General features: G+C 41.5%; 2 long non-coding RNA genes across 2 annotated transcripts; both read left to right on the top strand.

Moving 5' to 3' along the window:
- The first annotated feature begins 55,281 nt into the window (after positions 1–55,281).
- On the top strand, positions 55,282–61,918 carry LOC142141448 (uncharacterized). The gene is made up of 2 exons (XR_012688674.1): positions 55,282–56,020; positions 60,413–61,918. It is a non-coding gene; the product is annotated as an uncharacterized LOC142141448 (long non-coding RNA).
- On the top strand, positions 56,031–58,994 carry LOC142141450 (uncharacterized). The gene is made up of 2 exons (XR_012688675.1): positions 56,031–57,932; positions 58,652–58,994. It is a non-coding gene; the product is annotated as an uncharacterized LOC142141450 (long non-coding RNA).
- Positions 61,919–72,089: the final 10,171 nt, after the last annotated feature.

Here is a 72,089-nt window from a genome sequence, read left to right as displayed (position 1 = left end):
AAGCAAAATAAAAATACATTTACTAAATATAAACAGTGAACTTGAGCTAAATTTAATGCACAAAACTTATGTTGAAGCAAAGCTTCACACTTATCATTCTTCACAATATGTCTTTAAACAATATCATGCTTCTAAATACACAACTTTATTCCCATTTATAGTAACCTTATATAGATGAGTAAATTTAATAATATAGCTTTACACTTTAAAAAAACGTAACAGTTATCCGTCAAAGAGCAGCTTTAATGATTCCTCAAATAATCTTACATTACAAGTGCAGCAAAGATCTCTTTTTGCAAAAAAAATGTGCTATTAACTGCAGGGGTCAATATGCAAACAGTCTAACATATGTGGCTAGATACATGCTACTGGTGCCAACACCATCATCACTACAGATCTTCACACTAGGACCCACAAAATATATGCCTAAAAGGCATGGATGCGGATAAGTCAAAATAGGCTACACCCTGCAGGGGGTGTGCCATATTTATATTGCAATGTTTGTTTTCTCGCTACCAATAAACATTGTCCAATGTGATTATTGTGGTTCCAACACTCAAAGAGATTTAATAGCAAAATATAGCAGGATTTACAGCAAGCCATGATGATGTAAAAAAGGTATAACAATAAACAGGAAAGTATAAACCAAATACATTACATTACACAAGGGCATCCTAGGCCCAGGTCCATATTCAGCTTTGTAGTCTGCAGTCACGAACAGAGATTTACACTGGCAGAGGAGTTGCTTATATGCAGTTTGAATTAACATAAACAGTGATGATGTCACGAATATACACAGAATATACACAGATAACACTAAGAGAGGTCTTCATTGGTCCAGGGTCAACAATGTTCCAGTAGACTGCTGGTCATAGGTCAGTTCATTTGATCTCTTCTCAAAGGAAAGGGCAATTTACTCCAACTGTTGCCTATGTGTCTTCCTGCCGAATAACTAGTTTAAACTGACCCATAAACAAAGTACTTTTGAGTATTATTTTCATACCATTCATAACTTGCGATCACTTCCCTATTGACACCAGATTTCAGCTAGTAAAATATAGATTAATATGAGACCAAACTCCACACACTTCTGTGGACCTGAACCATAATTACCCTTACTGTAGTATTATCTATGTATAAATAATCTCTACAACATTTTACTAATATATAAATGTGGATTGGAACTTTAATAAATGGTACTATTCACAAATGTAAGTGCGAATGTAAATGTGTGTGTTAATCCGTGAGATTGCATCATTACACGTGGCGTACTAATCGCACGGTAAAACATTATTAATTAATTTAGCTTACTTCATCCAATTATTTGACTTCCACAATATGTACATTTATTGTAATTAAATTCCACTTACCTGCCTTTATTCTGCTTCTCCAGATGTGAGGGTCCGCAACTCCAACTTATATCCACCTTTAAATACAGTCGCATTTTTAAACACATGCACAGTAAGGTAAGCATATTTTTACATGTAACAATGGAGCACTATACATATAAGTATACAAACTAATAAACTATTGTAATAAGAACCATACAATAAAATAAATATGAAAACAATCCTGCTTTCTGTGATTACAGCATAAAGGGTATTTCAAATAATAAGGAAAATGTGTGGGAGTGCTTTCTCTCCAATAGTGCTTTCATTAACTGCATCATCCAATCATCAAGTCTGTAGTTACCAGCTTAGTAAAATTAATGTATGAACCTCAGCATGTGACTACTCTACTGCCCTCTATTGTGCATTACTACCTAGCACTCTTGTGGTCCTATGGATGAGTACATTTCATATGGAAATCCTGTTTAAGGAAATCCAGCTGTAAGTTTCTCCATGTTTGATATTGATGGTTTAAGCCTATGCCATGGGGGACATTTCCAGTTCTTGATTAAAGACAACTGTTACCAGTAACGGAACAAAGCATGCTCTAAGCCCCAAGCAAGATCCTGTCTTTTCAGTGCACAAGATCATGAAGAAGACAATTAAGGAATCTCAGCCTAAATTCAAATTTTATAGAACCAAAAGTAAGGTCTGAATGTATCTCTTGATATAATTACTTTTCAAGATGGATTTCTGATAAGGTTAACATCTCTATTGCCAGAATACTATAGAGAGATGGGATGCATTCTTGAAAGCTCAAGGCACATTATTTGCAGGATTACTTATAGCACCAGGAGAGAAGTGCTATTTTAATTTGGAACTTCAAGGCTAAGACTTCTATGGTCTAAACCAATTGCGACCTTATGTCATTGAGAATTGTCTTTGCCTTTGACAGTGACAATCTGACTCTACCTTCAAGAGTAACCAGTGCTTTCTACTTGCTGTTTGCATGCAGCGTTAGCTCAATTCTCTGTCTGCATTGTATGGAGATCACTAGAATGCTCTCTGCATTATATACAGCTCACTAGAATAGTCTATGTATTGCATAGTCATCAGGCTAGTAGAAAGCCTGGGCCACTTGCTTGTGTTTTCCCTCCAGGACAAATGTTGCCAGCTTTTCCCTGGAGATCACCATATTCTTTTTTTTAATAAATTTAAAAAACTAGAGCAGGTCAGGTGGCTTTATGTTCTGCACCAGCACAACATTTCCATCTTGGTTGCATTGGAGTAACCCCTAACTATCACAATAGTAGCATTCAGTGCAGTGTCCCTCCTCCCAGGTAGTTGGATGAGTGCTGACCTGGGGCGGAGGCAGACCAGTCTCTTTGTGTCTATGCACGCTGTGGAGTGGATCAACTTAGCTTGTTTCCACTACAGAAACGGAGTGCTGAAAGCACTGTCCTGAGATGAGTAGGTTTTTTTGGGTTGGGAAGTTACCAAAGAACTTTTTGCCCTGGACTCCACAAGGTTTGTTTTGGATCATTTATTTATCGGGGAACAGATTCTTTATTGGCAATAGAAAAAGAGAAAATGATCTTTCAAGGGAGCTGTCTGCATTCTACATGATGCAACAGTTCAGGCCAGACAAAGCCTTAAGTAGTCCATTGGAAGGCTGAACAAAATTTGAAGCTACTTTGGTCTCAACTCCTATGTTATGGAGTTCCAGGACAAGCACCCATTTCCTGCAGTGCTTTCCTGTACAACATAGGACAAATCTATGTAATCTTCCATTTATGCAAAACTTCGTTCTTTCTTAAAGGACCCTGGGAACTACAGAAGTCAGAAGTATCAAAAAAATAAATAAATTAGGAGCTGGTGGTGCTGGATGAATACACGTCTAGGATGGTAAAAGTAAGAATTAATAATACAAATATATAATTGTAGTATAATTAAATGGCACAAGCTAAGTTATTTAAAACAAATATCCAAATAATAAGAATAATAAACATTAAAATAGAAATATGTCATATAACAGTAAATAGAAAAAAGGAAATGGATATGAGCAAAAAGACATATAGTGCAAAGGTGATGAATAATTATGTAAGAGTTTAAATCAGGGAATAGAGTGAATTTAAATTGGGTAGGATAAATTATTGATAACAAGCTGTGATTGTTTCAGGTAACACAATTGTTCAGGAGCAGGTTAAGAATGTAAGTCTATAAGAGTAGATGGTAAAAAATGTATTTTAAGTGAATGGAGTCAGTAAAAACTATGAAATAATGAAATATGTTAAACATAGTTATGTTCTATATGGTAATCTTCCCACAATGTAGATACATGGAGAAATGTGTATAAGAATAATAATAAGAAGAATGAAAAAGAAGTAATCAAATATAGTAATTGAGAGAAAGGAGAATGATGCACATGAATAATAAAGTAAAATAAAATAAAATAATGAATTATGTCAATTAACTAAATTATGTTACAATGGTTTTTCCCACAATATAATGGAATTTTGTGATTGGTAAAATAACAAAAATAACAAATAATAGAATTGATTGATTATATAAACAGGTAAATAAATGTTTAAATAAACAAATGGAGCAAATAGGAAATGTTAATAACGCAAAAATTAAACCGATTAAATATTTAAGTAGGCAAAATAAATAAAGAACTGGTGTAAACAATTGAAGTGGCAGCCTGCTGTCTAAGAGCTCTTCCAAACACATTTCAACATTGGTTTGTGGCTTCTTTGGTGGGTTCTGTAATAAGAATGAATGAGTTGGTAAAATCCAGGCCAAATCTAGTGTCTATTGGTTTTTAGTACACAATGCTAAAATGATGTCATTTTCTCAGTGTATGATCCTAAATTAAATAAATGTATGCATCATTATGCTGCATGCACCATAAGGTGGTGTTAAGGATATGTGCACACCACGAAAGGAAGTGTGCATGCATTTCTTATGTTAAACATAGTTACTCAATAAGGTTTGAAATGGGGTGTGTATGAACATGTATCTGGTGCTAGCCATGACAGTAACAGAAAAAGTTCACATTTAGGTTGTGTGTTTGGGATTCAGGCATGGGTAGTTATTTTTTCTGCTTAAATTCACTGGGTTTTTTTATTATCTCTTTCTATTTGCACCACTTATTTATTTACCAATTCAAAACCATATTTGTTTCCATCATTTTTTTCCTGCATTATTGTATCAATTACTCATCCACAAAATTCCACTATACTGTGTTTAAACCATCTTAGCATAACGTAACTAATATATTTCAATATTTCTTTTATTATTTAATTGCATGTCTCCTTTCTCTCAATTAGTTTTTTTCCATTCTCATAATTATACTCTTTTGCACTTTTATCCATTATCTACACTGTGGAAAACCTATCATATCGAACATAGCTATACATTATTTAATTTTCATTATTCTAAATGACTCCATTGAATTCCATTAATTAATTTTTACCATGTACTCTTATATACATATTAATTACCCATGCATGTGAATGGTTGTTGAAGATAGCTGCAGTTTAAATCAGCTGTATGCCCTGCCTTGCTCACAATCATCTTCTCACAAATATAAAACAGTTAATGATTTTTTTGAAGGCAGAGGCAAATTAGAGAGTAGTTCTGGGGAGTGTCATCACACCAAGAACAGGTTTCAAAGATCTCCTGAAATGCCATCTCAGCTTCTGGACCAAGATAGGTCAACTGTCATTGCTGTTTCCATCTCTTACTCCTTTAGTAATCTCCGTGGCCTTCTTGGTGGTAGCAACTATTGTCTAACTTCTGTAAAACATGTAGAACAAGTGTCCTGGCTCTGTGTCTAGCAGTGAGCAAAATGTCAGATAAATATACTGGGTAAAAATCTACCAAAGCTGGGGGATAACCACAGGACTGCCCACGCAACACAAAAGTGGAAACCTTCCAAGAATTCTGCATAGGAAGGAGCTGTGGTTAAGATACTTAGTGAAGATCAGCCTTGCTTGCCAGAAGTCTTAGGATTTCTACAATGACTAGTTTATCTTTCAAGTCTCCATCTTACACTTACTCTCCTCCTTTCATGCAACCACCGGCAGTTGGAGGAAAAAATCCGGTTGCCAATGGCTGCATTAATATTGGTTTCTGATAATCATCATCATCATCATCATCATCATCATTTATAATGCTTCTGCTTTACAGTAGCCACACACAATTTACCCTCCAACTGCTGTAATTGTTATTACCTTATTAAGTATCCCTCACACATCTTAAGACTGTAACCACCATTGGGCTGTGTTATATTTACCTTCTCTTTTTCCTCAATGTACAGCATAGTTGCAGACTTTGTGACTGTCGTGGTGATGTCTTTGCGTCACCATAGCCACGCCCCCTCTATACAATGCCTAAATTCATGGCATTGAATAGCAGTAGCGGGGCTTAATTACGTGATTAAGCCCCGCGCCCGATATTCAATGCCGTGAATTTCGGCATTTCTTAGGATTCGGAAGGGTTGCCTACTTTCCGGGAGTCCGGGAGCCTCCCGGAAATTCTGGGAGAGTAGGCAAGTATGATGTACAGCGCAGCGTAATATGGAGCTTTATAAATGGATAGTTTTTTGGGGGTTTTTTAACTCAAATTTTATTCAATCAACCTGGGTGACAGGCAGCATACAAAGAGATAGCAGAAACATAATACAAAACAAAAGGCAAACACTGTCACAATACATGTTAGCCCTAACCTTTGGCTTCTACCTTGACCTCCCTGCTTGTTATGGACCCATGACCTAGGCCTGTCCCTGGTTTCTGCCTCCAGTATTCCGGTTCCCTACCCTGCGTTGCGGCTATTCTGATACGTTTCTACTACATAGAGTTAAGTCCTTGGGGCATGTGAGTACCTCTAAAGGCATCTTGTTCTACAGGAAAGGCGACTGCTAAAGGTGAAGACCTCTACTAGTCAGTTCTAAAAACTAATCAATTAGCTGTAGCCCTAACAAAGGTATGTTTAATTCTTATTTTGTTCATGGTCTAAGCTTTTGAATATAGAAGGAGAATAAATATAATCTCGTGAAAACTATGTAGTATGTTGAGAAGAGACTAAGGAGGTTAAGTAGATTCATTCAGTTCTGTGGCACGTAGTGGCAGGGCTCTAGAAGTTTTAGCATATCAAAACAATTAATGGATGTCAGGGCTTGCTGAGGCTTGTAATTACACATTATAAACTAATGATGTTAGGAAGAGCCTCAGTGCTGTTCCATAGGGGATGGATTTCCCTAGCTAGGGGATTTTTATTTGTGGGCACGATTCTCTTAGGGCATTCAGCTCCGTGCCTAGCAGGCTGAGACTGGCTCACATTAAGACAGAAGAATCCCATATTGTCGTAACCTCTTGCTGGTTACCAATTTTGCTTTGTTACCACAAGCTGTTTGTCGCCCTGTATTAGTGGTAAGCAGCCAGGCTGGTTACTTATTTAGAGTGGGGCATGCTGTCAGTTTCTTTTATTTATTAATGACCACAAGGAACTGGAGTTTATGAATGAATGATTCTGCAATGATGTGAGTTTCATAGTGTATCAATTGAAGATCATGCATAATGACATCTGGTGGTAGAAAACGGCACTGAGCCTAATACATTTAATTATGAATTGAAACCTCTGCAACATAATGCAATGTAGAAATGTGACATGTTAATGCTTGCTACATCTGTACATGTATGTTTAATGCACATAGCTGACTGTCTACTGAATATGTTTTACTTTCATAATCCAATTTTTTTTTCCAAAATTTTGGGGGTGTGCTGTTATTGTTTTTTTTATTTGGATATTTATGAGTGACTGTTGTAAAACACACCCTTTATCAGTACAATAGTAATTATATGAATTGGTATGAATTAGTGTGCCTCCATAACACTTTGAATCTTTCATTCAATAATTCCATTACTGAGAGACACATAACATGCATCGCAAAGCTTCACTTTAACAGAGAGGAGCAGGGAGAAGATTGTTAATACTCATTTGACCGTCCACCATCCAGGGCCTCATTGACAGCCTCCCCAACACTATCCAAGTGCCAGCAACAGCCTGTCATAGAGATGGCTGTGGGCTACTAAGTGTCAGGAAGTGTTTTATCAATGCAATACAGCCCACTCACACCTGTACTTTTAACACTGGCAAACAGCTTCTTTAGAGAGGTGGCAGTGTACTATCAAAATAGCAAGATATTTTGCTGGCTTCCCAAGCTTGTCTGAAAGTACTGTCTGACCTAAGATGCTCACCTTGCATCATGGTGGACAAGGGACTGCCACTCATGCAGCCTAAGTTCACAAACTGGAAACATGTAAATAAAGTTGTGTCATCTAATGCTATCTTATGGTCATATTTTGTAACCCAGATATTTTTTTGAGTGTAACAAGGATGTTTTCACTTGAAACCTGGGAAAAACATTGTAAATCTCCAGGAAAGAGAATTCACATCAGAGTAGAGCTGTCAGCAGCAGAGCTGGATACAGAATTCCTTCCTTCGTAGAACCCTTTTCCAATGTCTCTTCTGCTACATAACAACAGCTCTTGTAACTAGTCTTATATGGGACCAACAGTTACCGAAGCAGGAGACAAGTAGCTGTTGATAATAACAGAGTCAAATGCCAGCCCCTACGCATTTCATCTAGACTACTTCCTCAGGGGTCCTTATACCCCCTGAGGAAGTTGTTTAGATGAAATGCGTATGGGAGACAATCAGGACTTATCGAGATATGGATGTTTCTATAGCGATTCTGGGACTCTCTGGCCAGATATGTATATTTCTTTATAACACTTGAACTATAGACACCATACAGATAAGCCTTGATGTTTTATATTGAATGAATGCATGATGTACTACTAATTTTATATGTTCATTAAATTCCTTTTTTATATATGAAAATCTGGCATTTGGAAAATTATGTTTTACTGCAAGATTTGTTATATGTCCATTTTGGTACACATATATACTTGTATATGAATCTTTTCACATTTTATAGTATACTACACTATGATACATTTTATTTTTGCTAAAAATCTGAACAGCACTTTGATCGATTTGAAGACTTAGGGATAAATGTATTAAACTACGGATTTTACAAGTTGTCGGTTATCAGCGACTTTGCAGGGGAAATTTAAAATGGCAATGTCTTTAAAGACAAGTTTTGCCTTTAAAGGCATTTCCATTTTAAATTTTCCCTGCAAAGTCTCTGAATATCGATGACTTGTAAAATCCGCAGTTTAATACATTTAACCCCAGGAGGCCAACTTGTTAATTAACAGGGATTTGCCTCATTAATTATCATCTGTCATCGCAACAATCCCTATACCCCAATGCTCTCCAATAAAGTAAAACGGCTAACGCCATCTGCTCCATCAAGCTCCTAAAAGCTACGCTTTTTGGAGCTTGTGAAATAGCCCCAGACCGCAGGCCCCATTGAAACTTATGGGGACTGTGGTTTAATGCGAAACTTCTATGTCTTCTATATCTATGATATCTCCTGCGTAAGCCTTTTGTTAGATAGAGGTGATAGAAATGCCTACAACAGTGGCGGAATTACCACTGGGGCCCATGGAGAGAATGGGGCCCACCGCATGGCAGGTGCAGAGGGTGGGGAGCCCAGTTCCCTCCTCCCCAAAGACCTGCACTGGAGCCCACAGCACGCTAGTTCTGCCTCTGGCCTAAACCATGTGTAAAAAGCTATTTCCGCATGGTTTATGGCTTAATAAATAGGCCTGTAACTACTATATTGATTTTTGAAGAGGATGCCTGAACTTATAATTCTTAGATAAGCCACAATTCTGATTTGTTTTTGTTACATGGATATTCATTAGCTGCACTTGTTGTTACTAAAATTATTTGTATTTACTACACTGTTTGCCGCTACTTCTTTTATGATTTTTCTCTAGATACCTACCAGGAACAGGTGTTTAAGAAAGGAACAGACTAACTGTATGGTGTTTTGTTTTTATTTTGTATCACAAATATTTTATATGAACCACTTCAGTGCCACAAATTTTATAGTACGATCAGAAATATTTTACTATTGTCTTTTCAACAAATGCCAAAAAACAGAAATTCAAAGTAAACCTCAGTTTTCACAACCAATTCTCACTGAGCACAACTTTAAAACATACAAACATTGTTCAACCATTCCTGTACCAAAACTTTAGTTACTTTCCACAAAGTGGTGGGTACAAGTAATTTGTCCATACCTCTTACACCGCTCTTCATTTGAGCTCACTTCCACTGTGCTTTCTCTCTATGTTTAGACTTTATTTTTGCTGTGATTTAATTTGTTTTCCTTGCATGTTTCTCTTTTGTTATCACTAAGGCTCTCTTTCTCCTTTCTTCCTACCTTCACCTTTATGATTCTTTCAGTTTCATTCAGTTTTAGGAGCTAATCCTGGTAAAAGACAAACCTTGTTGCATTACAAGTGGGTGCAAATACATTTGTTTGCCTGCGCGGAAAATACTGCCTGCTTTTCAATGTAAAACACAATATTGGGCAGCTTTATTTTAACCCATTATTTTGTAAGCATTGAAATCAATCACCATCTAGTGATCAATATTGGAACTACTGAATCAACTGACTACTGTAAACACACATTTAGATGTTGCTTGAGAGCACCTTTGCCAAGGAAAGGATAAAAATCTAAATGTTATTACATAAATGTAATACAAAATACATGTTGCTAAAGGGTAACATTGCAAAATGAATGGTTGACATCTGAAATTGACCTACGACGTGCCCCTCTCCCAACTCTAAATCTATACTTGCATTTTAAGATGACTCGTCTGCAGTGCAACATGGTTTTACCAAGGTGCAAACTTGCACGTTCTAGTTGGATTTACTTCAAAGTCTACATGAGGCCCTTAATATGCACTGATTTTTGGCGCTCTTTTTCAATCCTCTACTCTGTCCTCCACTCCTCACTCTCTCTCTCTGGGAGTCATTTATACCCCATTCATACTGCACCAAAATCCCGTCAGACGCTCCAACGGGGATCCGTATGGTGTGAGGACTCTGCTCCCTTGGAAGTCAGCTATTGCAGGGGTTTTGCCCGGGACACTCCATGCTGAGTGATATAACATCACGCTCACTGATTTCCGTAAAAGGGGTAAGAGGCCACCCATCCTCGGTGTAGGAGCTTGTTTTAATGAGGATTATATGTGAGGAGCTGTTTGTTTATGACGGCCTCGTTTTTATGTGTTTATAATAAATTGTCTGAGGATTTTACACTATGGAGCATTGTTCTTTCTCCTTATTTCTATAACGGACGAGTGGAATCTGATGTTTCGTATCAAGACTGTAAAAGAAGATATAGATACTTCGTGACACGCTTGATTATCATTTGGCTCTAGTGAGTGCACACCCTTAAGGGGTAAAGAAAGAGTTGTTTAGTTCTCTACACGAGGTGTTTGCATTATATTGTCTGATCACAAGGGCATATAAGGAAAAATGATGCCTGTTTTGTTTTTTCTGCTGTAATTATTATTTGTTCGAGTAAGTGCATACCCTTAAGGGGTTTTAGGAATACTTCTTTTTCACAAGGTGTTCTCATAATTATATCTACACACGGGTTTAAAAGGATAGTGCTATCCCTTTATAATTACATGGCAAAAACAGGTTGCACTATGTTTGTTTTATATTTGTTTTACATATCCATCTGATGAGTGAATACAGAGGAGCACACTGGATAAAGAGGAGTGAACACACCAAGGATATGAAATTTATCAAAGACTTAGAATATATGGACATTTAATTCCATTTATACCAGTATCTGGATTGTTTATCAATAGCGCCATTTCTGTTCACAATTTTGTTTAGATCACTCACATCAGTCCCTGCCTCATTGGGACTTACAGTATAAATTCCCTAACACACACACACACACACACACACACACACACAGAGACAGACAGACACACACACAGGCTAGGGTCAATTTGTTAACAGCCAATTAACCTACCAGTATGTTTTTGGAGTGTGGAAGGAAACCGGAGCACCTGGAGAAAACCCACACAAACACGGGGAGAACATACAAACTCCTCACAGATGAGGCCATGGTCGGGAATTGAATTCATGACCCCAATGCTGTAAGGCAGAAGTGCTCACCACTTAGCCACCGTGCTGCCCATGGATGTTGTCTTTCACTCACCCCTAGATGTGAATTCCTGTATTATATAAACTAATAGATACATTTGGCAATCTCTCCGGATATAAAATCAACGTCTCTAAATCGGAGGTCATGCAGTTGCTCACCCCACAGCTTATTAAGGAAAAGATTCAAGCCACTATCAAACTTAAATGGTTGTGACGAAACGAGTTTTGGTGACCAGCCTGTCCCTCGTCTCACATAATGTGTATTATAGAAAGTACTTTTATAGCCCTTACTTTTGTTCCGCAGCTCAACAGAGTACAACTGCAGTGTCTAATTACATGTGGATAAGGAGACATTGTAGCTCGTTGTAAATATGTATATTGTTTATTGTATATTGTTAATGTGGCAGTGATGCTGTTATTCATTGTCCTTAAAGTGAAGCCAGGTGGGTTATGGGTAGGGATCAGGTAGTAAGATACTGGTGAGGGGGAAGGCCAATTAGTATCCATTGTTCTCACAAAACTACTGCAGACGTTTGGTCTACAATCTGACGGGGGAGTTTCTGTGGAAGTACAGCTCATCTCCACTCCCCTCTCCAACCCCCTAGTCCAGGACTAGCCAATGGTTGACAGGGAGATACCCAGGGGTTTGCCCAGGGAGGGGAAAGCACTGTGGAAATTTGACTCTAAATTTGACTCTAAAACTTCCCCCGGGGGAAGAGTTCATTCTGGGAATTGAAGCTGGAAGCTGCAGGGTGGTTGGTGGCTCTACCAATGAAATACATCTGCAGATCCATGGGTCAGCCAGGTGACTAACGCCTTAAGCTAGTAGGGTAAGGGACAGATGATGTGGTGAATTTGCCTGGCATTTATTTACTGTTTGTACATAATACTCTAGTGATTGTTTTTGTTACAATAAATTTTCTAACTGAATTTTCCTGAGTGACTATAGAAATCCTAGATCATACTGGGTAGACTTCCCTGGGATAGTAAGGCACCCCTGTGAAGTGGTTATAATTGGGCCAGAAAACCGGGTACCTTCACAATGGTGAACTTGTAAAATCAAATACTTAGGAGTATATATTACTTCTTCCTATAAACACCTATACATGAGAATTTCCTCCAACTTCTTGCTAAAATTAATTCAGACCTGGTGGTTACATGGCGGCAATATGTTATTTCATGACTGGGGAGAATAATTGCAATAAAAATGAGCTTGGCCCCAAAACCGCTGTATCTTTTTCAGACCCTATTGGTCTAGGACCTGGAGAGATTTTTAAAGACTTGAAAACGGCCTTTCTTAAATTTTTCTTGAAACACCCCAGAAGATCTATATCTGTACTGAAGAAGCCCAGGAACAGGCAGACGCATCCCAGATATAAAGCACTATTATTTGGCCTCCAATTTGAATCAAGAAGTGGCAACATATACTCCACCCGATACCATTACATGGGTAGATCGTGAAACTAGCCTTATTCACTCACAGGGCCTGAGCCATTAAGGAGAGCAAAGCAAAAAGAGGAGTAACTATGCACCTTGGTAAAACCATGTTGCATTGAAGGGGGAGGTAAATTTAAAATGTGGGGATAGATTTATAGGTGGGGTAGGGCATGTCCTAAATCAACTTTAAATTTCAGTGTAAAAATAAAACTATGAAGTATTTGTGTGCTACATGAAAAAACAGCCATTTTCCTTACATGCAAAATAATAAACTAATTTGCACCGCTTGCATTGGAACATGGTTTGTCCAGGATCAACTGTACTCCTTCTTTTGCCTTGCTCTCTTTAATGACTCAGGCCCACAATAACCTGCCTCTATTTGGGAATTACCTAACAATCTGTCACAAAACTTACCTGCTCCACAATCCTCTGCCTACAGGTCCTCACTTCCTGGTTTGGGCGGTCACATGATCATCGTGGCTGGGAGGCAGCATATTCAAACCTGTAGAGTATATAAAGCTCACTCATTGCAGCTGTGTCAGAGCAACAGGTATTCATACCTAGACTTCCTGTTATGCTGTATTGCTGCTGACCATGGCTTTCCTTGTGATTCCTTCTTGGATAGTGCTTCTGCCTGTTAACCCCTCATGTACCAGTCCTTGCTTGTTTGAACACTCTTTCTCGGTTCCTGATTCCCTACCTCGCTACCGCCAGTGTACAAGTCCTGAGCTAGCTGACCTGCTTTCCTATTTCCCTTTCTCTCCTCTGTGTTATGTCAAAATATCCAGTTGGCACATCGTATGCATGGAAAGCATCACCTACTGCCTCCATGATAAGCAAGCTAAAAGTTGATGCCATATGGGCACCGGGTAATTCTGGGAAAACTGCCCTGGCTGTCATCAAACAAGGCGCAAACACCTCTTTAGCTTTTTCTTAATAGATGCCTGACTATGCAAGTCTTTTGGTTCCTTCTCATGGTCGTATGCACTGGAAACATTTGTGAAGTGTAAGTTACCTCATTCTATTTTGAAGTTTTGTACTATGCCGGGTACTGCAATTTTGTATTTGATATAAATTATTGTTGGAATAGGTTTTGAAACACCTGGTACTGTACCTATATTTCCCCCCCAGAAAATGGAGACCCCCACTGTTTGTCTGTCTAATGTATCTTTCTTCCTCTCTCTCTCTTACGGTCTTCTCTTTTGATTCATTTTTTTATATCAACTGTTTTACTGCTTATTGGGATATATGGGGACATATAGTACTAAACCCACCACCAATGCCTTGCAAACATGCTGTCAGTGTATTTGACAAGCTGGCCTCCATTACTCTTCCCACATAATAACAGTGCCCATGTCCCATTCAGCCTGGTGCACGCTGACATAATCACAGTGGACAGGTTACTTCCTCCCACAAGATCGGCACACTCCTAAAATACTATGTGCTGCTTAATTAAATTTAGCACTACATGACAGGATTCCTTTAAAATGTATCTTGTGAAGATAGTCACAGTAATTTGGACCTGGTTTAGTTTGCTTTGTATATACCCATGTGAAATAGCTAAGCATTTCTATATTATTTAGGGCTGACTTAATTTAATTTTGTTCCATATAGCATGTGATCGTGTTATGCAAAACCTACACATTTTCCATCAGTATCATTACAGTGGCTAAAGTACAAGTAATTGCACCTTCATTGACGCTCCATTTCCCTTTTTGTTGTTTAATGACCACACGCTATGCTGCTTGCAAACACACTTGGCTAAAACAGAATAAAAACTACAAATACATTGTGGAGGAAAATAATAGCCACATTTTGGGCAACCTGCGGCATGGCACTATAAGCTACAGCTCCTGGAATTCTCAATAAATCATTAATGCTGACATGACTGGTTCAACAGTACAACAGAGAGTGCTGCTAATTATATAAGGCTTGTCCAAAAGTGTGCAACATGTGGCCCCTTGCATTTTTGGGGGCCACAATCATCTGCTATATAATACAGAATTCTTTCTCCCTAAAAATTCCAAAGATAACAGCGTGTACCTAGGAAAAAAAGGGTCTCAAAAAATATTTTGAAGGGGCCCCATCCCCTTACCATATCCCCACACAACACCACGCTGTTACTTCAACCATAGCATCCGCACTGTAGTTTTAATACAAAGTCATATCCATGCACACACATGTACTTTTTTTTACTTACTATTATTTTACCTATTTTTACTGTTGGGGTCCTGGCTTGCAATCAAAAATAACAGGGGCCACATTCAACATGCTAGGGATAGGTTTCCCATATATCTACTTCTATGTATGAGGTCCAGAAACAGCACATTCTATTAGGGAAGAGGCACCAGTCTGCAGCAGGCACTGGCAGCACACTGACTGGCATGATGCCACTATGTTAAACTTCTTGCTGAACTGTGCATACCAACACATTATTGCTCATAGCTGATCCTGCCGTGCTTCTAAGATGCATGGGCCCCACGCCATTCGCTATGACAATAGTTACGCCACTGGCTCCAATTCATTAATCAATACACTGTAAGACATTAAATGTAATGCAACTTTAATGTACAACTGATTACATTATCCAATTAGTGAAATACAAGATTGGCATAGTCATTCAATACCAATGAATAAGAAATATTTTTGATCTGAGTTATTGAATAGTCTAGAATTCAAATAAGCATGATAATCTCCCATGTTTAATTGAAAGTATACTGGCATGCATAGAGTTGTTATTTATCAAATGAAATATTTGTGCCTTTTACTCAATTTAATCTATTATATATTCTAGTAAAATCTAATCTAAAAAATCAGTATATTACTTGATCCTCTTTAGCACTGTAAACATTGGGTATTGATAGGGGAGACACCCCATAGCAGCTACACCCTCTGCAACTACGATAGTTCCCCCTTTGATACAATCTCTTTTACTTTATATTTGGATGTAAATTTCATGTCACTGTTCTCATTCACTGGGCTTAATAATGCAATATGTACATGCAGAATTTAAAATACACACACAAAAAAGTTGCAACAACTCATGGTGGATAATGTTGTGCACGAAGGACTGCATAGACATGTGTGCATTGTTTAGCTTCAGACAACACAATGTACATTAAGGCCTGGGCTACACTAGCCATAGTGCCTGTGCTTGTGGCACATGATCACTACTCTTTTCCTTGTAATCTCATCTGCTGATTCCATATGAGACCAGGCTTCGTCTGACAGTTTCAAATCAGCAGCTTCTGTAACTACTGGACCAACAGTTACAAAAATAGTAGACAAGTAGCTATTGATAATGTCATACAGCCAAATGCCAGCAATATCACAAGCCCTTGCTTTAAACATTGGTAACTATGGTGCAAGTGTATGTTCTCGAGTATACATGTGATATCTCCCAACATGATCCATTTTACAACAGACATAGTGTTCTGCTCCGGTGAGTAAGGCTAGTGCTTAATGTATCCCATGTTACTTCAACTGGAAAATTAGTGGCAAAAGTGGGAGTAGAAATGTGTCACATGACAAATGAGTCATGTTATCAAACGTGACGTGTCCATATAACTGTGAATTTGTGTCAGTTTTTAAAGTGTACTTTAAAGGCAGCGTAATGTGACGTGACCCACTATTATACTGGTTATAGGTGCAGTTTAATAACTCATCTTGTGTTACTTCCAGGCTGTAATTTATGTTTAAGCCTGCATTTCTAGTTAAACTTACGGAGACCTGAAACTATGGCAACCAGTAAAAGAGCAGAAAATAAATCTGTGATATAGACAAATTAGTGGATTGTGTAATATAAAGTTTAACATAGATGTTGTAGTGTTGTAATGTTGCAGTATATGCCCATTCCATGGCACTACTGAAGAGGAGTGGATGAATACATTCTTTCTTTGTTGTGAGTTTTGAGTATGGATGAGTCACATGTATAGTGGGTACATAATCTAAAAATGTGACTTAAGTAAGCTGTACATTAGCTCAGCTCACATCTCTGAAATCTCTCCACCATGCACCTACTCAATTTACACTCTCTCTTTTTCCTACTCACTTTAACCACACTCCTCTCCAAACTCCTCTTCTCTCTCCATCATCCTATTTCTCCCTCCCATATTTCCCCTTTCTTTACTACACTCATTGCTATTCTACAAACTGTTTTGTTTCTTGCACACACAACACTCATAACCCTACATAAAAATAAACCTCACTCCCACAATTCATCCTTGCTTGTCCTCTTTCTCACTCTTCTCCTTCTCATGGCTGCTGATTCATTCCGCACTTCTAATTCTACCAAATGTATTCACATGGCTCCACTGCCCTATCTTCCCTTCTCCTGTGTACTATGGAATGTCAGGGGGTAAATGTATTAAGCATTGGATTCATCAAATCACTGATTCTCTGTGATTCTGATGGCCATATTTAAAACAGCAATTTTAATAAAGGCAAAAACCGGGTAATTTTGCATTTAATACAATTGGCATTTTAAATATTGGTGTCAAATCACAATTTGACGAATTCGATGCATAATACATTTACCCCCAGATCTGTTTTTAACACACTTGAATCCATTTAAGAATTATTTATTTCTAAATCCCTCAAACTATTTGCCATTACAGAAACCTAGCTCAGCTCCACTGACACTACATCTCCTGCTGCACGCTCCTAAGGAAGACTCTCCCTAAGCTACACTCCTAGACCCGGAAAGAGACGAGGTGGTGGAGTAGGCACTTCACTTTCTCCAAGCTGCACATTCCAAGTCATATTCTCTGAAACCTCTCATTATGACTTGGAATGTGCAGCTTGGAGAAAGTGGAATGCCTACTCCACCACCTTGTCTCTGTCATTCATTGCCCCCCAGGGTCCAGTTTTTCATTTCCTTGAAAACTTTGTGGCCTGGCTCACTTATTTCCTGTCCTTTCATCTGCATACTCTTAGACTAGGTTATAATCCCCAGTAATAATCCCATGGTCTCTTCTGCCACTAAACTTCTTTCACTTACTTCCTCCTTTGGTCTCTCCTAGTTGAGCACATCTCCCATACACTGTGATGGACATTCTCTTGACCTTGTCTTCTCCCACTACTGTAGTTTCTCCAACTTAACCTTTCCCCTCTTCTACCACAACGTCCTTTCCTACAGCCTCATTGTATCTCGTACCCTCCCCCTTACACCCAAATCCACACGTACACAGCAACACCTAAGTAATATTAACCCAATCCACTTCTCATTTTCACTAAAACAGCTACTTACTGCTATGACTATATTTTTCTGCTCTAATCAGACTGCCTCCTTCCACAACAAAACACTCACTTCAGCAGTAGACAATGCAGCTTCAGCTACATACAGTCTCTGACAATCCAAACCACAACCTTGGCACACCAAACAGACCCGCTACCTGCAAAAGAGATCCACTGCACTGCAGAGCACCAATGGAGGAAATCTTGTTCCTCTCCAGATTTCTTCCAACACATTATTTTGCCATCTTATTTCAAAGACAAAATTGACATCATTCGACAAGAAATTTTCTCATGCCAAATTATACACACTCCACCAAGTCTACCCACCTTCAACTACACAAATCAAACCACCCTCAATTCATTCTCTCCAGTAACTGAAGACAAAGTCTCTGCACTCATCTAAGCATCTCACCCTACAACTTGTCCCCTAGACCCTATTCCCGCCCAATTTCTCCTCTCCCTCTCCCCCACTACATGTCAACCTCTAGTCACCTCTTCAACTTGTCTCTCTCAACTGGCACATTTCCATTTTCCTTTAAACATTCATTTCACCAATTCTAAAGAACCCATCCCTCGATCCAGCCTCTCACTCCAACTACCACCCTATTTCTCTCCTCCCTTTTCCCTCCAAACTACTATTAGCGATTAGTGTAAAATCGCCTGGCTCAATTTCTCTCCTCTCACTCTATTCTCGACTCCCTGCAACCAGGCTCCTGGCTCAACATTCCACTGAAACTGCTCTCACAAAAGAAATCAATGATCTACTTTCTGCAAAGTCTAAGGGTCATTTATCCATACTCATCCTTCTGGACCTCTCTTCTGCTTTTGACACTGTTGGTCACCCTCTTCTCCTACATTCCCTTCACTCCACTGGCCTTTAGTGACACAGTTCTTTCCTGGTTCACTTCCTGTCTATCCAACTGCTCCTTTAGTGTTTCTTCCTCTGGCACAGTTACTTTTTCCACTGTACACCTCTTCTGTTGGGGAACTAATTCACTCATTAGGCCTCCAATAACAACTCTGTACTGAAGACACTAAAATTTATATCTCTTCCCCTGACCTCTACCCTTCTGTACTTGTGTAACCAACTGTCTTTCTGCTATCTCCCCATGGAGGTCCCAGGTGTGTTAAAGCAGCGATGGATGGACCCGCCTGTCTTTAATATAATGTAAGTATTATTTTAGGGGTTAGGGCTAGGATTAGGGTTAACCCTAACCTTAACTCCTAACCCTAATACCCCTAACCCCTAAAATAATACTTACATTACATTAATGAAAGACAGGTCCGTCCATTACCGCTTTAACACAAGTCGCTGTTTCTGATGACATCATTTTGTAGAGTCGGCAACAAAGCGAGTCGTCCCATCAAGTCATCTGCATCCTGGTAAGTCTTTTTTTTTTTCAGGCCACTGTAGTATGGAATCGGAGTCCTCATGTCATCTTCTTTAGTGTCGGGGTAGGCAGTACCGTTAAACTGACTACCAACGGGAGGTCCTAACAGCACAATATTCCCAGTCTCCTTATACCCCTGCATTGGTGTCACACTTGGCTCTGCCCTGTCCTTTATTCTACACATCTAGACTCTTCCAGTCCTGTTGACTCAACCTTAGAAACTATATTTTCTATATATATTCACAAGATTAGGTTAGGGTTGCTATCTCCTAAACGGCAGCACATCCCATGCAGCAGCCAAGTAATAGCACATCAGTCCAATGCCATGGAACAAGTAGCCGCAGTTAGTTTTATTTAGCATCGTAAAAAATAAACAAGTCATAACATAAATTCTAGCCTGTTTAACTCTAACTAACACAAGAAGAATTCCTTCTCTAAAGGTGACAGGACCTAATGTCCCACACACACAAAATAACAGTACTTACAGGTAACAATGGCATTGTCTCTCAGCAGGCCACTAACGTGTGAGAGACGTGTGACAGAACATCCTAACAGCCAACTGGTTAGCTGGTTGGAAGACCCAAAATGGGCCTAATGAATGGAGCCCACCCTTCTTTCTCCATTCATAAGCCCAAGGACCCTACACCAGCTATTCCAGCAACCAAAAGGATATTTGGGAGGCTCTCTCACCAAACACAATCAATCTCCCTGGGGTTTTAAAACACATAGGACAGAAACCTGGGACATTTATACACCCCATCTGTTTCGAACTGTGGGGCAGAACACCTGTAGTCCTTAAATAAACCACATGGGAAAAAGAATCTGCTTTGGCCAGTTGGCTTCCTGGCCTATGTTGAACTTATGATTGCAAAGCCAAGAACCACCTAGTTATTCTTCCACTGGTCTCTTTATTCTTATACATCAATTTCAATGGAGCATGATCTGTAGTCAAGCTAAATTTTCGCTCCAAAAGGTAATACCTTAGCGTTTTTATGCCCATTTAATTGCCAATGCTTGTTTTTCTACAGTGGCATAATTTCTCTGATGCATATTCAGTTCCTACTTAAATAAATAAGAGGATGCTTCTGACCATCTTTACTTTGAGAGAAGACAGAACATATCCCTACATTTTATGCATCTGTCTGCCCAACAAAATCATTTTTAAAACCAGGTTTCATCAAAACTGGTTGGGTTCATAACGCTACCTTCAATGCCTGAAAAGCCTTTTCTGCCTCACGATTCCAAATAATCATAACTGACTGTTTACCCTTGGTAAGGTTAGTCAAATATACAGCAATAGTGGCAACATTAAATAATAAATAAACCTTTTATAATACCTTGTGATTCCCAGGAAAGCTCTCATCTGCTTCATGTGTAGCGGTCGTGGCCATTTTTGCATTGCTTCAATTTCATTAAGTTAGGACTTCAGCAAATTTCTGTCTATGGTGTACCCCAAATACGTGACCTGCTCCATCCCCAATTAACACTTTTCTGGGTTGGCTGTTAATTTTGCCTCACGGATGGAGTCCAACACTGCACACACACATATACATATATATATACACACACACATATATATATATATACGTACCCCAACGTACCCCAAATATTTGGCTTCTCTCATGGCTATGGCACATTTCTCTGGGTTAGCTGTTAACCTTGCTGACCTTAATGAAGCTAAGACCTCCTCAACTTTGGCTAAATGTGATCTCCAGTCTGGATTATAAATCACTATGCAACCCAAAGGGTAGGACTTTACATTGATAGAGACCATCAGGGGTGGAAAATGCAGTCTTTGGCTTGGCCGTGGAAGTCAGGGGAACTTGCCAATAACCCTTTGTTAGATCAAGGGTTGTCAAATAGTTGCTACCAGCAAGATTTTCCACTAGTTCATCCACATGTGGCATCGGATAGGCATCAAACTGCGACATACTGTTTAGGCGCCTAAAGTCATTGCAGAACCTAATTGTCCCATTGGGTTTCGTAACAAGCACAATGGGACTATTCCACTCACTAGTGGACTCTTCAATTACGTCTAACTGGAGCATCTTCTTGATCTCCTTTCTCACGTCCACCTGTCACTCACCGGACTGTGAGTGCTACTTCTCGTGTATTTAGGAACCGTGGCCATCCACCATCCTGAGGGTCTGCGCATGTGCAGCCCTTTCAATCCTTCAGTACATGTTCCTTTTAGTTTATTGGCTGATCAGGCAACACTCCCTATTTAAAGCACCTGTGTTCAATACCTCGTTGCCTGATCTTGGAGTCTCATTCCCCATGAGCCTCTGAAGGTGTTCCTGTGTTTCCACGTGTATTCAGCTCCTGCTGATTCCTGTTGTTCGTTTGTGGTTTCCAGACCACTTCAACTCTCCTGTGTTTCATCGTGACTGCACCAGCTGATTCCTATCCGATGCCTCTGTGCTTCTACAGTTTCCAGTCCACTTCAACTCCCCTGTGTTTCATCGTGACTGTGCCAGCTGATTCCTATCCGCTGCCTCTGTGTATCTACAGTATCCTGCTCACTTCAACTTTCCTGTGTTTCATCGTGACTGCACCAGCTGATTCCTATCTGCTGCCTCCGTGTATCTACAGTATCCTGCTCACTTCAACTCTCCTGTGTTTCATCGTGACTGCACCAGCTGATTCCTATCCGCTGCCTCCGTGTATCTACAGTATCCTGCTCACCTCAGCTCTTCAGTGTTTCATCGTGACTGCTCCAGCTGATTCCTATCCGCTGCCTCTGTGTATCTGCAGTACCCTGCTCATCGCAACCCTCCAGTACTCCTCGTGTCTGCAGCCAGCTGATCCACTCTCCGTGCTTCTCAGTGTCTCCGCTTGGGTCAACTCACCTGTCTGCATTGGATCAGATTCGGAACCTACAGCTAAAGAGATGCTGCAGCATCTGGTCACCCGTATGGAGCAACAGGATGCTCGCCAACAGCTGTTACTACAATGTTACCAGGCGTTAGCCTCCCAAGGAACATCTGGACAGAATATCACAGCTAATGTTGATGCTCCTGTGCTTTGCTCCGTTTCCCCAGTGCCATCCCAGGTGTCTACGGCTTCCACGCTTCACCTGCCTACTCCGTCAAAGTATGATGGAGACCCCAAAACTTGTAGGGGTTTTCTCAATCAATGCTCTGTTCATTTTGAGCTCCAACCTCAAAATTTTTCTACCCATCGTTCCAGAGTGGCCTATCTTATTTCATTGTTTTCTGGACAAGCTCTCGCATGGGCTTCCCCTCTGTGGGAAAGAAACGATCCATTATTACAGGATAGTGCCAAATTTATTTCCACGTTCCGAAGTGTATTCGATGAACCACATCGTGTCATCTCCGCTGCATCCAGCATTCTCCGTTTACATCAGGGTTCTCGTACAGTAGGACAGTACGTCATTCAATTTAGGATATTAGCCTCTGAGCTTCAGTGGAACACTGAAGCATTAATTGCCGCCTTCTGGCAGGGGCTCTCCGATAAAATTAAAGATGCACTGACTACTCAAGAACTACCTACTTCTTTAGAAGATTTGATTTCTCTTTGTCATCGAGTAGACATGAGATTCCGTGAAAGGGAGTCTGAAAAAACAACTTCAGTTAAAGCACCTCTTCGTTCAACTTCTCAACTTCGTCCAGCTTCATCTCCTGTGATACCCATGGAGATAGGACGCTCCAAATTAACTACTGAAGAGAGGAACCGAAGAGTAAAGAATAGACTTTGTATCTATTGTGCTGATTCCACACATATGCTCAATTCCTGCCCTAAAAAATCGGGAAATGCCAGGCCCTAACTAGTTCTGGAGAGGTGAAGTTAGGGTCCCTGGAGTCCTCTCCATGTTCTACGAAATTAAAAGTCTGCGCTTTTGATGTTACTATTTCCTTCGCTACCAAATCCTTTGAGTCCCAAGCACTGATTGATTCTGGAGCTGCGGGAAATTTTATTTCTAAATCCCTAGTGAATCAATGGTCCCTACCAGTGATTACCCTGAAGACACCTATTACTGTGACTGCTATTGATGGATCATGTATTATCAATGGTCTCATCATGCAGAGTACGTCTCCAGTAACGCTTCAGATTGGTGTGCTACACCAAGAAGAAATTCCCTTTTTAATTCTTCCTGTTACTACAAGTCCGATTGTTTTAGGCCTTCCATGGCTTCAATGTCATTCTCCCCAGATTGACTGGCGCACTCCTCAAGTTACGTCTTGGGGAGCTGAATGTCATCATCGTTATCTCTCCCAAGTGGTTCCTCTTAAAATACAGCAATCTTCCATTTCACCTTCCTCACCGGGACTTCCTCCTCAATATGCTTCATTTGCCGATGTATTTGATAAAACTCAGTCTGAACGTCTCCCTCCTCATCGTTCATGGGATTGCCCGATTGATCTTCTACCTGGCAAGACTCCTCCTAGGGGTCGTGTGTATCCACTTTCGTTATCTGAAACTCAAGCTACATCTGAATACATCCAAGAGAATCTCCAGCGTGGATTTATTCGACCTTCTACTTCTCCCGCTGGAGCCGGGTTCTTCTTTGTAAAAAAGAAGGATGGATCACTACGCCCCTGCATAGATTTTCGTGGACTTAATGCCATTACTATTAAAAATCGGTATCCCATTCCTCTGATTACTGAGTTGTTTGATCGGATTAAGGGAGCTCGGATCTTTTCCAAGTTGGATCTTCGTGGTGCCTACAATTTAATTAGAATCAGGTCCGGTGACGAATGGAAGACAGCTTTCAACACCAGAGATGGGCATTACAAATATTTAGTAATGCCTTTCGGGTTATGTAATGCCCCCGCTGTTTTCCAGGGCTTCATTAATGAGATCTTCCGGGACTTGTTATATGTATGTGTTGTCGTTTATCTGGACGACATATTGATCTTTTCACAGGACCTGACTTCTCATCACCAACATGTGGCAGAAGTTATGTCCAGACTCCGGAGAAATTCATTATTCTGCAAATTAGAAAAATGTTCATTCGACTTGCCCCAGATTCCATTTTTGGGTTATATTGTCTCCGGAGTTGGTCTGCAAATGGATCCAGAAAAGGTGAATGTTGTCTCCGTGTATCTACAGTATCCTGCTTATCTCAACTCTCCCGTGTTTCATCGTGACTGCACCAGCTGATTCCTATCCGCTGTGTCACTCACCGGACTGTGAGTGCTACTTCTCGTGTGTTTAGGAACCGTGGCCGTCCACCATCCTGAGGGTCTGCGCATGTGCAGCCCTTTCAAACCTTCAGTTCATGTTCCTTTTAGTTAATTGGCTGACTCTCCCTATTTAAAGCACCTGAGGTCAATACCTCGTTGCCTGATCTTGGAGTCTCATTCCCCATGAGCCTCTGAAGGTGTTCCTGTGTTTCCTCGTGTGTTCAGCTCCTGCTGATTCCTGTTGTTCGTTTGTGGTTTCCAGACCACTTCCACTCTCCTGTGTTTCATCGTGACTGTGCCAGCTGATTCCTATCCGCTGCCTCTGTGCTACTACAGTTTCCTGTCCACTTCAACTCCCCTGTGTTTCATCGTGACTGTGCCAGCTGATTCCTATCCGCTGCCTCTGTGCTACTACAGTTTCCTGTCCACTTCAACTCTCCTGTGTTTCATCGTGACTGCACCAGCTGATTCCTATCCGCTGCCTCCGTGTATCTACAGTATCCTGCTCACTTCAACTCTCCTGTGTTTCATCGTGACTGCACCAGCTGATTCCTATCCGCTGCCTCCGTGTATCTACAGTATCCTGCTCACCTCAACTCTTCCGTGTTTCATCGTGACTGCTCCAGCTGATTCCTATCCGCTGCCTCTGTGTATCTGCAGTACCCTGCTCATCGCAACCCTCCAGTACTCCTCGTGTCTGCAGCCAGCTGATCCGCTCTCCGTGCTTCTCAGTGTCTCCGCTTGGGTCAACTCGCCTGTCTGCATTGGATCAACGCTCTGCTGCTTCCATCTCGTCTAGACCATCTCTACTCTTCAGCGTTCTCCAGGTGTCCAGTTCGATATACTACTGCTTCCTGAGTATTGTTCCATCTCTGCTGGTCTACCTACCTGTGCGCTGCACCTACTTGATTACCGCTTCTACCCTCCTGGGACTTCGTATCCTGCCGGCCTCCAGCCGTTCAGGTATCCCTGCACTTCTGTCTGACAGCCTGCTCTCCTGAACCATGGTATGCATACTTCTCATTGACTGTGCTGGTGTATTGCATATCTTGCTGGACTGAGTTGTTCTCCTCTGGAGTTGCCTATCCGCTGAGACTATTACTATCATTTGACTGTGTTACCTTTTGCCTGGATACCTCTTGTGACTTTGTAATATTGTGCAGTGCTGTTCAGTTATTACTACTTGTGCATATCATCGTGGGATCAAGTTCAGTGTGCCGTGTATACTCTGCATAGCATTTATCTCCCCGTGCTCTTCCTCACATATCTATATTCAGTGGTACAACTTGCTAGAGGCAGACCACTGACTTCCCGGATACCTTCACCTGGATTCCATTCCCTCACCTAGACAGCGGTACCACTTGCTATACGCAGACCGCTGACTCTCATCACCTCCTCGTTATTTCTGGACATTTCTCCTCACTATAGCAGTGGTACAACTTGCTATCCGCAGACCACTGACTACCCTCACGTTTCCTTGTCCATCCAGTTCCTCGTGTCAATTATCTACATATTACCAGTGCTGCTAGTCATAGACTTTCCACGAGCATTCTCTTACCATCTGCTGTCTCCTGTTCCGTGATCACCCCGCTACCAGAGTATCGTATTACCACCTATACTGCTCTGGTAAGTCCATCATCTGGTGATACCTGGGTAAAGACTCCTAGTGCCCGTGACAGTAAGATCAGGCCATGACAGACCCAGATTCGGAACCTACAGCTAAAGAGATGCTGCAGCATCTGGTCACCCGTATGGAGCAACAGGATGCTCGCCAACAGCTGTTACTACAATGTTACCAGGCGTTAGCCTCCCAAGGAACATCTGGACAGAATATCACAGCTAATGTTGATGCTCCTGTGCTTTGCTCCGTTTCCCCAGTGCCATCCCAGGTGTCTACGGCTTCCACGCTTCACCTGCCTACTCCGTCAAAGTATGATGGAGACCCTAAAACTTGTAGGGGTTTTCTCAATCAATGCTCTGTTCATTTTGAGCTCCAACCTCAAAATTTTTCTACCCATCGTTCCAGAGTGGCCTATCTTATTTCATTGTTTTCTGGACAAGCTCTCGCATGGGCTTCCCCTCTGTGGGAAAGAAACAATCCATTATTACAGGATAGTGCCAAATTTATTTCCACGTTCCAAAGTATATTCGATGAACCACGTCGTGTCATCTCCGCTGCATCCAGCATTCTCCGTTTACGTCAGGGTTCTCGTACAGTAGGACAGTACGTCATTCAATTTAGGATATTAGCCTCTGAGCTTCAGTGGAACACTGAAGCATTAATTGCCGCCTTCTGGCAGGGGCTCTCCGATAAAATTAAAGATGCACTGACTACTCAAGAACTACCTACTTCTTTAGAAGATTTGATTTCTCTTTGTCATCGAGTAGACATGAGATTCCGTGAAAGGGAGTCTGAAAAAACAACTTCAGTTAAAGCACCTCTTCGTTCAACTTCTCAACTTCGTCCAGCTTCATCTCCTGTGATACCCATGGAGATAGGACGCTCCAAATTAACTACTGAAGAGAGGAACCGAAGAGTAAAGAATAGACTTTGTATCTATTGTGCTGATTCCACACATATGCTCAATTCCTGCCCTAAAAAATCGGGAAATGCCAGGCCCTAACTAGTTCTGGAGAGGTGAAGTTAGGGTCCCTGGAGTCCTCTCCATGTTCTACGAAATTAAAAGTCTGCGCTTTTGATGTTACTATTTCCTTCGCTACCAAATCCTTTGAGTCCCAAGCACTGATTGATTCTGGAGCTGCGGGAAATTTTATTTCTAAATCCCTAGTGAATCAATGGTCCCTACCAGTGATTACCCTGAAGACACCTATTACTGTGACTGCTATTGATGGATCATGTATTATCAATGGTCTCATCATGCAGAGTACGTCTCCAGTAACGCTTCAGATTGGTGTGCTACACCAAGAAGAAATTTCCTTTTTAATTCTTCCTGTTACTACAAGTCCGATTGTTTTAGGCCTTCCATGGCTTCAATGTCATTCTCCCCAGATTGACTGGCGCACTCCTCAAGTTACGTCTTGGGGAGCTGAATGTCATCATCGTTGTCTCTCCCAAGTGGTTCCTCTTAAAATACAGCAATCTTCCATTTCACCTTCCTCACCGGGACTTCCTCCTCAGTATGCTTCATTTGCCGATGTATTTGATAAAACTCAGTCTGAACGTCTCCCTCCTCATCGTTCATGGGATTGCCCGATTGATCTTCTACCTGGCAAGACTCCTCTTAGGGGTCGTGTGTATCCACTTTCGTTACCTGAAACTCAAGCTACATCTGAATACATCCAAGAGAATCTCCAGCGTGGATTTATTCGACCTTCTACTTCTCCCGCTGGAGCCGGGTTCTTCTTTGTAAAAAAGAAGGATGGATCACTACGCCCCTGCATAGATTTTCGTGGACTTAATGCCATTACTATTAAAAATCGGTATCCCATTCCTCTGATTACTGAGTTGTTTGATCGGATTAAGGGAGCTCGGATCTTTTCCAAGTTGGATCTTCGTGGTGCCTACAATTTAATTAGAATCAGGTCCGGTGACGAATGGAAGACAGCTTTCAACACCAGAGATGGGCATTACGAATATTTAGTAATGCCTTTCGGGTTATGTAATGCCCCCGCTGTTTTCCAGGGCTTCATTAATGAGATCTTCCGGGACTTGTTATATGTATGTGTTGTCGTTTATCTGGACGACATATTGATCTTTTCACAGGACCTGACTTCTCATCACCAACATGTGGCAGAAGTTATGTCCAGACTCCGGAGAAATTCATTATTCTGCAAATTAGAAAAATGTTCATTCGACTTGCCCCAGATTCCATTTTTGGGTTATATTGTCTCCGGAGTTGGTCTGCAAATGGATCCAGAAAAGGTGAATGCTGTGTTACATTGGCCTCAGCCAACTACTCTTCGTGCCATTCAGCAATTTTTAGGTTTTGCCAATTACTACAGACGCTTCATTCAAGATTTCTCTTCGATTGCATCTCCTATTGTGGCCCTGACTCGTAAAGGGGCCAATACTAAACAATGGTCATCCGAGGCTCTTCAAGCCTTTCAGTTTCTCAAAGAGTCCTTCTCCTCTGCTCCCATTCTTCGACAGCCTGATGTGACGCTTCCCTTCTTCCTAGAAGTAGATGCCTCTAATGTTGGTTTAGGAGCCATTCTCTCCCAAAGATCGGAGCAACAGAAATTCCATCCTTGTGCCTTTTCCTCTCGGGGTCTTCTGCCTGCGGAGAAGAATTACACCATCGGAGACAAGGAGTTGCTGGCTATTAAAGTAGCATTAGAGGAGTGGAGATACTTGTTGGAGGGAGCTCGTCATCCTGTGACAATTTTCACGGATCATAAGAACTTGTCATATCTACAGTCTGCTCAATGTTTGAATCCTCGTCAAGCAAGATGGTCTCTTTTCTTTCCTCGTTTTGAGTTAATCATAACCTTCAAACCAGCTGCTAAGAACAAAAAAGCCGACGCTCTATCGCGAGCCTTTGTGACGTCCTCTGACGTTGAAGAGGTTTGCAACCACTCTATTCTACACCCCAAATGTGTTTCGCTGGCTGCTTCCTCCACTAAGGTGCTACCATTGGGGAAAACCCTCGTGCCTCCTACTCTTAGGAGGAAAATCCTTTTGTGGTTCCACTCTTCTCATTTTTCTGGACACTCTGGTGAACGCAAGACCTTTGAGATTCTCTCTCGAAGTTACTGGTGGCCTTCTATGAGGAGAGATGTCAAAGAGTTTGTAGCCGCTTGTGAATTGTGTTCCCAATTCAAGACCCCCCGCAGAACTCCAGCGGGGTTGCTTCAACCACTACCCATTCCGTCCAAGCCATGGACCCATATTAGTATGGACTTTGTTACTGACCTTCCTCCTAGTAAAAACTGCAATACTATTTGGGTAGTGGTGGATAGATTTTCGAAGATGGCGCATTTCGTTCCCTTGTCTGGTTTACCTTCCTCTTCTACCCTGGCTGAGCATTTCATCAAAGAAATCTTTCGTATTTATGGATGTCCGTCTGAGATTGTGTCAGATAGAGGCGTACAATTCGTTTCCAGATTCTGGCGGGCCCTTTGCAAGACCTTGGGCATACGATTAGCACTCTCATCTTCCTACCATCCTCAATCAAACGGACAAACTGAGAGGGTCAATCAAGATCTTGAGACTTTTATAAGGATGTTCTCATCAGCCAATCAAGACAACTGGGTAGAATTGCTTCCTTGGGCTGAATTCGCTCATAACAACATGTACCATGAGTCATCTTCTAAAACTCCATTCTTTGTGGTCTACGGTCACCATCTGTCTTTTCCGGAATTTTCTGCCCTCCCTCCCACCCAAGTTCCTGCTGTAGAGACTGTTTGTCAAACTTACAAAAATATTTGGTCTCAGGTTAAAACCTGTTTAAAGAAGACATCTGCCAACTATAAGTCTTTTGCAGATAAGAAGAGGCGGGCTATTCCACCACTGAAAATTGGAGATCGTGTCTGGTTATCTACCAAAAATATTCGTTTGAAGGTCCCATCTATGAAATTCGCTCCTCGTTTTATTGGTCCGTATAGGATCATTCAAGTGATCAATCCAGTTTGTTTCAAACTTCTACTTCCTAAGAATCTTCGTATTTCCAACGCCTTCCATGTGTCCTTGCTCAAACCTCTCATCATCAACCGTTTCTCGGTCCCTCCTTCAGCAGCTCGGCCAGTTCAAATTCATCAGGAGGAAGACTTTGAGATTACTCATATATTGGATGCAAAAATTTCATGAGGAGTTCTTCGTTTCCTCGTTCATTGGAAGGGCTTTGGTCCTGAGGAGCGTTCATGGATCAAAGCTGAAGATCTCAACGCCCCAGCTCTTCTTAAGAAGTTTTATTCCAAATTTCCGGACAAACCCGGTTCCAGGTGTTCTGAGCCCACCTTTAAAAGGGGGGGTACTGTCACTCACCGGACTGTGAGTGCTACTTCTCGTGTGTTTAGGAACCGTGGCCGTCCACCATCCTGAGGGTCTGCGCATGTGCAGCCCTTTCAAACCTTCAGTTCATGTTCCTTTTAGATAATTGGCTGATCAGGCAACACTCCCTATTTAAAGCACCTGAGGTCATTACCTCGTTGCCTGATCTTGGAGTCTCATTCCCCATGAGCCTCTGAAGGTGTTCCTGTGTTTCCTCGTGTGTTCAGCTCCTGCTGATTCCTGTTATTCGTTTGTGGTTTCCAGACCACTTCCACTCTCCTGTGTTTCATCGTGACTGTGCCAGCTGATTCCTATCCGCTGCCTCTGTGCTACTACAGTTTCCTGTCCACTTCAACTCTCCTGTGTTTCATCGTGACTGTGCCAGCTGATTCCTATCCGCTGCCTCTGTGCTACTACAGTTTCCAGTCCACTTCAACTCTCCTGTGTTTCATCGTGACTGCACCAGCTGATTCCTATCCGCTGCCTCCGTGTATCTACAGTATCCTGCTCACTTCAACTCTCCTGTGTTTCATCGTGACTGCACCAGCTGATTCCTATCCGCTGCCTCCGTGTATCTACTGTATCCTGCTCATCTCAACTCTCCCGTGTTTCATCGTGACTGCACCAGCTGATTCCTATCCGCTGCCTCCGTGTATCTGCAGTGTTCTGCTCATCGCAACCCTCCAGTACTCCTCGTATCTGCAGCCAGCCGATCCGCTGTTCCGTGCTTCTACAGTGTTCCCGCTTGTGTCAACTCGCCTGTCTGCATCGGATCAACGCTCCGCTGCTTCATCTCGGCTAGACCGCCTCTACTCTCCTGTGCTCTCCGGGTGTCCAGTTCTATATACTACTGCTTCCTGAGTATTGTTTATATCCTTGCTGGTCTACCTACTGTGCGCTGCACCTACTTGGTTACCGCTTCCACCCTCCTGGGACTTCGTATCCTGCCGGCCTCCAGCCGTTCAGGTATCCCTGCACTCCTTTCTGACAGCCTGCTCTCCTGAACCACGGTATGCATACTTCTCATTGACTGTGCTGGTGTATTGCATATCTAGCTGGACTGAGCTGTTCTCCTCTGGAGTTTCCTATCCACTGAGACTATTGCCATCATTTGACTGTGTTACCTTTTAGCCTGGATAGTTCTTGTGACTTTGTATATTTGTGCAGTGCTGCTCAGTTATTACTATTGTGTGCATATCATCGTGGGATCAAGTTCAGTGTGCCCGTGTATACTCTGCATTGCATTTATCTCCCCGTGCTCCTCCTCACATATATCTCAGTGGTACAACTTGCTAGAGGCAGACCACTGTTCCCTGTTTCCTGAGTCACCAGTTTCCAGTATCCTTTCACATAGCAGTGGTACAACTTGCTAACGCAGACCACTGACTTCCCGGATACCTTCACCTGGATTCCATTTCCTCACCTAGACAGCGGTACAACTTGCTATATGCAGACCGCTGACTCTCATCACCTCCTCGTTACTTCTGGACATTCCTCCTCACTATAGCAGTGGTACAACTTGCTACCCGCAGACCACTGACTACCCTCACGTTTCCTTGTCCATCCAGTTCCTCGTGTACAGTTATCTATATATTACCAGTGCTGCTAGTCATAGACTTTCCACGAGCATTCTCTTACCATCTGCTGTCTCCTGTTCCGTGATCACCCCGCTACCAGAGTACCATATTACCACCTATACTGCTCTGGTAAGTCCATCATCTGGTGATACCTGGGTAAAGACTTCTAGTGCCCATGACACCACCCTTCTGGCTTCTGGAATACGATACGGCTTCTGCTTTACAATGACTCCTGGTGGAGTGACAATGTCAAGTTCGATTAAGGTAGTACGCCCAGGGAGTGAAGAGAAGACATCCCTGTTCCAGCGAATCATTTCTTCAGTCTGTTGTCTCTGCTTAACAGACAATGCTGGCTCTATGGGCACTTCAGACTTTTCAATGGCAGTGCTCACTACCTGAGGAGAGGTTTCCACATCATGCCAAGGTTTAAGGAGGTTAACATGATATATTTGCTCCTCCCTTCTCCTACCTAACTGGCGGACTCTGTAATTGACAGGACCGACAGCCTCTAGAACTTCATATGGCCCCTGCCAATGGGCAAAAAGTTTGCTTTCCTGGGTAGGAACCAGGACTAGGACCTTGTCCCCAGGCTTAAAAGATCGAACAACAGCACTTTTGTCATAACTTTTCTTCTGTCATTCCTGAGCCTCTTTTACATGTTGCTGCACAATGGGCCCTATCTTTCCTAGCCTCTCATACATTTGGGACACAAATTGTATCAGATTTGGCTCCCTGGGACCTTGCTGCTCCCACCCTTCTTTTAACATATCCAAGATACCCCTGGGCTGTCTCCCAAACAATAACTCAAAGGGACTAAACCCTGTTGAAGCTTGAGGTACCTCACGGATGGCAAACATCAAATAGGGAATAAGAGTGTCCCAATCTTTTTTCTCTTGAGCTACTGCTTTCCTGAGCATGTGCTTTAATGTGCGGTTAAAGCGTTCCACCAGGCCATCTGTTTGTGGATGGTACACAGAAGTATGAAGCACCGTAACCCCTAGCAACTGGCACATGTCCTGATGTGGGACTCATGGTAAAACAGCTTGGAAACGCAGGCCCAATATGTGCCATGGAACAGTCCATGGGTTCCTGTAGTTTAGGACACTCTGCCCTAAATTGGCCTGGCTCACCACATTTGAAACACTTCAGATTAGACAGCTTTGCACCTGGCCCTCTGTACGTAGCAGTTTTGCCATTGGGCCCAGTAGCAAGGATTGTCATACCTGGCTTTTGGCGTGGCAGCGGCTTTGGCACAAATGCAGGTTCTTTAGTCATTTGCTGTAGCACACAAAACCTTTCTACCATGGTGGCAAGCTCTTCATAAGTTTGTGGGTCTGATTGCAGAACCCACCTTTGCAAATCGCGGTTCAGCCCCCGGATGCAGTGATCTATCGCCAGAACTTTAATAATCCGAGAAAGCGAATTCTCCTCAGGCTGCAGCCATTTCTTTAAAATTTTAGAAAGCTCAGCCACTTGCGCTCTGACCGGTTTTACTTTATTATAGCGCCATTGGTGATAGCTCTGGGCTCGGCCTGGCCCGGAAACTCCAATGCGAGCCAATATCTCAGACTTTAGACACAGATAATCAGAGGCCCGTTCCTCATCTAGATTCATATAAGCTCGCTGAGCTTCACCAGTCAGATATGGCGCCAGTCTCTCAGCCCAATCTTTAGGAGATCATTTTGCCCTTTTTGCAAGTCTCTCAAAAGACACCAGATATGCTTCTACGTCATCAGCTGATGCCATTTTCTGCAGAACCGGACCAGGTGGTTCATTTCTGTCATGCCTCACCTGGCTTTACTCTTCTCTTAGGAGCCTTGTGTTTTCCACCTATGCCTCGGCGACTCGTAGCATCTGAGCTTGCTGCGCAGCGGCCACATTCACGAGGATTCTCAGTACTTCCTCCAGGTTGACGGGTTGGGTAGCAGAAACTTCCTTCCCGGAGTATCCCACTCCTGACACCACTTGTGGCAAGAGCCCGCTACCAGCCTTAGCTTGATGGGCAGGTGACACACCCACCTTCTTTTCTAGAGGAAACTCCCATCACAGGCTCTGTTTGCACTAACAGACACACCCTGTTGGTTTGCTGAGAGGAAGGAGCTTTCAAATCATGTAAGTTAACCAAACTTTAAACTATACATAAGTCTTTACCTGGTTTAACCTCAATCTAGGTGCATAACTGTGCCAATGTTTTATTCTGCTTGTATGCTTTCTCTGCATCTTGTCAGATAAATGCCTCCCTTTGTTACAATATATATATATATATATATATATATATATATACACATACATACATACATACATACATACATACATATACACATATATATACACACACACACAAATACATGCACACGTGTACATATGTATACACACACACACACACACACATTTATTTTTTTAAATCCTGAAAACAGTAAAGATTAGTCTGACCCTGGTGCTGCACACGCACCTTTCAGACAATTAGTGCTTGAATTCCACTTTTAAGATCTGCAGGAAGGCAAGTATGCATAGAGAGTAAGCGGTGCAAGTGGACCCCATGCACCATTACATAACCTTTTGAGAGCTACATTTTTTATCTGAAGAAAGAATTGCTAACAAGCATTATGAAATGTTAAGTGATTGTGGATGTTTTCAGTGTATAATAACATTATAACTATATTTAACCTTATAACCATGATGTCTGCAGGTTGAATACCCAATTGAATAACTGCAGTAGAAAAGAAAAAAACAATGACGACTGTCAGCCACCAATTGAGTTATACTGTCTTGTGCATGAACAATGTTATCTCTTTTCACATTCTTATGTTTTGTTATCTTATTATCTGTAATGTTTGTAATTTATATAGTTTAACAAACCTGCCAATTTTTAACGTTACAAAGATAGTTAGAACAGCATTTTGATAATGTAGTATTTATGACACAATTATCAAATGTATTTTATGAACACATACTGTACTTGGTAAAAGAAGAATAAAAGGGCTTATATAGACATTACTCATATTGCCAGAATGAAATGTCTATTATCTCTCACATGCTTTACAATCTGACTGCATTACCAATTCCCAAGTAATAACCCTCTGCAAGACAAATTACCCTGCAACTGCTTGTCACAAAGACAGAGATCTGCCAAATACATTCCATGCAATGCAAACACTTGTCAGTCTTAGTTAAGAGCTCTCACATGAATTCAGCATTTTTTGTTCCTTTCCTATATATAGCTTATTTATGTTGTGAAACTATTATTATATTATGCATTAAATAATGTCATAGTTAAAGCTTACCCAACCCATTTGGAGGTGATAGAAGCTAGGTACAAGAAAAATAAAATTAGAGATTGCAGCTATGTAAAATTGTGAGTGTGTGCTTCTGTAGTCTCTTAAACAATATAAAGGATGTGTATATTGACTGCACAGCATAGGTTTACCCAGCATATTGTGGTCACAATATTCAACATAAAATATATCCCAAATATGTTCAGCACATAATATACTGTATACACTAGTATCAAGGGTGTTCAGCACAGTACAGGGCAGTATTTATAGTGCCTAGCAGTAATATGCCAAGTAGACATAGTAAGACATGTACAGGATCACAGTCACATACATACAGGGTCACAGACACATACAGTCGCACACATAGACAAGCACAGACACAAACAGGCTGGCTCACACACAGAGAGTTACACATACATACAGAGTTACACACACAGAGGGACACACAGAGTCTCAGGGGTATATTTACTAAACTGCGGGTTTGCAAAAGTGGAGATGTTGCCTATAGCAACCAATCAGATTCTAGTTGTCATTTTGTAGAGTGCACTAAATAAATGACAGCTCGAATCTGATTGGTTGCTATAGGCAACATCTCCACTTTTTCAAACCCGCAGTTTAGTAAATCTAGCCCTCAGTCTCACACCCACAGACACACTCACAGGGACACATAGGGTCTCACACAGACATAGGTTCACACATACAGAGTCACAGAGAGATACAGACTGGGACACAGAAAGAAGCATTTTCCTTGTAGTTCCTCCTACTTCTCACTTTGCAGGCCACGTTATTTTCATTCTTCGGACTACAGCAGCTCCAGCCCTCTTATGTCCCTTGATATCTGCAGGACTGCACAAAGCCATGTAGCACCACCCCTCTGCTTGGACTCCACCTCTCCTCTCAGCTCTTCCACAGGGCAGTCTAGTTCCATAGCTGAAAATTAAAAGTTGGGACATGACAGGGAACCCAGAGGCATTTAGCTACACTACTGACCCTGTACACCATATGGGAGAGCCTCTCTGTAGCTGATGTGAGCTCTGATATTACATTGACAGTATAATTCACCCCTTTCCATTAGTTTATAGCCTAGGTTCCCAAACTGTGCGCCGCGGCTCCCAAGGGTGCCACGGTGCTGTCACAGGGGTGCCGTGGACAGGATGAGGAAGAAGAAGAAAAAGAAAAATATAAAAAAAAACAACTTACCAATCCGGCGGCGCCCGGGACCCGAAATATTCAGTGAGAAGTGGTAGGAGAGAGGAGAATGCTGGGTCCCGGGCGCCGCCGGATTGGTAAGTTTTTCTTTTTTTTCTTCTTCCTGTCCATGGCGGGATACAGAGGGGGCACATCAAGGGGGCAGAGCACAGTTGCAGAGGGGGCACAGTGAGGGGGCAGATGCAGAGGGCACAGAGCGGATGCAGAGGGGGCACAGCAAGGGGGCAGAATGCGGATGTAGAGAGTGAATGCTGAGGGGGCAGAGCGCTGATGCTGAGGGGGCACAGAGTGTGTGGATGCAGGGGACGCAGTGTGTGGATGCAGGGGGCGCAGAGTGTGTGGATGCAGGGGGCGCAGAGTGTGTGGATGCAGGGGGCGGTGTGTGTGTGGATGCAGGGGGTGCGGTGTGTGTGGATGCAGAGGGCGCTGTGTGTGTGGATGCAGGGGGCGCGGTGTGTGTGGATGCAGGGGGCGCAGTGTGTGGATGCAGGGGGCGCAGTGTGTGGATGCAGGGGGCGCAGTGTGTGTGGATGCAGGGGGCTCAGTGTGTGTGAATGCAGGGGGCGTAGTGTGTGTGGATGCAGGGGGCGCAGTGTGTGTGTATGCAGGGGGCGCAGTGTGTGGATGCAGGGGGCGCAGTGTGTGTGGATGCAGGGGGCTCAGTGTGTGTGAATGCAGGGGGCGTAGTGTGTGTGGATGCAGGGGGCGCAGTGTGTGGATGCAGGGGGCGCAGTGTGTGTGGATGCAGGGGGCTCAGTGTGTGTGAATGCAGGGGGCGTAGTGTGTGTGGATGCAGGGGGCACAGAGTGTGGAGATGAAGGAGGTGTCACAGTGTGTTAGCTGTAAATTATTCTTTGACAGAAATATAATGGAAAAAAATGTATATAAAAATATTATTTTCCCTTGGATTTATGTGTATTATTTTTGCATACAACTAAATAAGTATTTCTGTCCTGACGTAAATACTTATTACGTTTTTTTGACTACTTATAAAACGGGACTGCTCGATAATTATTTTGGAGGGGTGACTTGAAATAATTATGGAGACTGTAAGGGTGCCGCGAACTGCAAGAGTTTGGGAACCACTGGTTTATAGTATTGAATTGTGTATGCTTAATGAGGTATAATGTGCTTTAATATTATGAATGTTTTACACCTATTGACCTATTGGAATAAAGTTTGTTTAGAGTGATAATATCACATGGATAAAAATGGGAACCATTATTTCACGTTTTAATGAAAACATATACACTTTATTAGCTTGCCCTTTCTAGTACTGGGTAGGATGCCTCTTTGCACCCAGAAGAGCCTGAATTCTTTGTAGAATGGACTCAACAAGGTGCTGAAAATTCCTTAGAGATTCTAGAGTTGCTGAAGATATGTCTGTGCACATTCATCCTGCAAATTCCTCATCCCACCACATCCCATAGGTGCTCTATTGGATTGAAATCTGGGGACCTTTGGAGGCCGTTGGAGTACACTGAACTCATTATCATGCTTCAAGAATCAGCTTGATATGACATGTGCTTTGTGATATGACGTGTTATCCTGCTGGAAGTAAATATTAGAAGATGAGTAGACTATGGCCATAAAGTATTGATGGGCAACAGGTGGCCCTAGATCCGCATGTGGCCCTCTCAGCTTTCACCTGAGGTCCCCAGCTGCTTCCTGCTTTATTGTCAGATTTGTTTGTTATAGCTTGTAACACTTGTTTAAAATGCCTGCTGATATCTTATTACAGATTGGTGTCTATTTGATTAAATGTATTGTTTTAACTTATTACCGAGATTAAGGATACTGTTTGGTCCTTTTAAAGGCTAGAGGGCCACCCATGTGTCCCCTGAAGTGTAATAGGTTGTCTATCACTGCCATAAAGGAATGCACATGGTCAGGAACAATACTCAGGTAGGTTGTGACCTTTAAACAATGGTCAATTAGTATTAAGTGGCCTAATGTGTGACAAGCAAATGTTCCCCACATCCATGGATACATGTTGTTTATGCCAAATTTTGATCCTACCACTTGCGTGTCATAGTAGAAATCAGATTCATCAGACCATGCAGTGTTTTTCTAATCTTCAGCTGTCCAGTTTTGGTAAGTCTCTGTATCGCCATTGCGCTACCATAGTGACGCTGCCTACTGGTGATGGCAGGAGAGGTCACCGGGAGCTTATGGAGGAGTGAGCTGCAGGACTTCACTGGTGTGGATGTGATGACATGGACAGCCCCCTCATCACAAGAGCGGGTAGAACGAAAAAAACATAACGCCACCGATAGGGACACTACATGGAGACCAGAGTCTATTTAAGACTCCGGGTTTCCACGCGCTTAGGAGCGAAGCTATATTGCCGGCGGGACCCGGAAATAAGAAGGAAAGACCCAGGTCCAGGCGCGGGAAGTCATGCAGCCAATGCCGCAAGGCCACAAATTGAAAGAGCCCTCGGAGTGGATTAAACGGAGGGGAGGTATTTATTTGTAACTTCACTAGGGAGTCTAGTCCCCCAATACACTGTAATAAGACGGGGTGAGTAAAAGGTGCCGCAGGACACATTTTGGAGCCCTAAAAGAGGTGTTCAGGAGCCCCAATAGTTGAGGCCAAAGGAGTGGGTTCCCCAACATATTGGAAACAGGTGTGTGACAGGGGGCATTTTAAAGAGAGGGGAAGAGCCCCATCAGCAACTGAAGGGCCACAGCATAAGAGAACCAGCATGGATCCCAGAAGTAACACAACTACAGCGGTCACAGTGTTTGGCACTATAGTGGGAAAAGCAGTATGAGAATCTAAGAGCTACTAACAGGAACCTCACGGAGTAGCAGGTAGCGGGCAGGTTTGAAAAAGTGGAAATGTTGATGTTGGAAATGTTGCCTATAGTAACCAATCAAATTCTAGCTGTCATTTTGTAGAATGTACTAAATAAATGATAACAAGAATCTGGTTGCTATAGGCAACATCTCCACTTTTTCATATTTGTTAAACGGTTTTATTTAATCCCTAATTCTGCACATATTTGTAGGACTCCAATAATTTTGAAATAAGAAACCCAGACACCTATGTCATAACCCAGGGGGGCTCTTAAGATAACGTGTGAGAGAAGGGAGGGAGGGTATTAATATAATGTGGGTGGGAGGTAGGCTATTAATTTAATGGTGGAGTGTAGGTGGGGGTTAATTATTTAATTGGTGCCATTTTATTTGAGGAGTGATGGTGAGGCTATTTCATTTATTGGTAGATCTATTTAATTTAATAGTAGGACCTATTAATTTAAGATGAGATGATGGGACATTTAGTTTAATGCTGGAGTGGTTTGGGGGGTTTAATTAAATGTGGGGCTGTCTGGGGAGAATGAGATGTATTTATTAAAGGTGAATAGGAATTATTAAATGGCAGTGATGGTGGCAGGGAATAGGTATGCTTATTAATCATAAATGTCATTAATTTATTGCTGGGGGGGTTGGGGGAGTCTCTACTGTAATGTGATTGGGAGGTAGGCTATTAATTTAATGGTGGACTGTGGGGCGGAACTTAATGGTGGGTGCTATTAATTTATTTGTGGGATAATTTACTTGTGGGGCAATATTTTAATTTTTTTTTTTAACATTTTTATTTTATTTATGAGATTGACAATAAAAAATAAGCACATTGGTTACATTGAGCACAATAAGCATACAAAGTGATTACAAACGTAGGAATATATTGGTGTAATTGACCGACAACCCCTATGTTCCAATGACTGGAATTAAGGACTTTTTGGATTGATAGCATTTAAGGAACAGGTAAGTACTGTGGGGCAATACACAGGAGTAACACAGGAACAACCATGCTGGAGCTGGAAGAACCAATACTCTGGCACTAGACATGTGTCAGAGACTGCCTTATATACCCTAATGTGCCTCCTGATTGGGTTAGGGAGATTTAGGCGGTTTAGACATGCTGGCTGCAGACAGGTGAGCAGAGATAGAGTTCTGCTGCTAGGCAACAGGACGTGGATTACGGAGAGAAGGTGTCCGAACTTGCTCCACTAGATCACCCATTAGCTGTACTTTAAATAAATACAGAAGAGCAAGCCTCCACACAAGCTAGCAGCACACCTGCTATATTTAAACCCCAAACCCACTCAGGACAAACCTACCCCCCCTGTCCACCACACCCCATAGAGCTACTTACTCTGAGAACTCCATAGATCATCATAGTATACACGGCACTAGAACTATAAACCAAAGCAAAAGAGCTATAAACAAAAACTGCAAAACAAGCTATAAACATTTCCCACTGCAGCAGAGCCACCGCTCTAGCTGATATCGTGTATACTTTCTCGCCTGTTCTCTCCTCCCTCCCCCCCCCCACTCCCCATTTTATTTCCATCACAGGTTGCGCCACGGAAAAAACAAGAGATCTGTAAAACTACGATATCTGCACGAGTTGTTGCCTGATCAAATTTAGAGCCAAGCAGTATAGAGTTGAAGAGCTCGAGAATCATGTGCATGAGGGGGTTGGCAAAAGTTTTGTAGTATATAGCCGGGAAGCAGTCTGGGCCGGGATCTGACGTATTTTTGAGGTCTTTAATTGTTCAAGCAATTTCGTTGGTCGTGAAGGGTTCATTAAGGAAGTCAGATTGTGCGGAAGGAAGTGTGGGCAGAGCTATAGAGGATAAGTAGTCTTTAATTTTAGATTGTAATAATATGGAATCTGAAATTTGGGGTGGGAGATAACAGAGAGAGGAGTAGAAGTCTCTGAAAATGTCAGCTATATGTTTAGGATCATAAGTAGAATCCCCCAAGTGGCTCTTGATAGAGGAGATGCAGTTGCGGGTGCGATTATCTCGTAGTTTCTAGGCCAGGAGTCTGTCTGCTCGATCGCCCCTCTTGTAGAATTTTTTTGCAAAGAGGTTGATGTAATAGGCTGTGTAACGTGATCAGTTTGAGGCAAGTCTTGCGTTTAGGGATGCACTTGTGTAATGTTGTGAGGGATGCGATTTGCATTTCAAGTTCCATAATACGAGTAAGCTCAGCCTTTCAACAAGCAGCCTTATGGTGGCCTTATGTGCTTCCCAAAGGGTGGCAAGGGAGATATCCGGAGAGGAGTTCAAGGAAATGAACTCCTTAATAAAGTCAGAAATGGAGGTGATCTGATCGGGTTTTAGAAGTAGAGTGTCATCTAGGAGCCTTTTTGAGGGGGAGGAGCATAGGCAGGCAATTTCAAGAAGAACCAAGGCATGGTCGCACCAGGAAACCGGAAAAATGTCCGAGTCAATAAATTGTTAAATGGTTGAGCGATCAATGAGAATGAGATCAATGTGGGTGTGAAGGTTATGAGGAGCTAAAAAATTAGTATATTGTCTACCTGAAGGGCGGGTAAGGTGCCAAGCGTTGTAGAAGTCGTAGGATTTGAGGAGGGATGTCAAGGTTCTAGATTCCCTACGAGAGGAGGCATTAAAGGAGGACACAGATGAACGATCCACCCCAGGATCTAGCGTGGAGATAAAATCGCCACCTAAGATTACTTGGCCCTGGGCCAGAAGGGAGAGCTTTTCAAAAAAAGTGGAGCATACAGCGAGACTAAAGTAAGTTTGGTGAGACCTAAATATCTAACAGCAATTAGGCATCTGCCTAGTGGGTCAGCAATAAGAAATTCAAGCGAGAAAGGGATTTTGCAATGGATAAGGATGGCTGTACCTCTTTGCTTACTGTCAGAGTGTGTGGGCATGTCTTACATGTTAATTGAGGGTGGGAAATCTCGAAGTGCATTTTCTGTAGGAAAACAATATCCGCCCCAAGGCCTTTAAATTGTTATAGGGTGTTAAGCGTTAGGTAGGAGAATTAAGGCCATTAGCATTGAGGGAGTGAATTTTAAGGGTCATGGCGGGCCTTTGTACTTTGAATGAGTGAGAAGCCTAGTGACTAGTGAGAGGGAAAAGACAGGAAGGAGAAGAAGGGAGACCAACAACATAGGTAAAGAGGAGCGAGGCATGGATTGCAAAAATGGCCAGGATAGGTGACCAATAAAGAGTTGTGAAAGTGGGATAGCAGGTCATAAAAAAACGTTGAAAGTACACGGTGAAAATCAGTAATAAGGAAGCGATTACATTCAAACCAAAAACATGAAAAGTAATAAAAAGTACACCATTAACCACACAAGACTATGACATATATATATATATATATATATATATATATATATGTATATATATATTTTACACACACACATACACACACAGCCGGGTGGTCGGCACTCCTCCTTAAAATATCTTACTACCTGGGTGCCCTCCGAGAATTTTATTTTTTCAAAATACATCACGACATGGGGGCGGCACTCCTTGGACTTCCAAAGAATCTATGCACAAAGTTGTTCTTATTACAATATTTCAATCATGTTTAATGATTTTCCTCCGAAATAAAAAACATAATACAAATATTTACCTTAAATAGGCAGCTACACCATGTGCACATCACCCAGCAACTCCTCCTGGAAGTGGGCTGACAACATCAGAATGCGCCACACCCTCTGGTGTGCATCACAGCCAACATCATCAAACCGCACCCCCAGGCCTATTTGCTAATTATAAAACCAATGCGAACACCCTCCAAAAATAACAAAACCAAAACCATGAGATGGAACTGCAAAAGCTGTCAAACACAATCAAAACAACATATGACATGCTCTAATTGACACTAGGATCCGCATAATGCCTATTTTAGAAGTCCAACAAAACAGTTGTATCCATAAGTTTAAGGTGACAGTGTAGAGTGCCCTGCACGCCAGGGATTCCATACACAGAAGCCATCACTGAGGATATAAAAATCCTACAACTAGATTAATATAGACACATAAGTGCCACAAATAATTAGCATTGTCATATCTACCAAGCTATACAGAGCTAAAGCAGATTTTTTTTTTAAGTAACATGGATCTAAACCACTCAATAACTGTCCAAAAACCACTTAATGGGCATGAACAGCGCGCCCTACTGGAAAAAAATAATGGAAAAAAAGTCTAAATAAAAAAAATTATATACGTCACCTATCCAAATAGATAGCAATTAGGATACCAAGTAAATAACTATTAAAACATTCTAACTCAAAAATGTCACTCAATTGTTTACAAAAACCCAAAAAGGATAACAGATTCACACATAAATGACCTCTATGACAAAAATTCAAATAAAACAAGAAAGTCCTAAATTTTCATTGAGGCCCAATGGAGCCACAGTGTTAAGATGATGTATCCATCTGGCTTCAAGTTGAAGCAGCCTTCTCTCTCTATCGTCTCCTCTCCTCAATTCAGGAACATTATCAATCAGTTTATATTTCAATGTGACCAAAGGGTGTCTAAGTGCTTTAAAGTGAAAGCTACTAGTTGATCAGCTTCTTTGCCACTCAGTGCCAATCTAATAGAGGATCAATGCTTTGCCATCCGCTCTTTAAACATACAAATAGTTTTTCCAACATATGCCAAGCCACACGGACAAGTAATGATGTAAATAACATGTCTACTCGTACAAGTTAGCACATGTTTGATTAAAATTCTCCAGCCAGAATGAGGGTGTACAAAGTCAGGTCCTCTATCTAGATATTTGCATGTGGTACATCCAGTACATCTATAACTCCCCGGGGCTTTAGAAATGAAGTGTTCGGACCTTTCAGTTACTTTTGTGTTAACATCATTGTGCACCAACCAGTCTTTCAAATTCTTGCCACGTTTATAACACGGCATAATATTTGTACCTGCCGAAGTAGTGATGTTTGTATCTGTCCTAACAATAGGCCAATATTGTTTGGCTATTTTATTGGTTAAATTACTTGCTGTGGTATAACGATGTATAAAAGGAAATCTATTAGTTGTAGTTCGTCTTTTTATAGGGCACAAAGTATGTTTTAATGGACATCACCTTAGCTTTGGCCAATTGTAATTCATGGGACTTATACCCTCTGTTGATAAACTTCTGAATTAGATTGTCGATCTATGTAGTCGCTTCAGAATCCAAATTAGTGATCCTTCTAACGTAGAGAAATTGTGAGTATAGAAGACTTTTTTTCATTGCTATAAGGTGGTGACTAGTGGCATGTAGATACGTGTTCCGATCCGTTGGCATACTATACACACAAGTGTTTAAACAATTGCCATTCCTTGAAATAAGCACATCCAGATAATGTATGGCCTCTGTACTACAGTTAAAGGTAAACTTATTGCCCTTATCCATCTGGTTGATTTCATTCATTGGTTTTGCAAATTCCTCTATGGAGCCTCTCCACACCATCATATCATCAATATAGCGTGTGAAGAAAATCAGACGACTGGAAAAGATCTCATTCTCCAAAAACTATTGTTTCTCCATTAGGAACATATAGGAGTTAGCAAATGAAGGGACCACATTAGAACCAATAGCGCAACCTACTAAATGTAAGTAATAGGCCCCATCAAAAACGAAAAAATTCCTTGTCAAGGTTTTTTCCAATAAGGATAGAAAAAACTTTATGTCTAGACCTTTATAGTGTATGTTGTCCCTTAGCAAATATTCTACCGCATTTAGACCTTCCTGATGGGGAATATTTGTGTATAGACTCACAACATCAATGGAACAAAATACACATTGTGCTGGTAGATTATTAATGGAACCCAACTTAATCAATTGGTCGGTGGTGTCTTTTAAAAAAAGTGGGTTCTTTTTGCACAACAGGCTGCAGATAGAAATCCAGGTATTTTTATATTGGATGATACAGTGAATTTCTAGCTGAGATAATTGGCCTCCCAGGAGGGCACTCCAAGCTTTTATGCCCCTTCGGCAAATTATAGAGCAATGGCATAATGGGATATTTTTGTTGTAGTGCCAGATATGTCTTCTCAGAAATAATCTGGCATTCTCTGGCTGTAGATAGCATCTTGTCTAATTCAGCTTTAAATATATTAGTAGGATTTTCCTTAAGTTTTTTTATAGACATTGATATTATTATTATTATTATTATTATCATTTATTTGTTAGGCACCACAAGGTTTCCGCAGCGCCGTACATAATACAAACAGGAGACCATAGAGGGTGACATAGTACAGAGCAATAAACACAAAGTACCAATACTTCAGAACTCCGGGCAGACATATGAGCGAAGATGGAGTAGAAGAACAGGTATGGAGACAGGAGGGGAGAGGGGCCCTGCTCATACGAGCTCACATCCTAAGGGAGGGTGGACAAACAGGCACAGGAGGGTGCCATTAAAGTAAGGGAGAGAAAGGCGGGGCTGGTGGAGAGAGGGGAGAACGAGAGAAGGATGCTTGCGAAGGTGCAACAAGGTAAGAGTTAAGTGGATTGTTGGTAGGCTTTGAGGATATCACCTAATTGTCTGTAGATTTCATCCTCATATGGACGTAAATCCTGAAGAACAATTGCCCAGCCTTTATCAGCTGGTCGTATGATCAAATTTGGATCATATCTGAGATTTTTAAGTGCTGTAAATTCACTCCTAGAAAGATTAGGGCTGATTTTACTAATTTCTTTGACCCCTTGACACACTTCTGAATCCAACATACGAGTATAATTCCTAATTGAGGCATTCAAAGAGGGAGGTTCAAAAGAGGACCTAGTTTTATATGGATGAGTATCCAAACTGGTTATCAGAACATTGACTTTTGCAGAATAAATTTCTTTTAGTTTGAGACTACAAGTATGTCTCTACATCTCCACTTTCCATTCAAAATCATCAAACAGTACTGTTGGAACAAAGCTCAAACCTTTGTTTAGAACTTTACATTCCTCTACTGTGAGAATTTTAGAGGATAATTTAATGATCAGGTCCTCCTCTTGTACGAACGTTTGCCTCTTTGTCACAGTATCAAATAACTGAGGTCTACTTACTGGTATTTGCGCTGCTAACAGGGAGGTGCAGAGTCTAAACGTGCCCCTGGTCTTCGCCAGAGACCCCCGCAAAGGAGTTTGGAGTTAGTTGCAGAGACATGGAGGTTGCGGCCCTCCAAGTTAGCCACCAGTGAAGTAAAAGTTGAAATAACGTACTCAAGCAATCAGAGGTCAGGCTGTGCTGGTAGCGAGGTACAATAGGATCAGGCAGAAGCGTAGTCAGGAAGCCGGAGTTCAAACCAGGAAAGCAGTAAACAAAAAAGGGAGATTGAAAAGGAAGGTCAGGGAAAGCCAAGTCAGAAGCCAATGAATCAGTGTAGATGCTGGTAAGTACAGGAAAAAGCTGAAGCAGAAGAGACATAATGACCTTGATACTCTGGCACCAGGAGAGCGCCAGAGTCTCTCTTAAATAGATGCAGCAGTGATCCTATTGGTGGCAGTGAATAGCCAGCGAGCAGCTGATAGACAAACAGCGTCCCATTGCCTAGCACCGGAGACGCGCTCCACCACGCATGAGCCCGGTGGCCGGAAGTGGAAGGACGTCATCCGTCCAATTGTTACAGGACGCGCTGGGCAGACAGGGAAACAGGCGTCCGTCCCTGCCACCAAGTGAATGTGTGGGAACGGCGCCTGACACTCTTGCTCTGACCTCCCCTCCTTGTCCTAAGCCTTCTACGTCTCCCCGCTGTGCGTGAGTCCTTACCCCTAAAGGGGGCTTCTGTGAGATAGAAATTTGTGCTTGTTCTATATCGCTATGTGAGGAATTCAGACCACTGGAAGCTTCTGTATCATAACAAGTATCTGTAAAACGTGGATGGGTATAAGGTCGTGGCTTGCCCAATTGACTCCACCCTGTCACCCACGTATAAACTCGTTGCTCCAGATAGTCCCTGTTGACAGTTGTCAATTTTTCTTTTTTAAATCTGATGAGATCACATCTATATGTCTCAATATTACTGTTCAACTTATCCAGCCACTTATTAGAGATATCATTACACAAATGAGTCTTAGATCTGGTTTCCAGGTCTACAATTTTCCTCCTCACTTCTGAAAGCTTCCTAGAGGATTCTTCCACCACTAGGAGAATTAAATCTAAGGAACATTTATTAAGAATTGCAACCCAATCGCGACAAAAATCCACATTATGACTCCCAATAGTGGGAATATTATTAATTTAAATCCTCTAGGTATTTGTCTTTCACGATGGTAATCAGAAAGTGTGATACCATGTAGCAAATGGTCTATCTCCCGTTTTTTCAATTTGAGTAATGAGTGATTTATTTTCTTCAGCTGAATCTACACCAGCAGCTTCTTGTAAAGTATCTTTAAATAACAGAGTCTCGGCAGTCTCTTAATATGTCTCCACTAAGTAATGCTAGATTCAGAAAACCGCTCCCATCATTGCCCCCAGAAGGTGCCGACATGATGTAAAACAGTATACAATTTGAGTAATGTCCAAAGGTATCCGCAAACAGTTTATAGGATATCCGAAAAACACTTAATAAAAAAAGGTTGAAACCGCGATTATTACAGACACGAGCAGTCCAAAAACAAATGTGACACTTGAACTATTAAAAAAAAAAAAATGTCCAAAGACACCACTGGACCTGAGTATAGCACATTAGCTTGCTGTTTAACTAGGGGTTGCCATACCAGAATTTTGAACCAAGTTAAACATCCAAAACAGAAATACACTCCTCCTTAAAATATCTACCCACTTGGGGGTAAATCTATCAAGGTCCGATTTTTTCAGCGTGTTAAAATCACAACAGATGACACATCAGTGGTGAGCATAAGGGCATTTCTTATTTTTAGGCTATTTACTGTCTTTATTGTGAGTTTATTATTTTTATTAAATATTGTGGTTTTAATGAGGGTGTGGTGATTTATTTAACATTTTCTTTTGTGGAACAACAGGTCCCGGCCAGCCGTGGGTGTCAGGGCATGTTGGCACTTATAGTTCTCCAAGTGCCAATATGCCATGGGTATGCTGGTGCTTGTAGTTATACAAGTATCAGCATGCCCACATTGTTTATGGAACTCTGGCTGGCTGGGACTTGTAGTTCCACAAAACAAAATGGTGTCTATTTATTTTTTTTAACCTTTTATCGACATTTATTACCCTACACCCACCACCCAGGGGTGTAGGAAGTTAAAGCATGAGTGACAATTGTAGAACCCCTGAAATAGAGAGTGGGGCAAAACCACTTCAAGGGACGCTCAGTGGGAACTAAGGTGGGTGCTAAATAAGTGAACGTGATGTACCAGCAAAGTACCACCACCTAGTGTCCCCCGTGGCGGTAGCCCCCCTCGGGGAGGGAATAAACAGGGAATCTAAACAACATGAATATCTAGAAAGAACAATGGACAAATTTAGTAAAACATAAGATATTATTACGAAACTAATGACAGTGAAGTACTGAACCAAAAAAGAACTAGAAAAACTTTAACAATATATATTATTGAGCCATCAATAATGGATGCCAGCAGAACATAATTGTTGAGCGATCTCAGCTAGGTCTCATCGTTTATTCAAAGTAATAGGCGAGAGGTCCTGGAAAAAAAAATGGGTTGGTCCCAGAGTAGGATATGTACCGCAAGGGGCAGCACGTCATCTAAGAGGGAAGGCTGCAGGAGCCGAATGTCCAGCAGGCCACGTGAAGCCAATGGTTGCGAGGACTGCGGCTCAAAGCAATGGAAGAGGCCCAGGAGGTCCCCCAGTGGTTCCGGTAAGGAGTCAGCTCAGTTTGGGCAGTGTAGAGGGTGAGGGAATCCCGAAAATGACTGAATTATTATTATCATTGGGGACTGCGGTCTGGACCAATTTATCAAGCTTGACCCAGAGTTGAAAGTTACATGTCATCGCTTGGACAGCCTATTATCGGATGCACTGTTCTACATGACTGATAAATCCCAAACTTCATCTCTTGTTGCTGTGAAAAGTGGAGACAAGGGATGACAACTTATGTGCCAGTTTTGAGGTGGGTCATAAACAGACCACTTGATTCCATTGGAGAAAAATATATATTTTTTGGTTATTGTTGTTTAATTTTTCAGTAGAACCCTCTTGAGATATTTTGGCTTGACCACTTAATAAGACATTTACAATGCACAAAACTGCTGAGTCAGAGAGCAAAATCCTCTTTAGTGATGTCGGTTGCTCAATTTGCACATGTGTACCTAGTTTTCCACAAATGTTCATGAGTTTGCAGGGCAAGAACGTTTGCCCTGGCTCATGGGAGGAGTTGAGCAATTGTGATGGGCAACCAGCAACTAGTATTTTGGACCCATGCACAATATCGTTTTTTGCAGAGCAAGATTGAAATGAAGGGGTGAATAATGTCCACCAGTAGCATAGTTTGATTTGTATAAAGGTTGCACAGCCATGTCCACTACACAGAAACACTGAATCTGTGATTACAGAAACTCTGTGTAATGCAGGAATTTGCATATAGTTTTAGGTGAATTGATGCAAAAAGAATTTCTGGGTGTTATACATCTCCACTAAGTAGAAAATGGTGCAATGTGCTATGTCTGAAACAACCTCCCATATGTTATTAAGGTAATAGGAAAAACTACTGTTTTTGCTTTTTAAAAGACTTCACATGTGCTTTACACAAGTTCTAATAAATAAACCTTTTATTTTCTGTTCTGTAGACCGAGTCGTAGAATGCCCTTTATAGTAATGACTGAAATGGCATTTATGAATTGATTAAATTTCATGCATTTATTGTAGCTGTCCAACAAAGCATGTACACTTGTCTCTCACTACTGACTCATTCATTTGGATGATTCTTGACAAAACCAATCAACTTAATGTAACTCAATCTCCTCTGTGTTTTCATTCACTATGCATGTTTTTTCTTCTTTTGACTTTACTAATCAGTAAAGTCATTGGTTATAACATTAGATGAGTAAATATATCATTAATTCTGTGCATGTTAACAGACAAAATAATAATTGATATACACAATCATATTACTGTTTTATTTTATATGTACACATTTAAATAGAATATGACTTAGAATGAAAAAGTTATAAGTCATATTCTCTTCTGTGGCTGCTAGCTCCACTAAGGTCGTATTGTACGAATCGTTTTTCTAATAGAATGTTGCTGGTGGGCAGGTATCTAACATATACAGTAGGAAACACATAGGTTGCAATTGTTGACAAGAATTTCTCTCTTGGAGGTTGAACCTGCATACCTCCCAACACTCCCGATTTAAGCAACGCAGTCCTGATTTTAGGGGACTGTCCTGCCACTCCTGAGAAAGTTAAATAATTGGATGAAGTTGTTTCAAATTAATAACTATCGATTCAATTGGCTTTATCTGAAAATATGTGAATAGAAAACTACGGGCATGGAAGGGCTTGTTATGCAATGACACTAGTGAACACCTCTACATGCATTTACACTCACACATACATTTGTAAATAGTTCATCTTAATAAAGTTCCAGCACATAGTTTTTTATATTCAAATGTAATAGATTTAATAGTTTAATATAATAATGTTAAAACCACTTTATTGACATCTAAGGTTCAGGATATTGGAAATGTATCATGTTTAGTGTCATACTAATCCACTTTTTACCATCAGAAATTCGCTACAAACGGCTAAGCGATCACACTCTGCGTATGCTAGTTATAGTTGAGAAAGGATTATGCTCAAAATGATATTGTGCTTGGAATGCTAATAGGCTGGTTTGAACCAGTATTTCGGCAGTATCCAGAGGGAAGACACGTAGGCAACTGTTGTAGAGTTGCCCTCCCCCCACCCGTGGCGAGCATAGTTTGAACCAACCTATGACCTGCATTGTACTGGACTGTCCTAAATCCTGTCACTTTATGACATTATCACTGTTTTCTATGTACAACAAATTGTATGTAAACCAGGCACTGTGACCATCATTCAGTCTACTTTGACCACAGGCTTCAGGGCTTAATGACTGTTTGCTGGATCCAGTGCGCTGCATATGTATTGGCTGTACTTTATTATACTTTATTCTAATTTGTTATATCTTGCTGTTAAATTTCTTTTGCGCGTTGAAACCCCATTAATCGCAGCGGACAGTATTTATTGATAGCGACTATATGACCATAACACTCCACAAGTCACCATTTTTGTGGGAAGGTGGGAGGTACAGTATGTGCCCCCTCATCATGGTAGTTCCTGGATGATCGTAGGGGAGGAGAGGGGTGACAGAGTTTTACTAGCTCCTCATAAGCTCTGGGCACTTAGCTGGAGGACGTGACATGATAACACCCCTTTTTTTCAATTATTACATGCAGATAACTTTGCCTGGATTACAGCTCTTTTTAATGACCAAGGTAAAAGGTGTTTTTTTACATTTTTGTTTGCCTGACTTAAATACACTATGTACTTTTACATAGGCTTTTACAGATGACGTACAGGGATTACTATCATATTGACTGGTGGCAGCAGCTGCTTGGTGCTCCTGCTCTTCTGTGTACTGCTGTGAATCCATTTTGATAACACTGTACACTTTTTGGTGCAAATTCAGAAGAAATACCTATACAACACAGTAGAATTTGACTGCAGAAGTGCACCAACCCTGACAGCACTAGGATTTGTATTTTTCTGTAATGAGAATTAGCAATGGAGCTCTCCTGAATGTCACTGATTACTTAGTTGAACACTGCTACCACCCTCCTCTTTCAATTCTATAACTTTGCCTGCCCAACTGCTCTACACTCTGTACTACCCCTCCTGTGTCCCTCTCTCAAATGGTGCTAGATCGCCGTGGAGGGCGGTATTTATAGATTCCAAAACTCTCGAGATCCGAAATCCAACGACGTAACAATAACGTTTTGCCTCGTTTTCGATTTCGAAAAAGCGCGTAAGTACCCAGTCGACTTGGTACTCGGATCCCCTAAGTCTTGGTGTGTTCAGTTCCTGAGGAACCAAGCCTCTAGTTATAAAGGGGTAATATTTGGGGGATAAATAATGATGGGTAAGTTGATGTTGTTGAAGAGGTTATTATGATGAGAGATTTAATGATTTTGAGAAGGTTAATGACTAACGATTAAGGAATTGATTGATGAGGAGGTTAATTATGTTGAGAGGTGTATTCGCCCCCCCCATGCTAAAATTTGCCAGACAGCCCCTGCATATAATGAGTGTGGAGAGGGGTGAAGTTGGTATTGGTGTAATGTGTGGGGAGAGGGATGGCAAATTTTAGCCCAGGGGACATGGTTCAAGTCAGCAGCCTATTTAAATGGGAAAAAAAAATGCAGTTGGCCCAGTGACCCAGCCCAAGTTAGCCCACTATGGGACCGGCCTGGGGGTTAGATGCTCCCTTGCTCCCCAGACCAGCCTGCCCCTGGGGATGGGGGTGGTATTGGTATAATGTGTGAGATTGGTATTGGTGTAATGTGTGGGGAGAGGGATGGGGGTGGTATTAGTATTAGAAGCTTTGCCTAGGGTGCAGAGAATCCTTGCACCGGCCTTGCCCTCCACTCACATCTATGCTTCAGACATCTTATATTCAGGAAATGCTGACCAGACATGATGAGATTTGTAGTTCTACAATAGCTTGCATGCTACATGCTGCGTCCGCCTCTGGTGTTTGTACAATTTGCCATCCCATTTTTGGAAACATTAATTTTAGAACCAATTGAAATACAGCTGGCTTTGGTACAATGGTACAGTACATTTGACTTTCATCCTTTTTACTCAAAACACATCATTAATGATGGGGTACGAAATTATGAAAATAATTCAATCTTGTTATACACTACCAATATAGACAGTGTAAATTTTCTTATAGTAACATACCTCACCTTTCAGCACAATACTTTATTTTCTGAAAAACAAACTCATACTGCAAATAGTTGAATCTGTCTGCTATTGATATTAGGCCAGGCTGTAGATTTGGAATATTTATCATTGGTTTACTGAAGTGGAACATTTTATAAAGACAGCAACTAAATCATTCTGTCACTGTAAAATAGAGCACAAAACAATACATTTTATAGTAACAGAAATTTGCCTATAGCTATATAGCCACCCAGTGGTCATCTATGGTGATGCATATTCTTGCATGAGGAAGAATTACAGTCATCATTTACAAAGCACAAAATGGCTGAGGTGTAAAATCCCATTTCATATTGCTGAGAACCTCAATTTGTGCAGGTGCAACTAGATTTCCACTGAAGTCAAGAAGCAAGGGTGGTCCTTGCAAAGTATGGGGAAGATGCACCTAGTTTTGCAGAGCAGTGCAATAACAAGTTGTCATACTACAAAGCCAGATGATTTAAAAGAGAGTTGTGAGGAAGGCACAATATTAGGGGGAGGTCCCTGCTGTGCAGAGGGGCACAGACATTTTCAGCATGCATAAGTACTTGAATATTTCACTCTTGAAACTGACAAATATCTGGTCTTGTCCTACATTTTAAATTGGACGCATTTTGCACTTTGAAGTAGAAGCAGTGGCGGTTCAAGGCTCAGGCTGGCCGGCCCGGGCCTAAGAAGGTAGAATTACTGTGATGACAGACTGACCCTTGTTTTCTCATCACTTCTTAAATATGAAATATGTATGTCTGCCAGCATAAAGAAGGATAAATCTAATATTAATTACAGGTAGAAAAAAAAAATGTTTTTATTCACATGGATCTCTATGCGATGTGACCAAGTTCTGTGTGATGAAGAGTGGGGTAAGATGGATACAACTAGAGATGGTCACTGACCCCCGTGTTTTGGTTTTGGATTCGGTTTTGGATCTGGATTGCCGTCGTGTTTTGGTTTTGGTTTTGCAAAACCGCCATTGCATGTTTTAGTTTTGGTTTTGTTTGGTTTTGTTTTGCTATTTTGTTGGAAAATCAATGTTTTTGGGCCTAAAATAACCCAATTTAGTGCTCCAACTGTTTTAGAGATAAGTAATCTAATTGTTGAGGTAATAAATCATCCAAAAAAACAGTTTAATTCTTCGTTGGTAGGCCTTCATTTATTCTACACACAAAACAGATTGTCTTCCTCTCCATCTATGCATATTGGCAATGCAGCTGTTAAATATGATTTTTTGTTAAGGCCTCATAAGGCCTTTGTTCAGCCATTTTATTGTAACTTGTATAGAAATATTATTTGCTAGAAGAGATTATTCATTTTTCTGTTAACTTGCAGTTTTGCAATATGTGAGCCTATGGCCTTGAAGTTGAACTAATAGAGAACACCTGAAGAATGTAACCAGTTATGAAAACAATAATGAGCTTCATATCCAGCTGGTAGTATGGGAGCTGTATCCATGGTGTTGCACATAGCATATCTCCAACTCCCCTTGAGATAAGAAATAATAGGCTCATCTGTCCTTAGAAGGGGGAGAAAAGTAAACACCTCAAGAATACGTGAGAAAGTTAATCAGTAGCGCTTCTCATAAACTAGTGGTATAAACTATTGTATGCATATGACGTAGGATTCATTTATTCAGTAGCCTATAAAAACCTGTATCTTTGTATCAATAAACTAGAGAATATTCCTTGCATACAGAACTTGGTCTGTGTCAATTCTCTCCAGCTGATTGAAGCGCTTCCAGATATACTTGACACCACAGGCTGACTTGGGTCAGAATTTTAGATTTAACAACTTGGAGGTCGCCACAGAGATTCGCTGTCCAGCAGGCTACAAGACAGACAACGGAGGTTTCCCAGCACATTGAACCCCAACATCCGCGGTCAGTAGATTTCTACTCGTTGGTCTTCCTAGTCTGGGTCACCTCATGTCTGTCTGAGGCACCTGACACGCGAATTTGTGAGTCTCAAGTATCATCTGATTAATATAATACAGTATTAACCCAATTTGTTTACTGTAATTGTATTGTTGATTAGATTTTTGAAAGATGATTGAATTTTGAGTGCATGTGTTTGTACCTATGTATGATGTATAAAGCATAAAAGTCACATAAGACATTGATCAAAGAAGCATGTAATGGAATAGAGGGATTTAGAGAGTTATTGTTTTGAACATTGAGTGAACATTTTAGACACCATCCCCAGAGGTATATCAAAGAAGGGAGATTCTGTAATCTGCCCAAATTGTGTAAGAGAGATTTCCAAAAGACCTTCGTCCCAGATACTGTCAAAGAAGCTATTTAGCACGGACATCCAGTACAAGGAGTCCACAGAACGGGACGTCCAGTGCAAGGACAACCCACAGAAACTAGATAAGAGTCCCGATTTGGACTCAACAGAATACTGTCAATACGAGTAATATAGATAGTAAACAAATGACAGCAGCTCCCTCATAGATATGATGCACAAAGACTAAAGGAAATGGGGGAGTAGAAGGTCTGCAGGGAATTTTTCAAGAAAGCGGGGATAGCCAAAGATATGTGTGGATGGAGAAACAAAGGTGTTGCAAGTGGTAATGTGACAAGAACAAAGGGGTATTGAGATCAAACCCCAAGAGATTGTTTGAGGTGGCACAGGAAAGTTAAGAGATCTGAAAAGTCGAAATATATGTGGATATGCTAAATGCATCGGAAGCTGAATAATGAATCAAGTAGGTTGTATATTATAAATGTATGTTTGATCCTGTGCAGCTGAATAAGTGAAATGTGCCCCTCCCTTATTCTGTGTAAATGATTTCAGTGTGTTGAGATAAGAAGCACACTGTTTTTTGTTTTTTGACAATGTATGTAAAATTAAAGAAATGTGTCCGGAGTGCTGATTGATGATAACATGTTGAAGCTAACTTGTATTTAGTGTAATGCTGGGACTTGTAGTTCCACAGCAGTAGGCTGGAAGATGTCAGTTAAGTTTTCTTTCTCTGTATGTGAGTTTTGTCTCCGTCTTACTGCGTGTGAGAGAGATCCGTGATAATTCACATTGTTTGTTCTCTGTCTTAGTGCTCTATAAGGGAGATGTTTGATTTACTTTAAATCACAATGTTTGTCTGTCTTGTCCGTTTTTTTACAAGAGACATGTTTCAAGGTTGAAAAAGTTGTACATTCATTGCTTAATGATAAGCTTTTAAAAAGATACAAAAGAAGTTTTAAAATGTTTGGTCCGATTGCACGGACAAGATTGTAAATAATGTACATTATCACTATAAGTACTAGTGTCAGAACAAAGCTGGCTGGGATCCAACAAGCCGTTTCTGTATTTGAACAAAATAATTTTGTTTCTGAAGTTCAGAAATATAGCTTTCTCTTTAATGAAGTTGAGAATTGTGGGAGTGAGCTTACATGCTGTTTTTATCTGTGTTAAAATGGCGCTGATGAATGTTCTCAGAAATCAGGAGGGTTTGTTATGCCTTTAAAGAAATGTTACGAGATAAAATGTCGTCTGTGAGCGAGACTTAAGTGAATATATTTTTACTTTGAACACGAAAATCACAGAATCTAGAAATATTTGTGAATATTTGGTCACGGGAGAGAGATTTTGTTGAGAAAATGTTGAATGATTTACAGACACAATGTATTGTGTCTAACGAGAGTACTCTGATTTATGAGACAGTGCTGCTTTTAAAATGGTTGAATACTTGGAACCAAGATTCCAGATTGAATGTTTCTAAACCCGGAAATTTAATTAGTGTCATTTAAAAGGGCTGTACTAAGAGATGATAAGAAAGGAGTGGCTTTGAACACTCGCCCAGGTCTCGTCACTGACATTCTCTATTTGTGAAATTAGGGACTGCCCCTTTGAGGAAATCAAGGCATGGAACGCATAGCGTCACAGTTAAGCTTTTAGCAGCTGTTCACTGGTTACCTGATAACAGTATACACGCATGTTACAGTTACAGTAATTCCTAGTAAATAAATGTTAATCTCTATGCAAAAGTTTTTTTATTCACAGGTCTCCAGCTGCAAAGACCCATTAGGCAATCCAGATTGCATTGATTTAACTTCCAATGCACCATCTTTGCACCACAACAAACATAAGTATAAACTAATGAAGGATTTAAATAACGTAAACTCTTCTGAGTAATGATTACCTTGTTTTGGAAGAGATATTAGAGTTTATGTGCTATTCGCATAGCAAATGCATGAACTAGGTGGTTTTTCTGTATGTGCAGAAAGCAAAAGGTTTTTATTTGTATCCTCATTACAGTTTTGAGTAAATCAGTGTTTGTAAAGACATTTACTGCCCTTATTTACTGTGCTATAATTGTCATATACTGTAAATAATTCTTTTTATTGTGGGTATGGTAATTCTATATTTTTACAGAAATGAAAAAGATTTAAGACTTTAAGAGCAATTGTATGTGCTCCTGCATTAGCACTTCTGGATCATAGCAAGCCATTTATACTCTCCTCTGAGCAGAACCAAATGTTTAACCAATTTTAAGCTGAAATAACTTCAGCGCCAGCACTGGCTTTGCCAGATTATGACAAGCCTTTCACATTATTTTGTTATGAAGTCAGTGCACATGTACAAGGAGTACTGACACAAATACATGGTCGCAAGCTAAGGTCACTTGCATACTACTCTGCTTTAGTGCTTGAAAAGAGTATAGATATTGTGCTAGGACACCCAGTTACCTTAACGGTATCGTACGTTGTGACAGAAACCAAGCACAAGCAAAACATTTGTTACCGGCCAGATTTACTAAGTATGAAGATATACAGCACAAAGGACATTCCCTCCTATTGTGAAATGAGTGACATATAACACTTGCCGAGCGCACTGTGTATTTTCTTCCTCCCTTTCCTTTTTTATTAGAAGAAAAAAAAAAAAAAAAAAAAAAGGAAGCACAAGAGGCCCCAGAGCCTCTCATGTTCACAGATATATGTTAAGACCTTCAGACAAGGGGAATCTGAGTAAACTGTATTTTAAGTTTTTTAAAGGTCCAAGGGAGACCAGAGAGGGGAGTTCATTGATATTAGCAGGAGGAATATAGATTGCACGTTATTTTCCTTTGCTGTGCGCTGTAGATGTGTACTAGACTAGAAAGGAAAGCCAAGTTTGGAAGAACCAGACTCAGGCCCATAGTAATGTATAGATCATTATACATAATTAGAAAATTCTAATATGAAAGTTTAACCCAACCAAATAAAGAAAAGAGCAACCCATGACTACAGGGGTTTACACCCAATGCAGGAATGTGTTTGTGAGTATTGTGGCCCAACACATTATTATATACACTAATAGAACTGATGATGTGGCTTATTAACAGGTTATTTAAGCTAAGTGTTTCTCTTCCAGAAGAATTAAAGTTACCACATCTGTCTTAACCGTTGTACTGTACACTCCATCTAATGAGTGTAAACTTTGTGGAACTCAGAAACCAAGAACCTTGTCCTTGGATTCCACATGCTCCTTACTGAAGCCTATCCTAATGAAGTAGCACTGCTTACTCCCAGTAACGTTACACTTAAGCAGTGCACAATGTTGAATCCTGCTGCCTTATTGCAGCAAGTTTCAAAAGATGGGAGAAGTACCTGTATATATTGGGGTTACCCTAGGGATTTGGGGGAATTCCATTCCAGCTTGAACAGAAAGAAAGGAAAAAAAAAAATGCAAACAAAATTTTTCTGAACATGATTGCATAGAACTAATGAAACAAGAATCTCTGGTTTTATCTCACATTAAAGATAAACCATTACCAGATGCAGACATCACTCTTTTTGTAGATGGTTCACACTATCACATAGATCCTGTCCCGTATACAGGGTGTGCTGTAACCACATACCTACCGAGTCACATGTCAGCACAAGAAGCTGAACTAAAGGCCCTGACACTTGCATGCATATATGCAAAAGGACAAAGAGTAAATATTTACACTGATTCAAGTTATGCATTTGTAATTGCGCATGATTATGGCCCTGTATGGAAAAGTAGGGACCTTATGGGTTCAGCAAGCAAACCAGTCAATATGATGAACATACCAGGGCATTGTTCACTGCATTCCAGCTGTCCTCCAAACAGTGATGAAGATGAAGACACACACAGAGATACTACCCCCGAAGCTAAGTGAAATAGACCAGGCCGCACGAGAAGCCGCCATAGCCCCAGTACCCCAAGGGGAGTCTATTTACATGGTGACCCCCTGACCCCTGTTTGACCAGAGCACACTCCAACTTATGGAAAGACAAGCAACAGAAAATAAGAAAAAGACTTGGGCAATACATGGAGCACTAGAAGTGCAAGGAGTGGTGTAAAGGTCAGCGTTTGTGTCTGCCAAAAGTAGTTTATCCCATTATGGCCAATATAGCACACGAGAAAGTGCATCTGGGAAAAGATGCTATGGTTGTACTCACTAGCAGCTTATGGATAGTACCAGGGTTCGCCCAAGCAGCACAGTCGTTAGTGGCAGAATGCCTAGTCTGTGCACAAAGTAACCCGAGTAAGTCTGTCCTATGGAAAAGCACACCCCAGACATAATATCCCTATAAGAGGATACAGATAGACTTTATAACTTCCCAAATGCTCGGGCTTTGAGAATGTGCTTGTCTGTGTCAACTTCTTTAGTCACTGGCTGGAGACATGGCTGTATAGAAAAGCAAATGCTAAAGCATTAGCCAAGAAAATTGCGAATGAGGTAATCTGATGATATGGTGTACCAGAGGTCATTGTAAGTGACAGAGGGATACACTTTACGGGGCAAGGATTCCAGAAACTATCACACCCCCTACAGATCCCAAAGTTCAGGATGTATGGAGCGCCTTAATGGTACACTGAAATTGAAAATGCAGAAAATAATGGCTGAAACAGGTCTGCCATGGATCTCATGTTTACCTGCACTCAGTAAAAAATACTGCTAGGAAAGACACAGGTTTAACACCATATGAGATATTGTTTGGCACAGCAAACAGAACAGGCTGTTATTTTCCATAGCAACTACACCATGTATATAGTGATTTGTTGAATTATGTTGCCTTATTATAGAAACAACTAACTGAAATACATGGTCAAATATTCTCCTCCATTGCAAACCCTAATTTTGATACAGGTACCCATAAACTGCACCCTGGGGGGCTGGGTGGTCGTGAGAAAGCACATCAGGAGAAGTCTTGAACCCAGATACAAGGGTCCTTATCAAGTCCTGTTGACGACTCCCATGGCAGTGAAAGTACAGGAAAGAGACACCTGGATTCACGCATAACACTGCAAAGTCTTCAAATCAGGGGAGTCTTGTTCTGATAAATAGAAATGACTGTCTCATTGTATTGATATGTCTTGCCAGAATAATTGTGACTGAAGTAGGGATTAAGGCCTCCCTAACCCAGTATGAAACAGACAGTTAAGTGACATATTGCCTATGCCACTGTGAGAAACATATGGGAAGGAGTGCTCAACAATTTGCACTCATAGTAGAGTAAACTCTGAAAATGTCTTTGTGCAGATGCATAACCTCATTGGTAAAGTTGTCAGTAATGATTCATGTTGGATATTGGAAATATTGGCATTAGTAGCAAATGGTTTAGCAATCCTGTTGATCGTATAGGTGATAATGAAACTAAATATATGGCTGATTAAGAAGTTACTGACACTTGATTGTTGTCTCTCCAAAAAGGGAACCACTGAAAATCCCGAACCTCTGATGATCACAGAAATTACTTCTGAAACCTGACCAGACTATGAGTGTCATGAATTATTTGGACTAGCAAAGCCAAAGAACTGCAGAGTTTGCAACAAGAAACTACTAAAGATTGAACAAAGGACATGCAAGGCCTGCAGAACTACTATAGACTCATTAACTATCTTTTAAGAAACCATCTTTTAAGAAACCATCTTCTAAGAAACCATCTTTTCTAGACATGGACATTTGCCAAAATGCATCTCCTCATAAATCAAGTTAGGACAGGGAGGATCACAGGCTTATTAGTGGGGGATGAGTTGACAGATTCCTAAGGGGACCAACTCTATGCATGTGGCCTCCTGTATAAGTACCTGCTTATTAAGAATGTGGTTCTATAGATAGGATTAGGTAGGTAGGAGGAGAAAGGGTCGAAAATTGAATAAAAGATGGGAAATGTTAAATATGATTTTTTGTTAAGGCCTCATAAGGCCTTTGTTCAGCCATTTTATTGTAACTTGTATAGAAATATTATTTGCTAGAAGAGATTATTCATTTTTCTGTTAACTTGCAGTTTTGCAATATGTGAGCCTATGGCCTTGAAGTTGAACTAATAGAGAACACCTGAAGAATGTAACCAGTTATGAAAACAATAATGAGCTTCATATCCAGCTGGTAGTATGGGAGCTGTATCCATGGTGTTGCACATAGCATATCTCCAACTCCCCTTGAGATAAGAAATAATAGGCTCATCTGTCCTTAGAAGGGGGAGAAAAGTAAACACCTCAAGAATACGTGAGAAAGTTAATCAGTAGCGCTTCTCATAAACTAGTGGTATAAACTATTGTATGCATATGACGTAGGATTCATTTATTCAGTAGCCTATAAAAACCTGTATCTTTGTATCAATAAACTAGAGAATATTCCTTGCATACAGAACTTGGTCTGTGTCAATTCTCTCCAGCTGATTGAAGCGCTTCCAGATATACTTGACACCACAGGCTGACTTGGGTCAGAATTTTAGATTTAACACAGCCATCGTTTTTGGATGTATATTACACCCTACACTTATAGTTAAATATGTAAAGAAATGGAAAAAGGCAGTTTGCTTTCTGTCTCTCTAGGCCCCCCTCCACTTGTTTAAAAAAACAAAAAATTCAGCCGTTATAGACTGTACAATATTAATTGAAATGGACAAAGCCAGTTTGGTTTCTGCCTCTATAGGCCCCCCCTCCACTTGTCAAAAATACAAAAAATTCAGCCGTTATAGACTGTACAATATTAATTGACATGGAGAAAGCCAGTTTGGTTTCTGTCTCTCTAGGCCCCCCTCCACTTGTATAAAATACCAAAAAATTCAGCCGTTATAGACTGTACAATATTATGAGAAATGGACAAAGTCAGTTTGGGGTCCCTCTGTCTATGACACCCTACCCTTAAGGATAAATTTCTTGACCTGCCTCTGGGATGACGATTCACCCCCAGCAGCAGCAACAGCAGCAGCAGTGGGACTAACGCTTTCTTCAGAGGAATCAATAATAGTGCAGGAGTCATCCAGCCTTTAGTGGGATGCCGGGCTAACTCCGAGCGCTACTGAGGATATTGATGAGGATGGTGTGGTGGGTGTATTTTGTAGCCGTCGGGATGTCGGTGAGCGGAGGGTCTTAGCTGATGATGGAGTGCTTGTATTTTTTGGGAAGAACTTTCAGCTTTTCCCAACACTTTGCCATGAACTCTCGTTAAATGGCGTAACATAGACGAGGTTCCAAGATGGTTAAGGTCCCTCCCTCGACTGACTGTGGCTTGACATACACTACAAATGGCTATACAATTGTTGTCTGGATTTGGGTAGAAATAATTCCACAGATAGGAAGTGGATTTTTTTGTTTTATGCCCAGGCATGACAATGGCCTTTTTCTTGTCACGTGCCAGAACTGCTGCCACTGGTGCAGGACTTACACAAACAACCTCATCCTCATCAACATCCTCATTAGTGCCCTCGTCGCCTACACAAATCTCCCCCTCATCCTCTTCTAATTCCAAAGTGGCATCCTCAATTTGGGTATCACCGGCTACACTCGGGCTATTAAGGCACACATCAGCAGAATGCTCACGATTAGACATCCCACTGTTGGATGGACTCTCCACAGGTATTGTTGTCATTTGTGAATCAGAGCAAACATTCTCCTCTAATGCCTTACTGTTATCTTGCAGCTCGGCTTTGACGCATAACAGTAGTTGTGCACCAATTGTAAGCTGGGTAACTTTTTGGGATCTGCCACTAATAGCCAAAGGTGAAAGCCTCATTCTCTTTTTGCCACTGCGTGTGTAGAATGGCATGCTTGCAATTTTTTTTATCGTCACTTAACTTTTGCTCAGTTACACTTCTTTTTCGCTTCAATACAGTAAAAATTTTTTTGTTTTTTGTTTTTTGCACTAATTTGGAAACACTCTGTTGTTTGACATCGCCTTGGCCAGATGACGTACTGGGAACACTAACATCAGGACTGGTGACAGAACCTGGTTGCTCATTCTGATCATATGTGGACTGCTTTGAATCCATTCTGAGCGCAAAGCACTGGGGAGTGCTAAAAATTATTTGGTAGATACTGCTGACAGATATGACTTTTGACAGCCAGAAATATTTATGCACAATTATGGGGGACACCCCAAAAGCACTGAGGAGTGCTAAAAAACATAATATGATTTCAAAATAAAAATTACTGTCATGTTTTTTCACATAATGGCACATTCTGGTGGGTTGGTGGTTGTCATTTTCAAACAAAGATGTTTTTGAATCACCCTAATGTGATGTGATATAGATATATATATATATATATATATATATATATATATATATATATAAAATGTAGAAATGCAGTTTTTTTCACCAGATTGGTTCTCTGTCATTTCTTTGTACCTTACAGCTTCTTACATACAGGCACCATAGATTCAAATAAAGTCAGCAATATATAATCTTCCAACAAGAAACTAATATGAGCACTCTAATTAAAATTTAATTTGAAGAGCGCTGATTTTACTTGGAAACGTTACAGTCAGGTTATTTAGCCCACCAGATGAATAAACTGGTTCAATAAAATTTGCCCATCTATCTGTGTGATCAATTGCATTGCTGTTTGGCAACTATGCTGAACTGCAAGAGCACTGTATGTGTATATGTAGTTCTATATTTATAAAGACTGTAGTGTGAATGTACACCTTCAAAGTGAGGAATTTTTGGCAAGTGAAAACCCAGTCATCACATGTGTTTGCTTTTAATGGCATGGCAAGGTCAATAGGAGCCTACTTTAGTAATATCAGTGTGGTACTCTTTAGCATAGTAAGTTCAGTTATCAGTTATCTGTGTGAAATTGTGGACCAGAGTTTGCTTTAGGGTGACCCTGGAATAAATGCAAGAGAACTGCATTTTTTCTGTAGAAAGCAGCGTCACTACATCGTGTTGGTGACTGTTTTCTTTACGGTGTCATTACATCATGTCTGTAAATCTATAAAAAGCTGCGGCACCTCATACTCCTGGCAATCATCTTTCTAGCTCTCAAGAGGGACAAAAATGGCAACAGTGAAAAGACCACTGAAGGAAAACATAAATAAGACAAAAAATATCTCAACACGTACAAACAAAACCGAGCAAATGTTTTTACTACAAAGCCTTTAAACATAAACTCATTCCCTTGAAGGTGCCAGCGTCTAATGCCGTGTCAGAGGACACCTTCTCCAAGCAATCTTTGGAAGCGCATATATCAGTGATCCCTAAACAAGGCAAATACCCGTCACAATGTTCGAGCTATAGGCCGATATCCTTTCTCAAAGTAGATATGAAGCTTTATGCCAAGCTCCTTGCCAATCGGCTGAAACTCATGCTCCCGGGAATAATCCACTCTGATCAAGTGGGCTTTGTCCCAGGTCGAGAGGTTAGGGATAACACGACTAAGGTTATCGATCTAGTACACTCGGCACTGTGTTCAAATACCCCAGCCATGTTGTTATCCACAGATGCTGAAAAGGCTTTTGACTGAATCGATTGGTCTTTTTTGTGGTCCATGCTTTTCCATTTGGGTCTAGGCTCTTTAGGTTTACACAGGATCTTGGCCTTTTACCGCAATCCCACAGCCCGGATAAAAATCAATGGCTCGCTCTCGGACCCGGTATTGATTGGTAACGGTAACAGACAAGGTTGTCCTCCCTCCCCGCTCATTTTTGTGCTCTGTATGAAAGCCTGACCAGGTCCATAAGAGCCAATCCTCTCATTTCGGGTTTATTAGTGGGGAAGGTGGACTATAAACTAGCACATTTCGCAGGTTACCTCCTCGCCATGGTAATCAATCCAGTCATTTTAATTTCTAATTTGGTCAAAGAGTTGCAATGTTTCGGGTCCTTATCAAATTTCAAAATCAACTACTCGAAATCGGTAGCCCTTAATTCATCCTTGCCTCTCACCTGTCAGACGCCGTCCCCATGCATCCCCCCCCCGCTGGCTGGGGACAGACCTCTTACTCTTGCCAGGCAACGGAGACGCTCCTTCCAGTCCTTGCCGCGCACATGCGCGTCCGTTGCCACAGCAACAGGATGCGCTGCGTGACTTCCTGTCGGCGGTCAGCGCGTCTGACCGCCACCCTCTGGCCACCAATGAGAACCTCCCTCTCTCTATATAAGGCTGGCTTTCTCTGACACCATTATGGTGCCAGAGCAACTAGTTTATTATTAATCTAGCCTCCAGCGTTATATATAGATATATATATTATTCCTATTGCTTCCCTGTGTACCGACCCGGCTCCTCCTGACCCTCCTTTGGATTCTTCCTTGGCTCTGCATAATCCTCTCCGGATTGACCCTCGGCTTGTTGACCATTCTCTGCCTTCCGATTCTGTACTTCATCTGCCCGCTCGGTTCCTGACTCCAGCTTGTACAAACACGATACCTTTGCCACCTCGCAGGTAGCTCCCTGGGAGGGCCGCGACCTGCACGTCGTTTGCCGCGAAGTCCAAACTTCCTTGCGGGGGTCCCTGGCGAAGACCGGCGGCGTGTTAGACTCCACGCCTCCTAGTGAAGCGGTGCCAATACCTGCAGGTACAGCATTCTCCTTCGTGACATCACCGTGGTTGGGGGACTCCAGCAGGAATTTTCATTCCACTGGCACCCTGCCTATATCAAATATTTGGGTGTGTTCATTTCTAAAGATCATCTCAATTTTTCGACCTTAATTTTGGTCCCCTTTGAGCTAGGTTGTGGACCGACCTGAGAGAGTGGCATTCTCTACCTTCTACAAACGTTACCCATTCACATTCCTGACAAATGGTTCAATGATCTACAGAGACTGTTGAGGGACTTTGTGTGGGGGGGAAGGAGGCCCCGTTTTAAACATGGTGTCCTTTATAGACGTAGACACTTGGGAGATTCCAGCTTCCCCACTTTCCTTTCTACTATAATGCTGTCGTGCTAGGGAGGATTCTTGAAAGGACAAATTCCAACTGTAAGAAGCAGTGGACTACTATTGAGGGATCTTTCCTCCCATCTTAGCCCCAATACACTCCTTGGCTGAGCAAATTGTCTACAGTCAGACATCCTATTATTGGTCCCACTATTTCAAGGTGGTCTAAACTCCGGACATCCCCCTATATCTCTTCTCCTATCTCACCTCTGTCCCCCTTATTTGATAATCCACTACTCCCTCCAGGCCTACACGTTAGTTCATTTAAGACATGGGTGCAGCCGGGGATCACACGTGTCGGGCAGCTGACCAGTTCATCGGGTGTGTCCTCCTTTGGTGACATCCAAGCAAAATGGGAACTACTGCACCCGAGTTCTGTAGATATCTCCAAATGAAGCACTTTCTATCAGTGGGGTTTCCCCGCACTGACACGAGATCGTACGGTTTTTGAATCAATGTGCTCGGCCTTGAAGTGTCCTTCACATCTATTATCCAATATCTATAAACTCCTAGTAGAAAACCTGTTTGACTCCTTGCCTAAATTCACCACAGCCTGGGAGCGTGGCCAGCTATCTTAGCATGCTCCGTTAGCATCTCCGTTGTTCAAATCCACTATAAAGTTCTTTCGAGATAGTTTTGGAGATGTCACAGTGCACCAGGCATTCTCTTACATATTTGGTGGGACTGTACGGTTCTCAGTCCTTTTTGGACTCCGGTTATAGAGTTCTCTGCTGAAATTTTGGGGGATGATGTTCCTGACAATCCAGAGTTTTGGCTCCTTAATAAGACCAGCACCCCAATCTCTCGCTTTAAAAAATCCATCTTAAAATACCTCATTCTGCGGCGAAAGCAGTGATACCTATTCATTGGAGATCACCCACTCCCTCGTCCATTCGAGATTGGTTTCAACGTTTACACTTCTATAGATAAATGGATGAATTAGTTTCATCATCAATAGATACATTTTTTGACTATTATGCTACTTGGTGTCTTTGGCTTGACTTTCAGGTCTCCGAAAAATATGCCTCCCTGATCAGCCCGGTTTTTTCCCCTCCTACCAATAGCAGTCTGAGTTAATTCTCATTTTCCCAGCTTTCTTTCCTCAGTGTTCCAGGATGCCGTACACCTACCCTTTCCCCGATCTATATCCCTCCCAGCCCGTCTCTGTCCCCATTCCCCTTCCCCATCTGTCCCTTTTCTTTTTCCGTTCTTCTCCTTTCTTCTTCTCAGATTGTAACTCATTTTGACTTTTTATGTCACTGCAAAGCTACCTTATACTTGGTGGTTTGGCTATTGATTTCTATGTTTTTGTATTTCATTGTCAATACTGCCTTTGAAAAGCTCAATAAAAAATTAAATAAGAAAAAATAAAAAACAAGCAAATGAAATTGAAGTATTCCAGGCCCTCAGCTTTCCAAAATACTCAAAATACAGGTATGTTCTGACACATTCTGCGACAAAGGATAATATCACCATAATATACAAGTTCTTAGAAGGGGGATGGTGAACTTGTTGCAGAGTTAGTTCTCTGTAATTGCATCATCACATGACTGCTTACCAACATGTTTGGGATTTTTTTGCTATAACTGCTTTGCGGAAACATAGTGTCACGGGCACTAGGAGTCTTTACCCAGGGATCACCAGGTGATAGGCTTACCAGAGCAGTATAGGTGGTAATATGGTACTCTGGTAGCAGGGTGATCACGGAACAGGAAATGGCAGATGATGAGATGCTCAGGAAAGTCTATGACTAGCAGCACTGGCAATATGGAGGTAATAATACACGAGGAACTGTATGGACAAAGGACACGTGAAGGTAGTCAGTGGTCTGCGATAGCAAGTTGTACCACTGCTATAGTGAGGAGGAATGTCCAACAGAAACGAGGAGGTGATGAGAGTCAGCGGTCTGCGGATAGCAAGTTGTACCGCTGTCTGAGTGAAGGAATGGAATCCAAGTGGAGGTATCCGGGGAGTCAGTGGTCTGCGTTAGCAAGTTGTACCACTGCTATGTGAGAGGATACTGGAACAGGTGAAACTGGAAACAGGGGTCAGTGGTCTGCCACTAGCAAGTTGTATAACTGAATATATATGTGAGGAGGTGCACGGGGAGAGACTGCAACACAAGATATACACGGACACCTTGACTTTGATCCACAGTAATATGCACAATATAAATATATATATGACTGAACAACACTGCCAATATAGAAAGTCTCTTGAAGTAATCCAGCACGAGATAACACAGTCAATGATGGCAATAGACTCAGCGGATAGCACACTCCAGAGGAGAACCAACACAGTCCAGCAAGGTATGCAATACACAGCACAGTCAATGGGAAGTATGCATACCGTGGTTCAGGAGAAGGCAGTCAGACAGGAGTGCAGAGATACCTGAACGGCAGGAGGCCGGCAGGATGCAAAGTCCCTGGATGGGTGAAGCGGTGGTCTGGCAGGTGCAGCGCACAGGTAGGCAGACCAGCAGGGAACCCAGGAAGGCGTGGAGAGCGGATCAGCAGTAGATGGATGAGTAGCGCTGAGGAGTAACAGCAGCGGGTCTCTGCGGGAACACGGAGGTAGCCAATAGCAACCAGCAGGTGCAGTAACGATGGGACACGGGAGCAGAGTTGAACTGGAACTGTTGATCACGGAGAGTAGCGGGTAGCAATAGTGGAAGCAGACTCCAGGAAACACGGGAGAGTTGACAAGGACTGAAGACTGAAGCGCACAGAGGCAGCGGATAGGAATCAGCCAAACAGTCACGAGGAAACACAGACGAGTTGCAGGTTGACGACTGTAGTGCACGGAGGCAGCGGATAGGAATCAGCTAGCCGTCACAATGATGAAACACAGACGAGTTGCAGGTTGAAGACTGTAGTGCACGGAGGCAGCGGATAGGAATCAGCTAGCAGTCACAATGATGAAACACAGACGAGTTGCAGGTTGAAGACTGTAGTGCACGGAGGCAGCGGATAGGAATCAGCTGGCAGTCACAATCATGAACAGGTGAGTGGATGTGAATGAAAGACTGTAGTGCACGGAGGCAGCGGATAGGTATCAGCTAACAGTCCCAATAATACATGGTAGAGTTGAAGTGGTTAGAAGACTGTAGTGCACGGAGGCAGCGGATATGAATCAGCTCACAGTCACGATGATACAGCAGATGGTAGAAGTGGTATGGGAACCACAGTAGTAGAAGTGGTTTGGAAACCACAGAGGTAGAAGTGGTTTGGAAACCACAGGAATCAGCTGGGCTGAATAAACGAGGAAACACAGGAACACCTTCAGAGACTCATGGGGAATGAGACTCCAAGATCAGGCAACGTGGTGTTGACCACAGGTGCTTAATATAGGGAGGTTGCCTGATCTGCCAATTAAGTTAAAGGAACATACACTGAAGGTTTAGAAAGGGCTGCGCATGCGCAGTCCCTCAGGATGGAGGACGGCCACGGTTCCTAAATGTCCGGGAAGAAGCACTCACAGTCCAGTGAGTGACACATAGCGTCTCTTGTAAAATGAAATCAGAAAAACAAGGAGTGATGTTTGAATGAAGTACAAAATGGTGACAGGTAGCCATGTTGTTTTGTATTGCTAATATGTATTTTGTTTATTCCAGCTGTTTTGAGCTTGAATTCTGTTTCTTGGGAAAATGCAGTTATTTTTTATCAAGAATGCCATAACCTTGAGAAGTTCCTGACTTCCTGCCAGTATAACTTCAGCTACCAAACAAGATTTAACCAATCATCAGTAATTATGCTTATATGCCCAGCTGCGTCTAGTGCCAACTTATGCTGTACAAAAAGATCCTATTTTCATCATAGTTTATGCCAGTCTCCTAGCAAGAAATCTGGACCAGTGTTACAAGTATTGACAAAGCTTTCAAAAGAACTAAGGCCTCTGAAGCTCTTCATTAAATTCTGCCACATCAAAGGGTCCAAAAATAGAAAACAAGTCCAATGAGCATCTGTTAAGCTTCTCCCATCATGAGCTGATAGTACTGGGTCTGAAAAAACTGGTCACAAAATGCATCAAGATAATGTATGTTAGAAACGTCCCCTTTGCTTAAATATGGAGATATGTTGAAACATGGACATAAGACACATTGTAAGACACATGCAGAACTCAGCTGAGAGAACTGGATTATTTTTTATTTTTTTTAGCTTTAAATGACTTAGACCCCACATTAAGTATATGACGCATTCCATCCAGCCAGATTTTATTGGGTAGCCGAGGGTCCAATGAAACTGTGTAATGTTAGATTTATCCAGGAACAAATACAGAGCACCATTCCCGATTTTAGAAATGGGTTATTCCCGAAAGAAAGTTGCAGAAATCATGATTGGAGAAAGCTGCATGATAGATAACCATGAAACAATAGTGTTGTTACACTTCCTGAAACACAATGGAACACCTATATGTCTATCCATGCCCTTCATACAATGCAGCAGCCAAAGAGGATGTGAGAGAAACAGCACAATTTGATTATTTTTCTGTCAATGATTTAGATCACAGTATTGAGTATTTGAAAGATCAATCCATTCAGATTTACTGTGGTAGTAAAGGTTCCAAGGAAACTGGGTGGTTTTGATGCATCCAGTAACAAATACAGAGATATGAGCCAGGGAAGAGGACAGGTTATGTCCATACACTGAATCAAATAAATCAATTCTCCTAAACAGCAAATCTATTTGAAATACAATTTAAGGGGAATGTCTTGGGGGTCATTTTGACCAAATCTCCTAATTTTAGTAATTCACATGGTGATTTACATTGCGATTTGCTGAATTTTAGATTAGGTGAATTGCAAAGATCCACTTTTTTTAACTCTCTAAAATCTACCCATATATCTTACAATCACATAAAACACTGATTTCTGGGGGCTGGGGGGCCAGGGTGACATCTGCCCCTAGGCCGGTCACTGAGCTACCTGCATTTATGTCCTTTAAAATGTTCCGAATAGACTGCTGAGTAGAGTCTCTCCTTGAGCTAAAATTTGCCAGCTAGCCCCTGTTGATTTCTGCTTTGTGACATGTAGAGCAGGGGGAATCAATTAAAGGGCAAGATGCAAAATCACCATGGAAATCTCCAAAAATAATCTGAGACAGTTGTCATTTCTTGAAAACCGGTGAGCCGACTTAGATTTCCCAGTCTTTTCAATAGACAATGCATTTTAAAGGGGCACATAAATTGAAATGAATGGGAAATGCTCTGTAATATATATATATATATATATATATATATATATATCTATATATATATATACACAAGTTAACCCGTGCATGATACTCATGCATTCTAGTCAAATCAAGCTACTTAAGGTCTTAAAAAGGTTCTTGTCGTGCATTTGGACCTAGCCCAGGCCTCCTCAGGGGAAGAGCGTTAGTTCCCGACGCAAGCGGCCTTTTTAATGTGTGTTCATGAGGTAAAATTACCTCACGAAAATGAGTTTGACCCCTCAACTCATAAATTTAGCCTTTACTACCCCTCCCACGGGGGGAAGGGGGGATGATGGAAGTTAACTGACTTGACTATTCTAATTTTTTTGTCAAATAATGTCAGTATACCAAATTTCAGGTCAATTGGATGAGCCCTTTCTGAGAAAATAGTTTTTTCCACACACACACACACACACACTAACGCACGCCTCTACACATGTGTGTTCAT

The sequence above is a fragment of the Mixophyes fleayi genome, chromosome 2 (assembly GCF_038048845.1).
Source record: "Mixophyes fleayi isolate aMixFle1 chromosome 2, aMixFle1.hap1, whole genome shotgun sequence".
In the NCBI taxonomy this organism is placed as follows: domain Eukaryota; kingdom Metazoa; phylum Chordata; class Amphibia; order Anura; family Limnodynastidae; genus Mixophyes; species Mixophyes fleayi.
Note: the sequence above shows the minus strand (reverse complement) of the source record. Positions and strands in the feature narration are given on the sequence as shown.